Source organism: Bufo bufo, chromosome 4 (genome assembly GCF_905171765.1).
Source record: "Bufo bufo chromosome 4, aBufBuf1.1, whole genome shotgun sequence".
Classification (NCBI taxonomy): Eukaryota; Metazoa; Chordata; class Amphibia; order Anura; family Bufonidae; genus Bufo; species Bufo bufo.
Window position 1 is genome coordinate 111,296,566 of NC_053392.1, and position 72,089 is coordinate 111,368,654.

Sequence of the window (72,089 nt, forward strand, 5' to 3'; positions counted from 1 at the left end):
TAACTGGCACGTTAAATAGGTTCTGGGGATCTTGGGGGGCGCAGCAGAAGAGACAGTATCAGTGGAAAAGGTGGAGTCACTCGAGGAGGAGAGAGAGGATGAAGTAGGAGGAGAAGAAGAAAAGGCAGGCCTGCATGCAATCTGTGGCGGTAACACCAAATCTACACGGGTGCCACGGGTTGCATGCTTGACGGCCGTCAGAAGGTTCACCCAGTGGGCAGTAAAAATTATGTACCTTCCCTGCCTGTGTTTGCTAGACCACGTGTCTGTGGTCAGATGTATCTTGGCACTGAGACTGTGTGCTAGAGATACATTCACTTGCCGCTGAACGTGGCCATATAGCTCTGGGATGCCCTTCTGGGAGAAATATTTCCTTCCGGGGACCTTCCATTGCGGTGTTCCAATGGCCACTAATTTTCTAAAGTCCTCCGAGTCCACCAGTTTATATGGCAGTAGTTGGCGGGCTAACAGTTCTGACAAGAGGGTTATCCGGCGTCATCATCTTTTTTCGCTCGAACATTTGTGGCAAGGAAGCCTGCCTTTTGCCAGATGAACGCGATGACGGCACGGTGGAAGGTGGAGTGGAGGATAACTGGGAGGAGAGAGGAGAAGAGGCAAGACGGTGAGCGTCGGGAGTGTGGCTTTGTGAGTTCTGACGGTGTTCCTCCCACTGGGCTCGGTGATGGGAGGCCAGGTGCCTTCTTAAGGCAGTCATCCCTAGGTGAGTGTTCAGCTTACCGCGACTTATGTGTTGACAGCACAGGCTGCAGATGGCAACACTATTGTCAGCAGCAGACACATTAACAAAAGCCCACACTGCGGATCCATGTGCCGGCATCCTGGGAGCACGAGATGTGACCATGCATGGTGGATGTTTCGTTCCAGATACATTAACAGTCTGCTTTTTGCCTCCTGTGCACTGTAAGTTCTGCCTGCTTCTCCTCCCTATCTACTGCTCCGTCTCTCCCTCTGAACTCCCCTCCTCTTCCTCTCTTGTGGGCACCCACGTGACGTCCATCGACACGTCATCATCAGATTCGTCACCTTCACCACCACTGACATTAGAGATCTCGGAGTAGGCAGCAATAGCGGGGACCACCCTCCTTGGGCTGATCTGGGTACTGTCGTCAGACTACTGGGTGGCGACCGTTGATACCTCCTCTTCCTGATCTGATGCCAAGAATGGCTGTGCATTCGTAAGGTCTTGGAATGTATGGGAAAATAATTCCTCTGATTCGAGCGGAGGGGATATGGTGGTGGTGGTGTCTTTAGGGGTGGACACAACAGAGAGTGAAGAGGGTGCAGATAGAGAGGATGAGGAGGGTGCAGAAGCGGAAGGCTGAGTGAGCCACTCAACCAAGTCTGGTGCATCCTTTGACGTAATCGCACGCACATTCTCCAACTTCCCACTTAGGCTTCGGCCCGGTGCACCTACCCAACACCTACCACCCCTGCGGAATGGCCTGCCTCTTCCTCTGCCTGTCATTTTCAAAATGACCCTGTGACAAAAGTCCCTATAGAAGAGCAGTATTTATGGAACAAGGTATATCACACCCCTGCCTCAATCAGTTTTTTTTGGGGGGCAACTGGTAAATCACACCAGTAGAAATTTTTGGTTCCAATAGTGTTTTTCACTCTGTGTAGATGCGGTAATGCAGCAAAACCGCAGACAAATGCTGCACTACCTAAATGCACTATATAGAAAGTATATTATTGGTATATAAAATCCCTGCTTCAATCAGTTTTTTTGGGGGGCAACTGGTACATCACACCAGTAGAAATTATTTCTTCAAATAGTGTTTGTCACTCTGTGTAGATGCGGTGACGCAGCAAAACCGCAGACAAATGCTGTGCTACCTAAATGCACTGTATAGAATGTATATTATTGGTAAATAACACCCATGCTTCAATCAGTTTTTTTGGGGGCCAACTGGTATATCACACCAGTAGAAATGATATGTTCCAATAGCGTTTGGCACACTGTGTAGCTGCAGTATCACAGCAGAACCGCACACAAATGCTGCACAATACAATTGCACTATAATATATTTTCTATGTTAGAAAGTATATTATAAGTATATCACACCCCTCTGTGTATCACGCCTATCGATAGCACACCTATACCAGGCCTTAAAATTACTTTTGTGGCCCTATTAGCTAGCGATTTGTGTCCCTAACAGCCTGTCCCTTCTCCAGACAGCAACCTTTCCCTACACTGGCAAAAGACTAAATGTAAAATGGCGCCCCGATTAGGTTTATTTATAAGGTAGGGGGTATGTCCATGTGCTGAAATGTCTCAATTGGCTGTTCTGTACCACCTGATGGATGTGTCATGGGTCAAAGTTCTTTACAATGTAAAAGAATATGGCGGGCGCAAATATCGCCATATGTTCGCATGTTCGGCGAATTGCGAACGCGCAAAGTTCGCCGCGAACCGACCGCCGGGCGAACCGCAAGGCCATCTTTACTAGAAACATCCCTAGCAACCAATAGGAAATTTGCCTACCCCCCTATAAGAACCTCCCCAGCAGCCCTTGCATGCAGAATTTTGCAGATCTGAAAGAGACAGCAGTTATTGCTGTGCTCTCTGCTTTCCTGTGTCATTACATTAGATAGTTAGTTAGCTTATAAACTCACCTAAAGAATTATTAGGAACACAATACTAATACGGTGTTGGACCCCCTTTTGCCTTCAGAACTGCCTTAATTCTACGTGGCATTGATTCAACAAGGTGCTGATAGCATTCTTTAGAAATGTTGGCCCATATTGATAGGATAGCATCTTGCAGTTGATGGAGATTTGAGGGATGCACATCCAGGGCACGAAGCTCCCGTTCCACCACATCCCAAAGATGCTATATTGGGTTGAGATCTGGTGACTGTGGGGGCCATTTTAGTACAGTGAACTCATTGTCATGTTCAAGAAAACAATTTGAAATGATTTGAGCTTTGTGACATGGTGCATTATCCTGCTGGAAGTAGCCATCAAATGATGGATACATGTTCTCATTCTGTTTACGCCAAATTCAGACTCTACCATTTGAATGTCTCAACAGAAATCGAGACTCATCAGACCAGGCAACATTTTTCCAGTCTTCAACAGTCCAATTTTGGTGAGCTTGTGCAAATTGTAGCCTCTTTTTCCTATTTGTAGTGGAGATGAGTGGTACCCGGTGGGGTCTTCTGCTGTTGTAGCCCATCCGCCTCAAGGTTGTGCGTGTTGTGGCTTCACAAATGCTTTGCTGCATACCTCGGCTGTAATGAGTGGTTATTTCAGTCAACGTTGCTCTTCTATCAGCTTGAATCAGTCGGACCATTCTCCTCTGACCTCTAGCATCCACAAGGCATTTTTACCCACAGGACTGCTGCATACTGGATGTTTTTCCCTTTTCACACCATTCTTTGTAAACCCTAGAAATGGTTGTGCGTGAAAATCCCAGTAACTGAGCAGATTGTGAAATACTCAGACCGGCCCGTCTGGCACCAACAACCATGCCACGCTCAAAATTGCATAAATCATCTTTCTTTCCCATTCTGACATTCAGTTTGGAGTTCAGGAGATTGTCTTGACCAGGAGCACACCCCTAAATGCATTGAAGCAACTGCCATGTGATTGGTTGACTAGATAATTGCATTAATGAGAAATAGAACAGGTGTTCCTAATAATTCTTTAGGTGAGTGTATATATAATACAGATAGTGGGAGATAGTCAGTGTAGGTTATATCCTGAATAGTGTAGGTTCTTCTGTTCATACATACATGCTACATACATAGTGCTGTATGTATGTATGCTACATACATACATACATACCATACATACATAGTGCTGTGATGTTACAAGTTCACAACAATACTTAGTGCACCAATCACTAATAAGTAGTCAGACCTTCACCATGTAAAGTTACATGTATTGCGCCAAAATATTCGCATCATTGGTGCCGATTTCGCAATTGTGAATATATTGGAGCACTCTATCTGCATATAAAGCTATTGTAATGTTCTGCCGTGTCAACCATTTTCTCCAGTCTCAGGAAACTTCTAGCAGCTTCAAAAATGTAGCTATAGTGCCCCACGCCTGTATTTTGAGCGCATTACACGAATATTACATTGACGATTTTTCGCAATGAAGTAAATAATCTCGAATTTGTAATTTTTTTAATATATGATGAATATATATGATGAATATTCTACCGTATTTTCATGAAATAATGCAAATTCGAATATTGTCCCGGCCGCTCATCAATGATCCTTACAGAAAAAGCACAGAAAATGCATGCTTAACATGACAAACTGCGAGTAGTCCAGCTGGCATACTCACTTTCATCTGTCTTCTACTCTTGCCATCCAGCTGAATGTATGTAAGGGACAGTAAAGGAAAAGTAAATGAGTACGACTGTAGGATCAGATTAGACAGAGATTTTTGTGTTGTCTGTTACTATGGAGATACATAGATTTGCAAAAAAAGATGTAGCAACAAAAATATTGGAAATTTGTAATCAAGATCTCTGAGCAGAACATTTAGATGCATAGCAGCAATAGACAAAAATAATTGGAAAGGTGGATATAGCCTTTTGGACAACTCTCCATACATTTTTTTTTGTCACTTAAAGGGAGTCTGTCAGCACATTTTCCCCTTTTTAACAGTTCCCATAGCGCTGTAGCCGCAACACAGATGATTAAAACGGTACCTTTATATGCTTTTGTGGACTTGTAAAACTGCCAAAAACGAACTTTGATGCATATGTAAATGAGGGCTCGCAAGTGCCCAGGGGCGGCGTCCACCGCGTTGGTGCCCAGGCATCTCTGCCTCTTCGGCTCTTATCCCCGCCCAGCCTCTTCCTCTGCCCGCCCATCTGTTTTCTCTTCCCCTCAGCGAGATCCCGCGCCTGCGCGCTGACTTCCTTGGCCGGGGCATGCGCACTGCGATGCCCATTGCTGGCACAGCATCGCAGTAGCTTATGCGCATGCGCCGGCTAACAGCGCATGCGCCGGCTAACCACCTCCCGTCTGCCCGTTGATTATAAACATCCTGGAGGTGGTTCTCTATTTCTGAACGGACGTTCCAGAACGTCCGTTCAGAAAGTGCAGCTGCACGCTAATCGTGCAGCTGCTGATCGGGTTGCCCGCTGTCAGTGACAGCAGGGCAACCCAGAGAGAAGGCAGGGGCAGTGCCCAGGTGTCCCTGCCTTCTGGATCGCTGCATACACAGCGCTCACCGAGCGCTGTGTATGCAGAGCAGGAAGCGCTATGCGCTTCCTGTTCCGGCCCGGCGGTCATGTGACCGCCGGGACCGGAGAGTGCAGGAGCTGTGTGAGGTCTTTCACAGACCTCGATCAGCCCTGCTCTGAGGCTGTACAGCGCAGAATTATGCTGTACAGCCTCTCTGGGGGGGTTGTATTTCTCCTGTAACTGGGGCTACTATGTCAGCTCCAGTTACAAGAGAAATCAACAGTGAAAAAAAAATGAAAAAGTGAAGTAAATGTCCCCCAGAGGTCTTGTATGACCTTATGGGGGACGAAAAGTGTAAAATAAAAAAATAAAAATAAAGGGTTGAAAAAATAAAATAGAAAAAAAATCATATGTACCCAAAAATAGTAGCAATTAAACTGGCACCTTATCCCCTACTTTCCAAAATGGGATCACTTCTTGGGAGTTTCTACTGTAAGGGTGCATCAGGGGGCTTCAAATGGGACATGGCATCTAAAAACCATATGGCATTCCTTTCCTTCTGCGCCCTGCTGTGTGCCTGTACAGCAGTTTATGGCCACATGTGGGGTGTTTCTGTAAACTACAGAATCAGGGCCATAAATATTGAGTTTGGTTTGGCTGTTAACCCTTGATTTGTAACTGGAAAAAAATTATTAAAATGGAAAATCTGCCAAAAAAGTGAAATTTTGAAATTGTATCTCTATTTTCCTTTAATTCTTGTGGAACGCCTAAAGGGTTAACAAAGTTTGTAAAATCGGTTTTGAATACCTTGAGGGGTGTAGTTTCTACAATGGGGTCATTTATGGGGGTATCCACTATGTAGGCCCCACAAAGTGACTTCAGACCTGAACTGGTCCTTAAAAAGTGGGTTTTGGCTATTTTGTTAAAAATTTGAAGAATTGCTTCTAAACTTCTAAGCCTTCTAACGTCCTAAAAAAATAAAATGACATTTCCAAAATGATGCCAACATAAAGTAGACATATGGGGAATGTTAAGTAATAAATATTTTACGAGGTATCACTTTCTGTTTTAAAAGCAGAGAAATTGAAATTAAGAAAATTGCGAATTTTTCAAAATTTTTGGTAGGTGAAATATTTTTAGTCAAATTTATGACTGTCATGAAGTACAATGTGTCACAAGAAAACAATCTCTGAATGACTTGGATAAGTAAAGGCGTTCCGAAGTTATTACCACATAAAGTGAGATATGTCAGTTTTGCAAAATTAGGCCTGGTCAGGAAGGGGGCAAATGGCCCAGATGGGAAGTGGTTAACCACCCATAGCCCCAGTGCAAGGTTAGTTATGCTTCACATTTTCAGCTATTGATTCAATCTTCAGGAAAAACATAATCAACCATCAGTATCTATGGCATTGGCCTTCAATATGCAGTACAGTAAAACCAATTACTATATTTGTCCACTGTTAAATGGTACATTTTAACACTACTGTATAATCTAACTCCAAAAGAGGATGTCGGATCCTTGGTCAGGATGGCCAGAGAAGAAGATAAACCTAGGCAGGATCTAGCCAGGGAAACCTGCTCCAGTGTGTGCACCTGTGTGCAGAGATTACATGTGTAGTTCAGTCAGAGACAAAGCCTGTCCCCAGGTACTAGAGCAGTTAGAGTGGAGAAATGGAGTGACAAGAGGATAAGTTACAACCCCATGATCCTGGTGCAGCTTACAGACAGAGGAGGGCTCGAACTAGACAGATACCAGAGCATCTGGCAGCAAGTGGAGCTTAAAGTCGCCCAGGAGTATACGGCAAACAGTGCTGCTGGAGAACACAGGCCATTGATTTTTGCAAAGGGTAAGCAGAATATTGTTCTGAAGGTGTCTTCGACTCAATCAAGAGTGATTGCTAAGCTGCGGAGAATGTTCAAGCTATATAGTTATCTTGACTGCTGTTGTGAGCAATATAAAGACTACTATATACTTACAGATGTTTCCATCCTCACATTAGCTCAAATTTGGTTTGGACTCTAATTTTCCATTACACCAATTTAATACAATAGCATGATGTTGTAGCAAAACCCTTGACAAATTACATCCCCCAACACAAACCCTGGGTGAGCACACAGACTTATATGGGGTAGACTCATCAAGTTCAGTCAAGAGGAAAGGTAAGAAAAGACATACTGTATATCTACAAGTTACAGTTGTCACATTTAAGATATTTTACCCTTCTCACATTGGCCCACAAGCAAAAATCAGGCCGGTATTGGATCATTACTTGTGAGCCAATGTTAGAAGGCTAAAATATCTTAGTCAGTACTGAATTTGAATATTCTTCATTATTTAATATAGTTTATCTTATGCCAAAAATCGTTAATTAAATATGGGCATTAATCGCATAAGGGTGTTAAGCAACTTTCCTATTGGGTTGCTTGGTAGAATTGTGGAATATGTAGAATATAGCGCTATATTCGTAATACGAATATTAATTTATTTTTATTTTTTTCATCTGAACCCATTACATTTACTATTACTAATGGGTCCAGATGAAAAAAAACAGAATATTCATTTTAATGAATATATATCAATATATTCTAAATATTTGCAAATTTTCAAAGTGTCGATATTCGCGAGAAAAATTCGCTATTTGAATATTTGCACTCAACACTACCATAGATGGTCTAGGTCTGTCAATTCATAATAAAGCTTAAAGAGGATGTCCCAAAAAATACATCTGCTTGATGAATATATATTCACTTGAGCCCTAATACTGGAGTCCTTATTAGTTACTAGAATAGAGTTCCTGAGTTCCCATTCCGACCTGCTGCATGGCTGCAATGTGGTGAAGTTTAAATGTGGTGGCAGTCCAGCATTTGTGCTGATTAAAAATCTGTGTTTATTCCCCTTCCCTTTATATCTGCAATAAAAGCAATGCATCAGCATGCTTCAGATTCAGTTAGGGTCAACGATACCCTGTCTGATTCCTTTAAGATTCGTAATGGCACCCGTCAAGGCTGCCCTCTATCTCCCCTCCTGTTTGTCCTCGCCTTAGAACCCCTTCTACAGACTATTCGATTAGATGGTGACATACTTGGAATAAATCTAGGTGACCAACAACACAAAATAGCCGCCTTTGCGGACGATTTGCTTTTGATAATAAGCAATCCTGAAATAGCTCTCCCTAAGATTTACGGCCATCTAGAAACATATGGATCACTTTCTAATTTCAAGGTGAATCACAATAAATCACTAATAATTTCCACAGGACTTAAAAGGTCTTTGAAGAATCATCTAGAAGCGTGTTCGCCTTTTAATTGGTCTTCCCCTTTCCTAACTTATTTAGGTATCAAAATGAGTACAGATCCCAATCAACTCTTTAACTTGAACTATATCCCTCTCCAAAATAAACTGACAGAAGATTTAACTTCTCTTGATATCCCTACACTCTCGTGGTTTGGGAGGAAAAACATTTTAATGTCGCTTATCATTCCTAAACTTACTTACCTCCAACAGACCTTACCAATACCCGTCCCCTCCACGTACTACTCTAAACTTAAGTCCATGTTCCGTTCCTTTATATGGAATAAGAAAAAGGCCAGAATGTCCTATAAATCTTTGTCTTACCCGAGAGAGAGGGGAGGTATAGCTTTACCAGACCCTGAACTTTATGGCAGAGCTATCCTACTCACTAGAGTAGTAGACTGGTTGACGGCCCCCAAACAGAAATCCTGGGTCCCGATGGAGGAAATCTTGCTGGGGCTTCCGTTCAGAGCGGCTCTACTGGGACGCATGTCTCCATTGCCCCCTCATCCTAATATTACCCCGGTTATGAAAGCCACTCTAAATGCATGGAACTCCCTGCAGAAATCACCCTTAAGCTCCCCACTCCCATCTCCTATCCTTAAAATAGGTGATATATTTCATTTAGCCCCCCGGGCCTTACAGAGCAGCCTTCCCACTGAGATTGTTCAGTCTAATCTGAAAATGACAGATCTCTATAACAAGGATCAACTACTTTCCATAAATGAAATATGTGATCTCTTAAAAATTTCATGCTCTAGCTTTAACGGGCTTCGCTTCCTGCGAGCATACATGTCTCAAAACGTCCAATTACATACTTTGCTACGCCCTATTACTTGGTTTGAACATGTTATCTCTCGAGATTCTACCCCACATAAATTAATCTCACAATGGTACAATAGGTTGAGAACTCCTCCTGCTGCCCTAACGCCAGCTTTCATAAGGCTTTGGGAAAAAGACCTAAATAAAAGTCTCTCCTCAGAAGATACCTTCATCATTTATAACTCTTCACATAAAACCTCAAGATGTGTAAAGATTCAGGAGAATAACTATAAAATCATCACAAGATGGTATAAAACCCCCGACAAGACATGTTTATACTCAGCTTTAGCATCAGACACATGTTGGAGATGCTCAAAAGAAAGGGGCGCTTTTATCCACATATGGTGGACATGCCCAATTTTACTAAGTTGGTGGGAAAAGATTTTTCAAATCTGTAATGGAATTTGCAATTCCAATATTACTCCGTCTCCGGAAGTTGCCCTGCTGAATCTTTACCCTCGTGACCCCTCCCCCCCAATTTACTTATTTTCAAACATCTAGTAAACGCTGCAAAACTGCTGATCCCTATATTATGGTTATCCTCTGAGGTTCCCTCTTTGGATCAATGGTATCAGAAGATTAATCAAATCTACCGACTAGAGGAGCTATCCTCATGGGAACTGAGATCCCATCATAGGTTTCAAAAAATCTGGAATCAATGGATTTCCTTTAGAGGCTATTAGACTAGGGATAACGCAGTTAACAATCTCCCTGGAGGTACAGTCTCAAGGGTTCATCCCATCTATTTACCCCTCTACTTCCTTCCTACCCCTTCTTATACTAACTATTGGTGAGCTGTTCAGAAGGTACTATTGCTTCCGCTTTGACCCGTCTCGGATGAATCATAACACTAAGACTTAAGGCAATTCTTAGACATTCTGTGACAATAATTGACACCTTGATGTCAAATGTGCTTTCTCCAAAGTATATTTTCCATTGGATGTCTTTCTACTGATTAATCTTTTGGATTTCGCCACATCATAATTATTGTATATTTGATATTTGACAGACCTGTATTCTGTTTTCTCATATGTAAGAGTAGTGGAGTTTTGTTACTTCTCCTCTGCTCCATTTTTGTATTGTATTGATTTATTTAATAAAAATTTTAAAACTCAAAAAAAATAAAAATAAATCTGTGTTTAGTAGTCTAAAACACTAAGAGCTGTATTTTCTCCTTTTCTTTTTCTATGGAACTGATGGATAAAGCCAAGAGCTGTGCATTTTGTAATGCATTGTACTGTATAGTGTATTATTGAATACAAATAGTCAACTACGGTAGAGGAATAGTAAAAATATTGAAGTCTGCACTTTAAACATGGCGCATGCTCAGAAGCTAAACGGGCTCCGTAGTCACCTGGTGCCTGATATTTTTCACAGCAGACACACAGGGCATTATCCGTGATGGCGGATAATGCTGATAATAGGCTTTTAAACCCCCAGATGCCACTACGGCAAAAGCAATCAAAAAGTCATACACAATCCAAAATTGTATCAATAAATACTACAGTTCACCCTGCAAAACACGAGCCCTGATACAGCTTCATAGACATAAATGTAAAAAATATATATGTATGGGGGTTACAATATGGTGATGCAAAGAAAAAAAAAAGTATTTTATTTTTAATATTAAAAAAAGAAAAACTACATAAATGTGGTACCCCTGTAATCATACTGACACAGAGAATGAAGGTAATAGGTCATTGTTACCACATACAGTGAGGAACAGAAGTATTTGAACACCCTGCGATTTTGCAAGTTCTCCCACTTGGAAGGGTCTGAAATTAACATTTTAGGTGCATTCCCACTCTGAGGGATAGAATTTAAAAAAGAATCAGGAAATCACATTGCATGATTTTTTTAAGAATTTATTTGCACTGCTGAACATCAGTATTTGAACACCTGAGAAAATCTGTGTTAATATTTGGTACAGAAGCCTTTGTTTGAAGTCACAGAGGTCAAACGTTTCCTGTAGTTCTTGACCAGGTTTGCACACACTGCAACAGGGATTTTGGCCGACTCCTCCACACAGATCTCCTCTAGATCTGTCAGGATTCGGGGCTGTCGCTGAGCAACAAGGAGTTTCAGCTCCCTCCAAAGATGTTCTATTGGATTTAGGTCTGGAGACTGGCTAGGCCACTCCAGAACCTTGATATGCTTCTTACAGAGCAATTCCTTGGTTATCTTGGCTGTGTGCTTCGGGCTGTTGTCATGTTGGAAGACCCAGCCACGACCGATCTTCAATGCTCTGACTGAGGGAAGGAGGTTGTTGCTCAAAATCTCACAATAAATGGCCCCATTCATCCTCTCCTTAATACAGTGCAGTCATCCTGTCCCCTTTGCAGAAATGTACCCCCGAAGCATGATATTACCACCCCCATGCTTCACAGTAGGTATGGTGTTCTTGCGATGCAACTCATCCTTCTTTTTCCTCCAAACACGACGAGTGAAGTTTAGACCAAAAAGTTCTACTTTGGTCTCATCTGACCACATGACTTTCTCACATGGCTCCTCTAGATCATCCAGATGGTCATTGGCAAACTTCAGATGGGCCTGGACATGTGATGACTTGAGCAGGGGAACCTTCCGTGCAGTGCATGATTTGAAACCATGACGGTGTAGTGTTCTACCAACAGTGACCTGTAAAACTGTGGTCCTAGCTCTCTTCATGTCATTGACAAGCTCCTCCCTTGTAGTTCTGGGCTGATCCCTCACCTTTCTTATCATCAGTGATACCCCACGAGGTGAGATCTTGCATTGAGCCCCAGTCCGAGGGAGACTGACAGTCGTCTTTAGCCTCTTCCATTTTCTAGCAATTGCGCCAACAGTTGATCTATTTTCACCAAGCTGCTTGGCAATTGCCTCGCAGCCTTTTCCAGCCTTGTGGAGGTCCACAATTCTGTCTCTGGTGTCTTTTGACAGCTCTTTGGTCAATGGTAGTAGTTGGCGTCTGACTGACTGTGGGGTGGACAGGTGTCTTTAAAGAGCTCAGACAGGTGCTATTAAGTTAGATTAATGAGTGGAGTAGAGGTGGACTTTTTAAAGGCACAATAGCAGGTCTTTGAGAGACAGAATTTTTGTTGTTTCTCAGGTGTTCAAATACTTATGTTCAGGAGTGCAAGACAAATACATTCTTTAAAAATCATACAATGTGATTTCCAGAGTGGGAATGCACCTACAATGTGAATTTCAGACCCCTCCATGATTTGTAAGTGGGAGAACTTGCAAGATTGCAGGGTGTTCAAATACTTCTGTTCCTCACTGTAAGGAAAGCTGTAAAAACGAAACCCATAACTGTGACGGAATTGCATTTTTTTTGCCAATTTTACCCCATTTGGATTTTTTTTGTCCAGCTTCCCAGTACATCATATGCAATATAAAATGGTATCATTAGAAAGTACAACTTGTCCTGCAAAAAAGAAGCCCTGATATGGCTATGTGAATGAAAAAATTAAAAAAGTGTATGGCACGAAGTAAAAAGAAAAATATATATATATGAGAAATCGCTGGATCCTTAAGGGGTTAATAATGTAGTTATAAGAATGTTTTATACAATTGAAGATAAACATAAATGTGCGTTATCAGTTGGAAAGACAATCAAGAGTAAAATGATTGGTGTTCAGGGCATCTCTCTTTATAAAAATCTCCAAGTGCTTTCCAAAGTGGTATTAAAAAGCTGTCTCATTGCAGCTGATATTTAAGAGAATCCTAATTCCATTTTAATATGAGCCATTTATATGCTACAGTGCTCTGAATAAAATGAAACATTGTAATTAAAAGTATCGGCTTGTCCACACTTTGATTAGCATTATACATTGCAGAACATTTGTCTTCATCTACTAAACTAAGAACAACTAGATAGTGATTGAGGTAATTGTGTGTTTTTTTTCTCTTCAGTGTTTCGATGTTTCATTACCCATCCTTCCAGATAATGGGTACATGATGTTCGTTATGCAAGTGACATGGAATTACAGTCCTGTATTTTATATCCAACCACAAGTTTTAATAATACTTTAAAAACCTATATGCTATTCATAAAAGTATATGTGCCATTTGCAAACATTCATCTTAAAACAATACAATTATTTTTAACCTACATATTGTATGCTAATAAATCTAGGACAGATGGAAGAAAGACAAAATGAAAACATATGTCTCCTATGCCGACATACAGTCATGTGAAAAAATTAGGACACCCTTTGAAAGCATGTGGTTTTTTGTAACATTTTTAATAAATGGTTATTTCATCTCCGTTTCAACAATACAGAGAGATTAAAGTAATCCGACTAAACAAAGAAAACTGAAGAAAAGTCTTTTCAAGATCTTCTGTAAATGTCATTCTACAAAAATGCCTATTCTAACTGAGGAAAAAGATAGGACACCCTTGCCCCTAATAGCGAGTGTTACCTCCTTTGGCTGAAATAACTGCAGTGAGACGGTTCTTGTAGCCATCTACCAGTCTTCGACATCGGTCTGAGGAAATTTTACCCCACTCCTCAATGCAGAACTTTTTCAGCTGTGAGATGTTTGAGGGGTTTCTTGCACGTACAGCCCTTTTCAAGTCACCCCACAGCATCTCAATGGGATTCAAATCTGGACTTTGACTTGGCCATTCCAGGACTCTCCATTTCTTCTTTTTCAGCCAATCTTTGGTTGATTTACTAGTATGTTTTGGGTCATTGTCATGTTGCATGGTCCAGTTCCGCTTCAGCTTTAATTTTCTAACTGATGGTCTCACATGTTCTTCAAGCACCTTCTGATACACAGTAGAATTCATCGTGGATTCTATGATGGTGAGCTGACCAGGTCCTGCTGCAGCAAAGCAGCCCCAAACCATGACACTTCCACCTCCATGCTTCACAGTTGGTATGAGGTTCTTTTCTTGGAATGCTGTGTTTGGTTTACGCCAAACATGTCCTCTGCTGTTGTGTCCAAATAATTCAATTTTGGACTCATCTGTCCAAAGAACATTATTCCAGAAGTCCTGGTCTTTGTCAACTTTATCTCTGGCAAATGTCAGTCTGGCCTCGATGTTTCTCTTGGAAAGCAAAGGTTTCCTCCTTGCACACCTCCCATGCAAGTTAAACTTGTACAGTCTCTTTCTGATTGTAGAGGCATGTACTTCTACATCAACAGTAGCCAGAGCCTGCTGTAGTTCTCGAGATGACACTTTAGGGTTTTTGGAGACCACTTTTAGCATCTTGCGGTCTGCTCTTGGGGTGAACTTGCTGGGGCGACCAGTCCTGGGCATGTTGGCAGTTGTTTTGAAAGCCCTCCACTTGTAGACTATCTTCCGGACAGTGGAATGGCTGATTTCAAAATCTTTTGAGATCTTTTTAAATCCCTTCCCAGACTCATAGGCTGCTACAATCTTTTTTCTGAAGTCCTCTGACAGCTCTTTTGCTCTCACCATGATGCTCACTCTCACTTCAACAGTCAGGAGCACACCAAACTAAATGTCTGAGGTTTAAATAGGGCAAGCCTCATTCAACATGCAGAGTAACGATCTACTAATTATGTGCACCTGGTGTGATATACCTGTGTGAGATCTGAGCCAATTTAAGAGGGAATACATGTGAGGGTGTCCTATCTTTTTCCTCAGTTAGAATAGGCATTTTTGTAGAATGACATTTACAGAAGATCTTGAAAAGACTTTTCTTCAGTTTTCTTTGTTTAGTTGGATTACTTTAATCTCTCTGTATTGTTGAAACGGAGATGAAATAACCATTTATTAAAAATGTTACAAAAAACCACATGCTTTCAAAGGGTGTCCTAATTTTTTCACATGACTGTACGTCTGCATAGGAGCTGCATGTATAAAATAGTAGGATGAGCATTTTGATATTTTAATAATTTTTATTGGTAAAACAAAGCAGTGAAGAACAAAGTATTAAAAAAATACTATTATTCATTAACTTCCAGGTCGCTTGATAAATGTAATCCAGCTAGAAAGTCCAGTAAACATGGGCTATCTGAAAGAGCTACAATCTATTAAACATAAGGAAGTTGCATAATACTAAGGAACAAGCACCCCATGTGGTATGTAGTAAATGGTGAAGTATCAATGAGAACAATATTATTCAGCAGTGTTATCTCCAATAGCAAAAAAAGGAAGAACATTTAAATTATACATGGTAGGTATACTATAGGGTCCAAAAGTATTGGAACAAGTACACATTACTCCTACGGGAGCTTTAATGACATCTTATTCTTAATCCATAGGCATTAACATGGAGTTATCCCCATCCCTCACTTTCCAGCTAAAACAGACTCCACTCTTTTGGTGAGACTTTCTACAAGATATTCAAATGTGTCTGGATTTATCCAGAAGAGCATTTGTGAGATCAGACACTGACATTGGATGAGAGGGCCTCCCTCACAATTTCCAGTCTAGTTCATCGAAAAAGTGACCAATGGGGTTGAAGTCAGGGCTCTGTGTGGGCCAGTCAAATTCTTCCACACTGTAGTCACCCAACCATGCCTTTATAGACATTCCTTTATGCACTTGGACACTGCCATGCTTGAAGCATATAATTGTCCACAATGTGTTGGTATGCTGAAGCATTGAGATTTCCCATCAGTGGAAGTAAGAAAGAGTGAAGAAAGGACACCAGGATGGCAAGAAATAAAGAGGGAAAGAATTAAGGAAGGAAGGAAATATCAAAGTATAGAAGGAGAGAAATTAGGAAGCAAATGCACCAGGAATGGAGGAAGTAAAAAAGAAAGGAAGAAAATGAGCAAATAAGAAGGATGGAAATAAGGAAATGAAGTAAAGAAATGAAATAAAGAAATAGGGGTATGTGAAGAGAAGCTCTCCAGCAAGGCATTAGAAAGTAATCCCAGAGAACAATAAATGATGTAGCCTCCCAAACACAATCACAGACAAAAGACTAAGTGGAAATAAAGAATAGCAGGAAGGGAGGATAGGAAAAAGTTAGACAGGAACGGAGGATGGCATGCAAGAAGGAAAGGAGGGAGTAATAGAGGGAGGGATATAGGGAAGAAAGAAGAAAACCGGCAAGGGAGAAAGGAGGGAAGGAAGAACTAATGGATGTAGATAGGAAGCTAGGGAGGGAATTAGAAGGAAGGCATGGAGGCAGGAAGGAAGGACACAAAGAAGCAAAGGAGGAAGGAATAAAGGATGGGAAGAATAAAGGAAGACAGGGAGAGAGACTGGAAGAAATTCAGTGAGGGAGGGAAGAAGGGTGAAAGGGTGTGTTACAGCAAGGCACAAGAAAGAACCCTAGAGAATACTAAATGAGAAGAATAAGTGGCATAACACCCAAACACAGTGTAAGAAAGAAAGACTAAGCATGGGAGTCAAGGGAAAAATAAATGCATACCAGAAAATTTAACATGCGCTGCTTTTCCTAATAAGAGCAGCGCATACCCAGTCTGCCCCTGCCACTGGCTTATTAGGAAAAGCAGCGCATGTGCAGTTAGAATAAAGCCATGGAAGAGCTTTCTCTAAAGCTCCTCCATGTCTCGTGCAGCCATGGACGAACTGGCTGCACGCAGAGCGGGGCTGAGGCGGCGGGGCTCATTATAAAAACATTACCATTCAGATTTTTTTAATAAAGTATATTAGGAAACTCTTTTTTACCCTACCTCCCACTATATAGTGGAAAGGACTTATATAGTGGCTAACCCCTTTTAAACATAAATCAAGGCAGACATTTTTAAAGGAAAATTTGAAAAGCTGCTTCAGAATTCATTTTGATGCAGTGGCAAAATAAAAATAATGGTTACAAAGGTGTACATAAAATATAGAACATGTAAGAAGTAGCCCTGTTTCCTATTGAAAATACACTCATATCTCACTTAAATAAGGAAAATCTGTAATGCCATACTGTAGAGAAACACACTGACGGGATACTGCAGTGAAGCATGTCAGACTGAAGAGCACGAGACAAAACTAAATGTTCTGGATCCATGGTCTGACATAGACAGACTGCTGTTAGCACAATACAGGTGGGTCTCATTAGATAGCATCTAAGAACATTGAACAACTAGATATAAAAATATAACACAAAGATATTTCTCAACAACAGAGAGATAGCCTGTAGGAAAATGACCCAGTTACTGAGACAGCAAATCCATGGGTTTCAAACCTCAGAGAAATTGTGCAAAGCATAGCAATGTTCCACACTTGCAGTTGTATAGATAGCAACCTCTGCCGGTAAAATATCAGGCCTAAAAGGCATTTTGACACCCTCCAATATTTGGACCATAATGTTGGAGAAAGTTACTAAAATGGTTTAGGGATCCTCACTATCAAGGTGTTTCAGGTGCCTCCTAGTGATGAGCAGTGATGAGCGGCAGGAGCAATATTCAAATTTGCGATATTTTGCGAATATTTGGACGAATATTCGTCATATATTCGTGAATTAGTGATCTCCAGTCATTATTTTCTTGATTGCAAAAATCTGCAATCGCAAAATTTGCGATAAAAATTTGCAATATAAAAATTTGTGATCAAAGATATTACAGCCTTCTCATTGGCCTACAAGCAAGAAGCAGTGAGGGATCATGGGTACTGATGAAAAAAAATCTAGAATATTCACGATTACGAAGATATAGCAATATATTCTAGATATCCCAAATTCTCTAAGTGCCAATATTCGCAATAAAAATTTGCGATAAGAATATACAAGATCAACACTAGTGATGAGCGGTATAGGCAATATTAGTTTTTGCGATATTTTGTGAATTTTTGCACAATATATTCGCAATAAATTCTCTAATTCTCAAATTCTTGATCTCCAGTCATTATTTTCGTGATTGCGCAAATCGGCACTAATGATTCGCATATTTTTTGCGCAATACATGCGTAGATCTGAGTAGATATTACTGATTGGTGCACTAAGTATTGTTGTGACATCACAGCACTATGTCTATACCATGTATGTATGGACAGCAGAGAAACAGTAATTCCTATCACACTACCTAACACCCAGCTACACTATATCACTACCTAACCTACACTGACTATCTCCTACTATCTGTATAAGGCCTCTTTCACGCAACCGTTTTTTTTTTCCTTTTTGCGGTCTGTATACGGTCCGTATACGGAACCATTCATTTCAATGGTTCCGCAAAAAAAAACGGAATGTACTCCGTATGCATTCCGTTTCCGTATTTCCGTTCCGTTGAAAGATAGAACATGTCCTATATTTGGCTGCAAATCACGTTCCGTGGCTCCATTAAAGTCTATGGGTCTGCAAAAAAACATAATGCATACGGAAATGCATCCGTATGTCTTCCGTATCCGTTCCGTTTTTTGCGGAACCATCTATTGAAAATGTTATGCCCAGCCCAATTTTTTCTATGAAATTACTGTATACTGTATTTGCCATACGGAAAAACGGAATGGAAAAACGAAACAGAAACACAACGGAAACAAAAACGGAACAACGGATCCATTTAAAACGGACCGCAAAACACTGAAAAAGCCATACTGTCGTGTGAAAGAGGCCTTATACTGTATATATAAGCTAACTAACTATCTATCTAATGTAATTGGATAAGGAATAGGATCCAGATGAAAGCACAGAGCACAGCAATGTCACTGCTCTCTCTCAGAACTGCAAAAAAACTGCTGAAAATGGTTGCAGGGGAGGTTCTTATATATTCTACATCTCCGCAAATTTTTGAAGTCGCGATATTCACAAAATTTTTTCGCGATCAACACTAGTTGATCAGTATGGAGTAGGAGTCTACCTAGCTGAGTTTGTTGCTTTGGATGCAGCTTTGGCAGGGTGCTGGCTTTATTTTGAGACACTCAATGCTCTTGTTCTTTTGGAAGGAGAACTGGCTTGCATGTTTCCATGTTTCACTCAGAGAAGTATTACGTTTGCGCCTTTCTCATTCTTGAGAAAAAAAATATGGGTCCTAGAAGCTCTTAGAGTGCATTCACATCACCGTTTAGCTCTCCGTTCTTCTGATCCGTGAGAAGAAAAGAGAGAGAGAAAAAAAAAACATGATCCTGTAAGGCCTCTTGCACACAACCGTATGACTTTTTCAGTATTTTGCAAAAAAACTGATCCGCAAAAAATATGGCTGACGTCCATGTGCATTCAGTTTTTTGCAGAACGGAACAGCTGGCCCCTGATAGAACAGTACTATCCTTGTCCGCTATGCAGACAATAATAGGACATGTTCTATCTTTGAACGGAACGGAAATACGGAAACCGAAGGCATACGGAGTACCTTCCTTTTTTTTTTTTGCTGATTCATTGAAATGAATGGTTCCGTATACGGAATGCAAAATACAGAACGTAAATGAAAAAAAAACGTTTTTGTGCAAGAGGCCTAAAAAACCCGATCCTGTTGCATCAGTTATGCATAGGATTGCATAGTATCCGCTTTCTTACAGGATCCAGTAAATAAACGGATCCTGTTGCATCAGTTGTCATCTGTCTGAACCTTTTCTGTCTTAGGGTACTTTCACACTTGCGGCAGAGGATTCTGGAAGGCATTTTCATTGCCGGAACTGCCTGCTGGATCCGGCAATTCTGACGCCAACGGATGACATTCGGATCCGTCTGACAAATGCATTGAAATACCGGATCAATCTCTCCGGTGTCATCCAGAAAAACGGATCCGGTATTTATTTATGTTTTGCATTTTTAAAGGCCTGCGCATGCGCAGACTGGAAAGCCGGAACCGTTTTGATGGAACACTTAATTCCCGATTCGTCACTAATACATTTTAATGGAAATCAATGCCAGATCCGGCATTCCGGCAAGTGTTCAGGATATTTGGCTGGAGAGAAAACTGCAGAGGGACTGAACTGATGCATCCTGAACGGAATGCTTTCCATTCAGAATGCATTGGGATAAAACCGATTCGTTTTTTTCCAGTATTGAGCTCCTGTGACGGAACTCAACACCGGAAAAGAAAAACGCTAGTGTGAAAGTACCCTTAGATCGATTTTTTTAGACGGAAACAAAAGTACTGCATGCAGGACTTTTTTTCCCCATCTAAAAAATGGATTTCAGACAGAAATGGCTCAAACGGATGACAACTGATGCAACAGGATCCGTTTGTTTACTGGATCCTGTAAAAAAACTGATCCTATGCATAACTGATGCATAGGATCCTGTTTTTTTTCTCTCTCTCCCTCTCCTCTTCTAATGGAACAGAAGAACGGAAAGCTATGGGTGCATTGACATCACCATTTAGCTTTCCGTTCTTCTGATCCGTCAGAAGAAGAGAGAGAGAAAAAAAAACAGGATCCTGTAAAAAAACGGATCCTGTCATCCACTTGAGCCATTTCCGTCTGAGATCCGTTTTATAGATGGGGAAAAAAGTCCTGCATGCAGTACTTTTGTTTTCATCTAAAAAAATGGATCTCAGACAGAAATGTCTCAAACGGATGACAACTGATGCAACAGGATCAGTTTTTTTTTTTGCGGGATTCTGTAAAAAAACTGATCCTATGCCAATTCTATGCATAACAGTTTTTTTACAGGATCCTGTTTTTCTCTCTCTCCCCTCTTCTGATTGATCAGAAGAACGGAAAGCTAAACGGTGATGTGAATGCACCCTCAGAGTGTTAAATACCAATTTTGAGTGTAATTGGAGCATATTTGATTTGGTTTGAATTGGTTAGACGGTAAACTCAATCAAACTTTTGCTTTTTAATTTTGTAAATCCGAAATCAAACGGATTTCAAGACACTTACTCATCTCTGAAATGTTCCTTTTTAAATTATTAGACCAATGTCTTTCTCTGCACAAATGTTCTTGTAGCATATAGTTTGATAATTTTTAAAAACATTTTGGTCAAAGTGATTCCATGAAGAAGATAAACTTTTAGTAGAATCCTTGTGGTATTGAAGATTACAGAAATTACATTTTGTTAAACATATATTGTTGAATCTACCCGAACCTTCAGGAAATATTGAGTTGTATAAGATCCATCAGATAAGAAATCCAATAAGCTGTTTTGTTTTTGAACAACCACAAGTTATGTACAGTAAATTAAATACACAAGAGATTTCTATATCAAGATATTACATGGCAGCAAGATGTTGTTCTGTGCTGTTTTCATCATCGTCAGCAGTCAGGTTTCATACTCCAATGCATTCTACAAGACATGGAGAAGATTTAGCTTTTCTTTCATTCTTTGCCTTGGCTGTTACAACATGTAGATACAATTATTCTTATTACATTTCATTTCATGTGGTCAGTACCTTCATTGTTTGGACATACAGTATTATACAGTCCCTCTATATTTGCAATAAAATGAGTGTGAACCTAAACAGAATGATACAGGGTGGCCCATGAAAAAGTAGCCTGCCTCCATAGTATAACAAGATGAACAAGCAAGTGTTTTTTTTTTTTGTTGTTGTTGTTTTTTGTTTTTGTTTTTTTAATTATGCATAAGTCACAAAAGATGTTGACAGTGGTCCCGGTTCATGTCTATGCATATGGGCACGTCGAATTATGTTGACTGATACTGCTTGCAGCTCTTCAACAGTGATACTGCAGAAGAAAAAATGTCCTGTTTTTTCCAACAAGATGGGGAACAATGCCACCCCTCACGAGCTCACTGGCACCGGTTCATGGACTGTTTATGGAGGAGCAAATCGTGCACAAGGGGTTATGCCCACCACGTTCCTCAGACTTGTCCACGTGCGATCTGTGGGGAAACGTCAACTCAGGGGGAACCTCACAAACACTATCTGCAGCATCACATGCAATATTAGCCAACATAATCTGACGTGCCCAAAGATACATAGACATGAACGGGGAACATTTTTAGCATATTTTGTGGATTGTGGGTAATCAAAAAATAACAATCCACTTTCTCTTCATCTTGTCACACTATTGCTGGAGACGGGGTACTTTGTGCCTTTTTAGACTGGTTGCTGTTGTAAATAGGGCCTGTGGATTGTTTTCGCAGCTCTGGCCGCTTGATAGAACATTACTCAAAATGGCTCCATAGACTCCGCTGTCCTGTCTTCTACTGTGCAGACACCACAACAAGCTTTCAGTATCTGCGTAGTAGTGTCCCGGCTATGACGTCAAGACTGTGCTCCAGTTATGAAATACTCTCTTTACTTCATTATAATGGTGCCTCTTGTGTTTAATCTGTACAATGATTTTTACTTGTACATGCTTAGCTGCAACCAGCTAGAACTACTGTTAGAAGCTGTGCAAAAGAAAGAGCATGCCCCTGAAAAGGACATACCCCTGAGACCGCACAGCCTGAAGAGAATCTAGCAGACATTGGAACAATGAATGGAGGGATCTCTGGATCCATGTTAAGTACAAGGCTGATTCTAGCTTTGTTAGGGTGGTTTCACACTAGCGTTAGGGATTCCCTTATGGCTTTCCGTTATAACAGGGTTATAACGGAACACAACGGAATCCATAGGATGGAATGCAAAACGGAAGCCTTTAAGAGGCATTCCATTTTGCTCCGTCCTAATAGAAGTCTATGGGAAAACATAACGGATCCGTCTAGGTCCCGTTATGCAAGACGGAAAACAAAGTCCTATCAACAGGACTTTGTTTTCCGTCTTGCATAACGGGAACCAGACGGATCTGTTTTGATTCCCATAGACTTCTATTAGGACGTAAAGCAAACGGAATGCCTTTTAAAGGCGTCCATTTTGCTTTCCGTCATAATGCAAGTCTAACGGATCTGCCCTTCCGTCTTATGGATTCCGTTATGTTCCGTTATAACCCTGTTATAACGGAAAGCCATAACGGAATCCCTAACGCTAGTGTGAACCCACCATTAGAAAGAAGTTGTTGTGCAATATGTGATGTCTGAATTTAGTTTTTTACATCCACCATGGCATAACTTCTTTAATTCTTGGTTCTAATGCAACAAAAACAGGAAAAATGACTACTTTGCAAGACATGAAATCTGGGTCCACAAAAAACAAGCCCTCATACGAACTCATTATAGCAAAAATAAAAGTTAAAATGTTATTGGTGTCAAAATGTGGTGACACAAAGAAAAATTTTTTGTAAAAAAATAAATAAAATAATGAGCGAATCGATTCTACACTAATTGAACTTGTTATGAATGACCTAAAAATTTTTTATTTAATATTTCTGACTCTGCCTACATAAATTTAACAAAATAGTGGCCGCCATTTTTCAGATCAGAAGACAGAGAATACATCTGCCACCAAAAAAGGATCATTTTTGGATGATTTTTATTTTTTAATCTGGCAGTGCAGTGTTTTTTTAAAGAGACAGTTTGTTACCATTTATTACCACATACAGCCATATTGTATGTTATTGTACCTTTGACATTAATAATGTCGTCTTGGCATTTGCCAAGCATCTCTAATTTATTAACATAGCATTTGCAATGTAATAAGTCTTTGTACTTTATTTGGTTTGCAGAGTGCTGTTGCACTATGTGTTGTTCTATTTGTGTTTTCAGCCATAGCGACGTGCACCTGCGCATTGGGATGTGCTGACTAACCCCCTTTTCCATTATAGTCTATGCCATCTGTGTTGCATCCGTGTTTCACGGATCATTAAGAAGAGATTCTTTGAAAATTATTTTTCAGCTGTTGAGTGTCAGTGAAACACGGATGCAATACGGAGAGCAAAAAACAGACTCACGGATCCAACATGGATCCTTCACGGACAGATTTACGGATCCATCACTAACCACCTGCTCACGGATTTGAGCACGGACACGGGCGTGTGAATGAGGCTTTATACATGACTTTCACGGGGCAATTGGGGCACTTTTGATTTGGTTAAAGTTCATTTGACCAAACAGAGTTTGACAGCCTTTTTGACTATGTTGGACACCAAATTAAATTTGGGAAATTCTCTAATCTCTAAAAAAAATATACTTTTTAAAAGTAGTAAAACTAAATAAATTTGGTTGTAATTGAACTGACCTTCCGAATAAACATTTTGCACTGTAAAAATTAAACTGAAAAAGATATGTTTTTTTTTCATTTCTAATGATCCTCCAAATTATTTTCTTTTTTTCTTTTATAGGGTACATTGAATGATGCTATTAAAAATGACAACGTATCCTACAAAAAACAAGCACTTATATGGCTATGCTGATGGAGAAATAAAACAGTTATGGATCTTTGAAAGTGAGGATGAAAAAATGAAAATAAAAAGATGAAAAGGGCTGTGGCGGGAAGGGGGTGCTATTACCTTTTTTTGTGAAAGCCTTGCAAAATATGTAGAGAATAATGCAAACAGTTAGTATCATTAAATCATGCTAAGCCATAAGGCAAGCAATCAATTTAAATTTCATTTTGTTTGCATCAAATCTCAGCCCTTTTATTTCTTGGTGATCATAAATAATCTTAATAACAGTTAACTACATCGTTAAGCAAAAGCTTTTTTCCTGGGTTATAAATGTGTGTGGTACTTACTGCAATTTTTTACAAGATAATTTCTTCGTAATTGGCTGTTCTATATCATCCTTTGGCTGAAATTTGCTATCCAATCAAATTATCCATTTACTCATCTTATCGAGGCAACGAGATGAAATTTGAAATGATACACTTCATATAGTCTGAAGATGAGGTTGTCATAAATGTCAGTCTTATGCTAAAAAGACTTAAAAAAATCTCTGTGAGATAGTTCTTTTAATGGCAAAAATTGACTTTTCAATAAGTACCGATACTTGGGCTAATGCTACAGGGTGGGCCACAAAAAAACGGAACCCTGCTTTCCTGCACAAGATAATGGAAGAATGACATACTTTCCCATTACATGAGATGCTGGTAGTGCTTTCCACCAGTGGCTATGCAAAGTTGCGCTCACCTGTGTATTCCAATAGGAAGCACGGATAAGGTCCGGACTTGACCATGAAACTTACAATGAACAAAGAGAAGTTTGGTCCAGCTTCCTATAAAATCCTTTTCTTTATTTTGTTTAAACTCTAAACATATATTGAACACTAATGCAAGTCTACGCGTTTTGCACCCTTCTACTGTGGTCCTTATTCTTGACATACAAAAGTGCAATTATTCACCTTCCTTTTAACCATGTTTAGCACTAATCAGTAACAGCTCTCAATACCACATGACTCATGGGGAGGGGAATCACCAAAAAAACACACACCCAACATAAATGAAAACCTTTAAGAAATATCCTAACACCATACATTATCTCACCAATATTGTAAAAATAAGTCATGCTTTCTATTTAGACCATTAGGAGCACATGTTACCAATTCAAACATCCAGTAAGCCTCCCGGCTTAGAAGTTTTTGTTTATAGTCCTCCTCTCTCACAACATTTTTATGGCATGGTGGGAGAAACAGTTCCTCTTTACAGACACAAGTCCTTTTTTTCAACATATGAAATGGTATGGACGCTATATCGATGATATACTGATTATTTGGCATGGCAATATAGCAGACATACCTATTTTTGAGGAATTTTGGTTTGAGGAATTTTTGAGGAATTTTGGTTTGACACGCTGAATTTCAGTGTGCACTATGATGTGGAGTCAATCGTGTTTTTGGATTTGCGTCTGTATGGGGACAGTGTCAGCAATAAAATTGTATCATCTACGTTTAGAAAAGACACTGCAGGGAACACAACTCTGTTGGCAACATCGTGCCATCCCCCGCATGTAATCAATAACATTCCCAGGGGGAAAATGTTAAGAACTCGAAGAAACTGCTCTACTAAATTGATCGTCACTGAAGAGGCAGAGAGAATAGGCATTAGACTGGCAGCTAGACAATACACTACTGAATCTATACAAAAAGCTAAAAATTAAGCATTGCCCCTAGACAGAAACAAGTTAGTTTTTCCTGAAAAAAAGGTGGCAGGTGATGTTAATAAAAGAAAGATTAAAATTAACATGGAGAAAAAGAAACTGATCACCTTTGTAACTGGACTTAGCGAGGAGTACACAGAAATTTGCAAGATCATACAAAAACATCTACCAATCCTAAACTTTGATGAAGAATGGAGGGAGGTAGTCAGAACATAAGTTAAATGTGTATCTAGAACGGCGTCTACCTTGGGACAGAAGATCATCAGCCCCAGCTTTTTTTGTGATCGACCTGTCACTCAACCAGTATGGCCGTCCTGCAAGGGAAGCTACAAATGTGGGAGCAATGTATTTGCTGTAATCATATGTTGGTCTGCCAATATGTAGTCTTTACTGCTACTGGCAGAAGTCATGTGATTCGGCAATATTTAAACTGCAATACGGAGTTTGCAATATATGTTATCACTTGCAAGGAATCTCAAATGCAGTATGTTGGTTGCACCACAAAACAGATTAAAGTGAGGGGGTGCAAACACCTATCAGACATTCCCTACTTCAAAACCCGTAATGTTTCTGCAGCCAGCTTCCACTGTGCCACTGTTCATAAAGGAGATATCACAGCATTCGCAGTTCAGGGAGTAGAAAGGGTCACCTTCCCGGTGAGAGGGGGGGCCATAAATAAAAACTCCTGAGCCGGGAGGCTTACTGGATGTTTGAATTGGAAACATGTGCTCCTAATGGTCTAAATAGAAAGCATGACTTGATTTTACTATATCGGTGAGATAATTAATGGTTTTAAGATATTTCTTAAAGGTTTTAATTTATGTTGGGTGTGTGTTTTTTTGGTGATTCCCCTCCCCATGAGTCATGTGGTATTGACAGCTGTTACTGATTAGTGCTAAACATGGTTAAAAGGAAGCTGAATAATTTCACTTTTGTATGTCATGAATAAGGACCATAGTAGGACGGTCTGAAACGCGTAGACTTGGATTAGTGTTCAATATATGTTTGGATTTTACTGCAACAAAATAAAGAAATGGATTTTATTGGAAGCTGGACCAAACTTCTCTTTGTTCAGGAACACCTTCTGTAGTGCCAGACGTTTGATATTCCGAGCATAAGTTTCAATTTGCTGTTTTAGTTCGAGCCCTGCATGGGGATTAGTTTCATAAACCCTTAAGGTAACCCCATTAGGTCTGGTGACCTTGTAAGCCACAACCCTTTGCTTACCATACATTATACTGTGAGTACCATATAAACTTGGTGCAAGGCATTGCAAGTTGCCCCATCTTGCTAAAGAAAACAATGTTCACACATGATCAGTTAGGCTAATTTCAAACTAGCTTTCAAAGTCCTGGCATTGCTGGACAGTGCCTGAATGCACGCCATCCACATTAACTATAATGGGGTTCTGTGGAGCTCCAGCAGCAACTCGGCGCATTTTCTGCGAATCGGCTGGACAAATACCACTTTGCACTGACTTTCTATGCCTGAAAAGCTGGCCTGAAAAAGGTACATGATGTACCTTGATGTTTTATCAGCTAACTATGCCCATTTTCCCACCAACTTTTCGATAGTGATGGTTTGTAATAATGCAAAAAGTCACAAAATTGTTGCACAAATAAGCCCAAAAAGTTGCAAATTCCTATTTTTGTGACTTTGTGAAGTCAGAATTCTGGTGTGTGGGGCTAAATTGTGCTAAATTCCCCAATGTACTGTAGCTCCCCTGATTAACCCTTTCCTAACCTCCACCATAATAATATGGCAGAAGTCGGGTCTTTAAAGATTGCATGGGCATAAAAGCCACTGGGTTTCTGCTGTTTCATACAGCAGACACAAAGGGCTAATGTTAGCGAACAGCAATAATGACATTTGCAGCATCCCACTAGTGTATGTGGGCACTGCAAAAGCATGTTATGTCATATGTTGTATCATGCTGTATTTCATTCTTAGGTAGAATCCGTGTTACCAGGCTGTTAGGTGCACTACACACATTCCACCACTAGATGAGGTAGCACCACAGTATATACACTGCGTGCAGAATTATTAGGCAAATGAGTATTTTGACCACATCATCCTCTTTATGCATGTTGTCTTACTCCAAGCTGTATAGGCTCGAAAGCCTACTACCAATTAAGCATATTAGGTGATGTGCATCTCTGTAATGAGAAGGGGTGTGGTCTAATGACATCAACACCCTATATTAGGTGTGCATAATTATTAGGCAACTTCCTTTCCTTTGGCAAAATGGGTCAAAAGAAGGACTTGATAGGCTCAGAAAAGTCAAAAATAGTGAGATATCTTGCAGAGGGATGCAGCACTCTTAAAATTGCAAAGCTTCTGAAGCGTGATCATCGAACAATCAAGCGTTTCATTCAAAATAGTCAACAGGGTCACAAGAAGCGTGTGGAAAAACCAAGGCGCAAAATAACTGCCCATGAACTGAGAAAAGTCAAGCGTGCAGCTGCCAAGATGCCACTTGCCACCAGTTTGGCCATATTTCAGAGCTGCAACATCACTGGAGTGCCCAAAAGCACAAGGTGTGCAATACTCAGAGACATGGCCAAGGTAAGAAAGGCTGAAAGACGACCACCACTGAACAAGACACACAAGCTGAAACGTCAAGACTGGGCCAAGAAATATCTCAAGACTGATTTTTCTAAGGTTTTATGGACTGATGAAATGAGAGTGAGTCTTGATGGGCCAGATGGATGGGCCCGTGGCTGGATTGGTAAAGGGCAGAGAGCTCCAGTCCGACTCAGATGCCAGCAAGGTGGAGGTGGAGTACTGGTTTGGGCTGGTATCATCAAAGATGAGCTTGTGGGGCCTTTTCGGGTTGAGGATTGAGTCAAGCTCAACTCCCAGTCCTACTGCCAGTTTCTGGAAGACACCTTCTTCAAGCAGTGGTACAGGAAGAAGTCTGCATCCTTCAAGAAAAACATGATTTTCATGCAGGACAATGCTCCATCACACGCATCCAAGTACTCCACAGCGTGGCTGGCAAGAAAGGGTATAAAAGAAGAAAATCTAATGACATGGCCTCCTTGTTCACCTGATCTGAACCCCTTGGAGAACCTATGGTCCATCATCAAATGTGAGATTTACAAGGAGGGAAAACAGTACACCTCTCTGAACAGTGTCTGGGAGGCTGTGGTTGCTGCTGCACGCAATGTTGATGGTGAACAGATCAAAACACTGACAGAATCCATGGATGGCAGGCTTTTGAGTGTCCTTGCAAAGAAAGGTGGCTATATTGGTCACTGATTTGTTTTTGTTTTGTTTTTGAATGTCAGAAATGTATATTTGTGAATGTTGAGATGTTATATTGGTTTCACTGGTAAAAATAAATAATTGAAATGGGTATATATTTGTTTTTTGTTAAGTTGCCTAATAATTATGCACAGTAATAGTCACCTGCACACACAGATATCCCCCTAAAATAGCTAAAACTAAAAACAAACTAAAAACTACTTCCAAAAATATTCAGCTTTGATATTAATGAGTTTTTTGGGTTCATTGAGAACATGGTTGTTGTTCAATAATAAAATTAATCCTCAAAAATACAACTTGCCTAATAATTCTGCACTCCCTGTATACTACAGTTCAGGCCTAGTTATAGGTGGTTAGAGCTAGAGTGTGGAAGCAGGAGGAGATTAAGTGAGGGGCAAGGGGGAAGGAGAGGGCCCCCTCCTCTCAGCTCTCTTCGGCTCCACGGCCCAGAGGAGCCAATTCATTGTCTCAGTGTCAAGCAAGAAAAACAGACAGAGGTGAAACCTTTATTCTACCGTCTACTCTTCCGGAGTGCCAAGTGGATTTGACAAATGTTTATGTGGAAAGACAAAGGAAGGACAATAGCCATTATTCTAGGCTCTAGGTGCCTTTGTATACAGGTGAAGGATTTATTAGCTTCCGGCAGCCTCACCGTTATTTCAAGGACAGACAGGCCATCTGTTGCATCACTTGTGTGTAGAAGATAAGGATTTGAATCACCCTTACTGAAATTAGAACAAGGCAAAGAGCTAATTACCTGTAAATAGAGATGTTGTGAACATAAAATTTTCCATTCGCGAACGACGAACGCGAGTTTACGCAAATGTTCGCGAACGGGGACCATTTTTAGCCCAAGGCATCTCATCAGGCCTTTTTTTAGTCAAATGCAACCCCCACTGTCAGTCCCTTCGGGATCCATGCCTCATTCATCTTGATAAAGGTGAGGTAATCTAGACTTTTTTGACCTAGGCGACTTCTCTTCTCAGTGACAATACCTCCTGCTGCGCTGAAGGTCCTTTCTGACAGCACACTTGAAGCGGGGTGGGCCAGAAGTTCTATCGCAAATTAGGATAGCTCAGGCTACAGGTCATGCCTGTTCACCCAGAAGTCAAGGGGTTCATCGCTCCTCAGAGTGTCGATATCTGCAGTTAAGGCGAGGTAGTCTGCTACTTGTCGGTCGAGTCGTTCTCTGAGGGTGGACCCCGAAGGGCTATGGTGATGCGTAGGACTTAAAAAGCTACTTATGTCCTCCATCAACAATACGTCTGTAAAGCGTCCTGCCCTTGCCGGCGTGGTCGTGGTAGGAGGAGGATTACTTTCACCTCTTCCCCTGTTAGATTACCGTTGTGCTGTGACATCACCCTTATACGCTGTGTAAAGCATATTTTTTAACTTGTTTTCGAAGTGCTGCATCCTTTCCGACTTCCGGTAATTCGGTAACATTTCAGGCACTTTCTGCTTATACCGGGGATCTAGTAGAGTGGCCACCCAGTACAGGTCATTCTCCTTCAGCCTTTTTATACGAGGGTCCCTCAACAGGGATGACAGCATGAAAGACCCTATTTGCACAAGGTTGGATGCCGAGCTACTCATGCCCGTTCCTCGTCCTCACTGATCTTATTGAAGGTCTGTTCTTCCCCCCAGCCACGTACAACACCACGGATCCCAGATAGGTGACAACGAGCACCCTGGGATGCCTGCTGTGGTTGGTCTTCCTCCTCCTCAAAGCCACATTCCTCCTCTGACTCCTCTTCCTCAGACTCCTCTTTCAGCGTTGTCGCAGGTCTAGCAAGCAATGATGATAAGGCTGTTTCTGATAAGTCTGATTCTGGTGGTGATGGTGACCACAACTCGTCCTCTTCCTCTTCATGCTCAACTACGGCCTGATCCAGCACTCTTCGCAGGGCACGCTCCAGGAAGAAAACAAATGGGATGAGGAAGCTGATGGTGCCTTCGGTGCGACTGACTAGGTTTGTCACCTCCTCAAAAGGACGCATGACCCTACAGGCATTGCGCATGAGCGTCCAGTAACGTGGCAAATAAATACCCAGCTCCGCAGACGCTGTCCTAGCACCCCGATCATACAAATACTCGTTGACGCATTTTTCTTGTTGGAGCAGGCGGTGGAACATTAGGAGTGTTGAATTCCAACGCGTCGGGCTGTCGCAAATCAAGCGCCTCACTGGCATGTTGTTTATCGGAAAAGTGCACCATGGCTGTGTAGGAACGCCTGAAATGGCCACACACCTTCCTGGCCTGCTTGAGGACGTCCTGTAAGCCTGGGTACTTATACACAAAGCGTTGTACAATCAGATTCAACACATGTGCCATGCACGGCACATGTGTCAACTTGCCCAAATTCAATGCCGCCAACACATTTCTTCCGTTGTCACACACCACTTTGCCGATCTCCAGTTGGTGCGTTCCGGGGGGACAGGAGTGCTGGTCCGGTGTGACTCTCTGCTTTCAGGCAAGTCAACCCCAAGACGGCGTGACACTGTCGTATCCGGGATGTGGAATAGTCCCTGGGGAGCTGGGGGGGTGCAGTTGATGTGGAGCAAGACGCAGCAGCAGAAGAGGACTCAGCCGAGGAGGTTAGCGAAGAGGATGAAGTAGGAGGAGTAGAGGAGGTGGCAGCAGGCCTGCCTGCAAGTCGTGGTGGTGTCACCAACTCCGCTGCAGAGCCAAGCATTCCATGCTTGGCAGCTGTCAGCAGGTTTACCCAATGCGCAGTGTACGTGATATACCTGCCCTGACCGTGCTTTGCAGACCAGGTATCAGTGGTCAGATGGACCCTTGCCCCAACACTGTGTGCCAGACATGCCATGACTTCCTTTTCCACAATAGAGTACAGGTTGGGGATTGCCTTTTGTGAAATAAAAATTCGGCCGGGTACCTTCCACTGCGGTGTCCCAATAGGTACAATTTTTTTGAAGGCCTCAGACTCCACCAGATTGTATGGTAAAAGCTGGCGGGCTAAGAATTCCAACAAGCCAGCTGTCAGACGCCAGGCAAGGGGGTGACTCTGTGACATTGGCTTCTTACGCTCAAACATTTCCTTGACAGACACTTGACTGTGGGCAGATGAGCAGGAACTGCTGAAGGTTAGAGGCGGAGTGGCGGGTGGTTGAGAGGGGGCAAGGAGGACAGCAGTGGTTGACGTGGCTGAAGATGCTGGACCAGGAGGAGGATGGTGGCTTTCAGTTTGTGTGCTGCTTGTACTCATATGTTGATCTCATAGGCGTTTGTGATGTGAGATCATGTGCCTTTGCAAAGCAGTTGTACCTAGGTGGGTGTTGGACTTCTTTTGGCACAGGTTGCAAATGGCATCGCTGTTATCAGAGGCAGACACACACAAAAAATGCCACACTGCTGTGCTTTGCAATGACGGCATTCTGGTGGTGGCAACAGCATGCATTGATTGGCGTGCTGTCTGGCTGACCCCGGGTGCCGATACATGCTGTCTGACTGTGCCACTATATCCTTGCGACGACCTCCCCCTGCTTCCAACTCGTCTCCTCCTCCTCTCTGTCTCCCCATCTGAACTTTCCCCCTGTTCTTCTTCTTTTCGAGTGGGCACCCACGTGACATCCACGGACACATCGTCATCATCAACCGCTTCACTTGTATCTGACAGCTCAGCAAAGGAAGCAGCAGCGGGTACAACATTATTATCATCATCACACCGTACGTCCATGTGTGTAATGCTGCCTGACTGAGACATATCCCTGTTATCTACATCCTCTGGCAATAATAGTTGCGCATCGCTCATTTCTTCCAACTGATGTGTAAATAACTCCTCTGACAGATCAAGTGAAGCGGCTGTGGTGCTAGTGTTGGTGGTGGCGGCGGACGGGCGAGTGGTAACTTGAGAGGTGCCCGAAGCTGAGCTGGAGGAGGATGGTGCGTCAAGGTTCCGAGCGGAAGCTGTAGAAGATTGGGTGTCCTGTGTAAGTCAGTCAACTATGTCCTCAGAATTTTTCGAGTTCAGGGTATGTGGCCTCTGAACACTGGGCATTATTCTAGGGCCAAAGAAAATCACAGCACCACGACCACGACGGCCCCTGCGGGTTGGCCTGCCTCTGCCTGTCATTTTTTTTTAGATTAGTGGTACTATGCGTGCAAGGTACTTTGCCACCCTATATGAGTGGTGGGCAGTGGGCACAGTACAGTCAGTGGGCCTGACGCTCACTGGCAGGCAACTGCAATTATATTACAGAGGAAAAATTAAATGACTTTTTTATCTGCAAGGTACTGTGCCACCCTATATGAGTGGTGGACAGTGGGCACAGTACAGTCTGTGGGCCTGACACTCACTGGCAGGCAACTGCAATTATATTACAGAGGAAAAATTTAATGACTTTTTTATCTGCAAGGTACTGTGCCACCCGATATGAGTGGTGTGCACACAGTACAATCTGTGGGCCTGTGGCCTCTCACACACGGGCAGGCAACTGCAATATATATATAGAAAAAAATAAATAAAAGCAGATTGATGTACAAGCCCTAAAAAGGGCTTTTTGGGGTGCTGTCAGGATGCTGTCCTTACAGCAGATGAGTCTTTGAGGACTGGAGTGGACACAGAACACTGGCCTAGCTAATGCTTTCCCTATTAATTCAGCAGCAGCAGCAGCACTCTCCCTGCTCTAACTAACACTGTAGCTTCAGAATGAATCTAAGAGGGCTGCCACCCTTGCTTTTTTTTTAGGAGGTGGGAGGGTCTGGGAGGGAGGGAGGGTATGCTGATTGGCTGGAATGTGTCTTCTGACTGTGAGGTACAGGTTCAAAGTTTGCTCAATGATGACGTATAGGGGGCGGACCGAACATCGCATATGTTCGCCCGCCGCGGCGAACGCGAACAAGCGATGTTCGCCGGCGAATAGTTCGGGACATTTTACCTGTGAGTACACAACCTCCTACTATAGCCTGAGATATAGCCACATATACAGCCTGTTACTTGGATGTGCCACATCCAACCTACATGTTCATAAGAGACTGTTTATAACTGGATGTAAATTGCTGTCAAGACCCTGGTTACAGTAAAGTTCTTAGTTGGATTCAAACCCTGCCTTATTTTTCTATCTCCATACTACAATCACTCTAATCATTTTGCACCACCAAGGTGCTGGCGTCACAACATTACCTTAATTCAGGGGCCCAGCCGCACAAGCACCCAGAAAAGCCAATCAACATCAAGGGCACCTCGAGCACCACCTGGCCAGTGTCCCCTGTAATAGAGTGTGCCTCGGAGAGTCTGGTGCTGTTCTCCCCTTCACTGCACTGCTAGCCCAGGGAGGCATCTGCTAACCGTGAGTACCCGATGAACTGTTGCACCCGTCGGCCCACTGAGAACCTCACGTGTTCTCCCCGGGGACCGGTCCGTTGCACATTAACAGCCATTTAACTCCACAGATGCCAGGTTCAAATGTGACCGTGGCATCTAAGAATTCAAAACCTGGAAGCACTGTGCTTCTGAGCCTAGAATGGCTTCCTCATGCAGCATGGGGGAGTTGCTCGTTGGTTTTGAAAGACTGAATCCTGCTGGAGGTTTAAATGCCTTTCACAGTCATATCCCAAAGTAGGTATTGTAATTGTTGTGACCCAGAGAATATAGGGCATGGGTCAGCTTTACTGCATAGGGAACAGGGTAACAACAAAACCCTTAAAGAGAACCTGTCATAAAAAAATGCAATGCAATCTGCATGCAGCATATTATTGAGCAGGAGCTGAGCAGATTGATATACAGTATATTTTTGTAGGAAAATATTCAGTAAAATTTGTAATTTTTACATTGATATCTGCAGCCCTGTGAACAGGTATTAGTACATGAGGAGTTGTTATCAGTGACTGACAGATATCTCTGTATTTACACTTATACACACAGAGGTTACTTCGGCCTCTCTATAACTTTGGCGCATCCAGCGCCAGTTCTAAATGTAAGTCAGCTTCCAAGCTGTGTTACATTTAGACAATTTTCTATGCCTAAAACAGGAGTAGAAAATGATGAATGAGACCGCCTGCTTTCCCACCCACGCCACGGCCACACAATTTTAGACTTGGCGGGAGCAGTGAAAAGGCACAGATAGCCATCTGCACCTGAAATACGCCTAATTTAGGAGTATTTCAGATTAGTAAATTAACCCCACAATGCTGTCAATCACTGGTAACACCTCCCAGAAAGTGGAAAAAGCAAAGATTTAAATGTATAAATTACAGGCTTTACAGAATCTTTTCCCACAAACCTATATATCAATCCACTTTTCCTGCTCTATAACATGGGGTTGTCAGATTGCATTGAATTTTTTGGTGGCAAGTCCTCTTCATAACTGTAACAGAATTGCTTATTTTACAAATTCTACCCCATTTGGAATTACAGCTTCCCCCTACATTGTATGCAACAGTAAATGTTACTATTAGAAAGTTCAACTTGCCCCCAAAAAACAAGACCTCATATGGCTTTGTGAATGGAAAAACAAAAAAGTTATGGCTCTGTTACGGCAGAGGGTAAAAAACGAAAAAGGCAAAAATGGAAAATTGCAGTGGTTAAAGAGATTTTTCAGACTCATTTTTTTACATCTGAAAAAACTTGATTCCTCCCTGCTTCTTTCTTGTGGGTCAATGAGTCATTGGCCCACAAGCAAGTTTTCACTGAGATTGTGAAAACTCTGATCCGATGGTATATTCTAACCCACAGGCGTTCCCATGGTCACGGGGACGCTTGTCGGGGAGCAGTATGCCAAAGTGGAATAACAGTACACATTGAAAAAAAAACTAATATTCTAAATAACGAATATATTCGTTTTTTAGAATATTCGTCATATTCTAAAAAACTAAGCTATAGCAATATAGAGAATATTAGTAAAATACACATATAGACTGCAATTTAGCTAATATAGTGCCATAATCTTTTTTTTATAGTCAATTTTTTTTTGTCTCTTCTGAACTTCAGATTTGGAAAAAATTTACACCATTTAAAAAAAATACTATAGCACTATATTAGCTAAATTGCAATCTATCTGTGTATTTTACGAATATTCGCTACTGTATATTGCTATATATTCTTGTTTTAGAATATTCCGAATATTCTAAAAAATTTAGTTATAGCAATATAGCGAATATTCGTAAAATACACATATAGACTGCAATTTAGCTAATATAGTGCCATAATCTTTTTTTTTATAGTCTATTTTTTTTGTCTCTTCAGAAGTACAGATTTGGAAAAAATTTACACTATAAAAAAAAATACTATAGCACTATATTAGCTAAATTGCAGTCTATATGTGTATTTCACGAATATTCGCAATATTAATATAACTTCGTGTTTTAGAATATGACGAATATGACGAATATTCAAAAAAATAAAGTTATAGCAATATAGCGAATATTCGTTATTTAGAATATTCTTTTTTTTTTTTTTTATCTGTACAGTCGTTCGCATACTCCTCCCGACAAGCGTCCCCGTCACCATGGTGACGGGGACGCTTGTCGGGGAGAAGTATGCGAACAACCATACAGATTGGGGAAAATAAAGGCGAATATTCTAAATAGCCAACCAATAGGAAAGTTGCCTTATACAGTTAAAAGAAAATCGCCATACGTGAATAATTAAATCGCATATTATTTGCGGTAAATAGAATAGTGACGAATATTCGATTTCAACAAATATAAGATTAATATTCAATTGAATATTCGCGAAATATCGCAAAATCTAATATGGCACCTCCCGCTCATCCCTAGTGATGACGTGATATGTTGGCACATGATTGCTGGAACTGATCTATGGTTGTAGTGGTGATTTGGCCATAGGGTAGATGGAAAACCATTAATGCCGTTTCAGTAAATACTTGTATTTCCAATGAAATGACAATTTTGGAGCATCTTTTTTAACCCTTTAACTACCAGCACCGTACATGTACGGCGCTGGAGCGATGTGTAAACATGGCGCCCACTTGCACATTCAGCGGGCGCCATGGACAGCAGATTTCTGCTGTTTCAAACAACAGAGACCTGCTGCTAATTACTGTGACCGGCAATAATGTCGATCACAGCAATTAAATGCTTTAGATGCCGTGATTAAGTGAGATCATGGCATCTAAATGTGCAAAAACCCGGAAGCTCATGCTTCCAGGATTCCTACCGATGCCCCAATTGGCCGCATGGGGCTGATGCTGACGAGGTTGAAAGTGTTCACGATGCAATTCTTATTTTGGCCACAAGATGGCAGCCAGCCAAGAAATGAGCAATATTCAATTTAAATTGCATTTTAAAAATCCCTGACAGAACAAAATTAAAAAAATAAAAATAAATTATTTATAGGCTCATTTAAAAAGTTTAAAAAATCTATATAAAATAAAAAAACATATATTAAAGTTTAACCTGTTGGGGACACATGACGTACGTCATGATGCCCTGGTACTTAAGGACACACAACGTACCGTTAAGTCATGTGTATTTACGATCACCGCCACATGGCGCGCAGTGATCGAAACAGAGTGCTTGCTGAAATCATTCAGCAGGCACTCTGTCACAATGCCGAGGGGGGTCCTGTGACCCCCCCCCCCCCCCCCCGTATCGGCGATCGCAGCAAACCGCAAGTCAATTCAGACCTGTGGTTTGCTGCGTTTCCGGGTTATTCGGGTCTCTAGTGACCCAATACCCCGGAATAGGATGGTGATCGGTGGTGTGATAATACACCACCAATCACCATCCTGCGATCCTGAGAGGTGATGGTGACATCACTTCTCAGGATCACTTCTGATTGGCTGCAGGGCGGGCCGGAGGTTTAACTTACTGCAGCTCTGCTCTCCTCCTCTATTCTGTGTCTGGGAGTGAGGAGAGAGGAGCCTGCGTCGTATCTGTGCCCAGCAATCCCCATCTTTGCCCAGCAACCCCCTTCTGACTGTTCACAGTGCCATCTGGCACTAAAAGGTACTTTAGGGACAGGTTAGGGAAAGGATAGGTTAGGCAGGAATATTCAGGGAAAGTTTAGGGGAAAAAAAAAAATAGTTTCACTGTTGCATCACCCTGATCGGGTGTCTAGGGTTCACAGCACAGCTGTGTGACACTAGAACCCCCCGGGGTGCTGCAGCTTGCCCCCCCCCCCCCACACAATTTTTTTTTTGCGGCACTCTTAGCATTCGGCCACTGTAAGCGCATTGCCCACCCCACCACTGATCAGATTCGGACAGCTGATCAGCGAGTTTGAATCTTTTTTTTTTTGCCTTTTTTGGGGTTTTTTATTTCGTTGTTTTTTTTTCTGTTAGGTTTAGGGCAAAGTCCGCGAACACTTGTGCCCCCACACACACGCACACTAAATAAAGTTTTCCACACACACACTCCCCTATGGCCCGCCGGATGTTCTCGGCCGAGGAGGCATACGCCCAGCTGGACTCCGACTACGATAGCCCCAGTGAGGATGAGGATGACCCCACTTTCCTCTTGTCATCTGCGTCCTCCTCATCATCTAGCGATGATGATGAGCCCCCAAGGGGACCGCCATGCCAGGAACCCTGTGGCCCACACTAGTACGAGAAGCTCTGGGGCTGGTACTAGTTTTCCAGCCCACCAGATAAGTCCACCTGAGCCCACTACCGGTGAACTTGCATGGTGTACCCCAGAGGATTTTGACCCTGTGATTCCTGATTTTGTTGGCCAACCAGGATTCCAAATTCCCACAGTGGGCTTCACTGAATATGACTATTTTAGTCTTTTTTTGAGTGACCAATTTGTGAATCTGATGGTGGAGCAAACAAACTTGCACTCCCAACAGTTCATTACTCAACACCCGGGCTCCATTTTGGCTTGGGCCGGTGGCTGGACTCCGGTCAGTGCAGCCGAGATGAGGACGTTTTGAGGCCTCGTGTTGCATGTGGGCCTAGTCAAAAAACCCAGTGTCAGGCTGTACTGGAGTGGGGACGTCCTCTACCAGACCCCACTACAGTACGGCCATAACACGCTCCCATTTTGAGGCCATTCGGAAATGCAGATAATGCAGCATGTCCTCCCCAAGGTAATCCTGCCTATGACTGCCTGTACAAAATCAGGCTGGTCATCAATCACTTTGGGGCCAAATTTTTGGAGGCCTATGTACCTGGAAGGGAGGTCGCGGTTGATAAGTCTCTCATTGCTTTCAAGGGGAGACTCATTTTCCACCAGTATGTTCCCTGTAAGCGGGCGAGGTATGGCGTGAAGCTGTACAAACTTTGTGAGAGTACCTCAGAGTACACTTACAAGTTTTGTGTGTACGAGGGGCAAAATTCCCATATTGAACCCCCAGAATGTCCCCTTACTCTGGGTGTTAGCGGGAAACTTGTGTGGGACCTTATGCACCCACGGCTAGATAAGGGATACCACCTGTACGTGGATAACTTTTATACTAGTATCCCCTTGTTCCAGTCCCTCGCCATCAGATCCACGTCTGCTTGTGGGACCGTGCGGAAAAATCAACGCAGCCTCCCTACCCACCCCCTCCAGGTACCTATCCCCAGGGGTGAGACCCGTGCCCTTACCAGTGGAAACCTGTTGCTGGTCAGATATAAGGACAAGAGGGATGTCCTTGTACTGTCCACAATTCACGGTAACGGCATCACCCCTGTCCCTGTGCGAGGTAGCGCGGCAATGGTCCTCAAGCCCGAATGTATCGTCGACTACAATCGTTATATGGGAGGAGTTGATCTCTCTGATCAAGTCCTCAAGCCATATAATGCCATGCACAAAACCTGGGCATGGTACAAAAAAGTTGCAGTCTACTTGGTACAGGTTGCCTTGTATAACTCTGTCTCGGAGCGCTGGAAACATAGCAAAATTCCTCCATTTCTATGAGGCAGTCCTCAAGGGCCTGATATTTTCTGACCGGGAAAGAGCAGGCCGGAGTACCTCAGGAACTGGAGGCGCCCGGATCGTCCCTGGCCAACACTTTCCAGGTGTGGTCCCCCATACTGGAAAGAAGGGACGGACCCAAAAAAGTTGCAGAGTGTGTCACAGGAGGGGGATACGGAAGAACACCACCAATCAGTGTGACACGTGCCCCGATCATCCGGGCCTCTGCATTATTGGTTGGTTCAGGGAGTACCACACTTCCATAGAGTACTAAATTTATAATCCCCTTCCCCAATTTTAATTCCTTTTAGCCACTGACAATTGAAAAAAAAAATATGGTTCTCAGACTTAAGACACCCCAGAATATATTTTTTTCAGAAATTATATTTTGTAGAACTAAAATAAATAAAAAAGTTGACATATTAGGTATTGCCACATTCTTAAGAATCTGCTCTATTAAAATACCCCATGATCTAACCCCTCAGATAAACACGGTCCAAAAAATTAAATAAAAACCTTACATCACAAAAAGTGTGATATAGTGCCAATAAAACCGTCCTCTCATCCCGCAAAAAATGAGCCCCTACCTAAGACAATTTGCCAATAACTCTTGTGGAACACCTAAAGGGTTAACAAAGTTTGTAAAATCAGTTTTAAATACCTTGAGGGGTATAGTTTCTTATATGTGGTCACTTTTATGGAGTTTCTACTCAAGGGGTGCATCAGGGGTTCTTCAAATGGGACATGGTGCAAAAAAAAAGAATATCAAAATCTGCCTTACAGAAACCATATGGCGTTCCTTTCCTTCTGCGCCCTGCCGTTTGGTCATACAGCAGTTTACGACCACATATGGGGTGTTTCTGTAAACTGCAGAATCAGGGAAATAAATATTATGTTTTGTTTTGCTGTTAACCCTTGCTTTGTTACTGGAAAAAATTGATTAAAATGGAAAATTAGCCAGAAAATTGAAATTCGTAAATTTCATCTCCATTTGCCAATAACTCTTGTGGAACACCTAAAGGGTTAACAAAGTTTGTAAAATCAGTTTTGAATAGCTTGAGGGGTATAGTTTCTTAGATGGAGTCACTTTTATGGAATTTCTACTCTAGGGGTGCATCAGGGGGGCTTCAAATGGGACATGGTGTAAATAAACCAGTCCAGCAAAATCCAAAAACCACACGCCACTCCTTTCCCTCTACGCCTTACCGTGTGCCCGTACAGTAGTTTGCGACCACATATGGGGTGTTTCTATAAACTGCAGAGTCAGGGCAATAAATATTGAGTTTTGTTTGGCTGTTAACCCTTTCTTTGTTACTGGAAAAAATGGATTAAAATGGAAAATTTGCCAAAAAATGTAAATTCTGAAATTTCATCTCCATTTGCCAATAACTCTTGTGGAACACCTAAAGGGTTAAAAAAGTATTGTAAAATCAGTTTTGAATACCTTGAGGGGTGTCGTTTCCAAAATGGGGTCATTTTTGGGTGGTTTCTATTATGTAAGGCTCACAAAGTGACTTCAGACCTGAACTGGTCCATAAAAAGTGGGTATTGGAAAATTTTTGAAAAATTTCAAGATTTGCTACTAAACTTCTAAGCTTTGTAACGTCCCCCAAAAAATAAAATGGCATTCCCAAAATGATCCAAACATCAGGTAGACATATGGGAAATGTAAAGTAATAACTATTTTTGAAGGTATTACTATGTACAGTAGGTGTTTCTGACATTGTGTTTTTAGCACGACAGCGTCGCGCTGATACTCGGCGACATGGTGCCGAGATCTCGCACTCACTGGGATAGTGACAGCACATCCCAGCAAGCGCGTCATAGAAGCGACGGGAGATCCGACTTGGATTCCCGCCAATTCTACACGTGTGCGGCGTTTGTTATGAATCCTGAGGGGGAAGTCCCCGCCGGATTTTAAATAAAAATCCGGCCTGGGTCCCGCCCTCAGGAGCATACCGGGCCCTTAGGTCTGTTATGGGTTGTAAGGAGAGCCCCCCCTACGCCGAAAAAAACGGCGTAGGGGGTCCCCCTACAATCCATACCAGACCCGTATCCAAAGCACGCTACCCGGCCAGCCAGGAAGGGAGTGGGGACGAGCGAGCGCCCCCCCCCTCCTGAGCCGTACCAGGCTGCATGCCCTCAACATGGGGGGTTGGGTGCTCTGGGGCAGGGGGCGCACTGCGGCCCCCCCCACCTCAGAGCACCCTGTCCCCATGTTGATGAGGACAGGGCCCCTTCCCGACAACCCTGGCCATTGGTTGTCGGGGTATGCGGGCGGGAGGCTTATCGGAATCTGGGAGCCCCCTTTAATAAGGGGGCCCCCAGATACCGGCCCCCCACCCTAAGTGAATGAGTATGGGGTACATCGTACCCCTACCCATTCACCTGCAAGAAAAGTGGTAAAAACACAAATAAACCACACAGTGTATTAAAATATTTTATTTTTCTGCTCCGGAGGCCGCCCCCTGTCTTCTTTATTAGCTCTTTTACCAGGGGGGGGCTCTTCTTCTTCCGATATCCCGACGGGTCTTCTCCGCTTTCCGGGGGGTCTTCTCAACTCTCCGGGGTTCTCCTTCTGTCTTCTCCTTCTGTCTTGTTGTCTCCTTCTGTCTTCTCCTTCTGTCTTGTTGTCTCCTTCTGTCTTCTGTCTCCGGGGTTCTCCTTCTGTTTTCGCCTCTCTCTGTTGTTGACTCGGCGCACCCCGGTTCTTCGTCTCGCGAGACGAAGAATCGGGGTGCGCCGAGTCTCGCGAGACGAAGAACCGGGGTGCGCCGAGTCAACAACAGAGAGAGGCGAAAACAGAAGGAGAACCCCGGAGACAGAAGACAGAAGGAGACAACAAGACAGAAGGAGAAGACAGAAGGAGACAACAAGACAGAAGGAGAAGACAGAAGGAGAACCCCGGAGAGTTGAGAAGACCCCCCCGGATAGCGGAGAAGACAGAAGGAGAACCCCGGAGACAGAAGACAGAAGGAGACAACAAGACAGAAGGAGAAGACAGAAGGAGAACCCCGGAGAGTTGAGAAGACCCCCCCGGATAGCGGAGAAGACAGAAGGAGAACCCCGGAGACAGAAGACAGAAGGAGACAACAAGACAGAAGGAGAAGACAGAAGGAGAACCCCGGAGAGTTGAGAAGACCCCCCGGATAGCGGAGAAGACCCGTCGGGATATCGGAAGAAGAAGAGCCCCCCCCTGGTAAAAGAGCTAATAAAGAAGACAGGGGGCGGCCTCCGGAGCAGAAAAATAAAATATTTTAATACACTGTGTGGTTTATTTGTGTTTTTACCACTTTTCTTGCAGGTGAATGGGTAGGGGTACGATGTACCCCATACTCATTCACTTAGGGTGGGGGGCCGGTATCTGGGGGCCCCCTTATTAAAGGGGGCTCCCAGATTCCGATAAGCCTCCCGCCCGCATACCCCGACAACCAACGGCCAGGGTTGTCGGGAAGGGGCCCTGTCCTCATCAACATGGGGACAGGGTGCTCTGAGGTGGGGGGGCCGCAGTGCGCCCCCTGCCCCAGAGCACCCAACCCCCCATGTTGAGGGCATGCAGCCTGGTACGGCTCAGGAGGGGGGGGGGGGGGGGGGCGCTCGCTCGTCCCCACTCCCTTCCTGGCTGGCCGGGTAGCGTGCTTTGGATACGGGTCTGGTATGGATTGTAGGGGGACCCCCTACGCCGTTTTTTTCGGCGTAGGGGGGGCTCTCCTTACAACCCATAACAGACCTAAGGGCCCGGTATGCTCCTGAGGGCGGGACCCAGGCCGGATTTTTATTTAAAATCCGGCGGGGACTTCCCCCTCAGGATTCATAACAAACGCCGCACACGTGTAGAATTGGCGGGAATCCAAGTCGGATCTCCCGTCGCTTCTATGACGGCTCTGTCTCCATCGCGGCAAGCCAGCTCGGCGCTGGCTCCCGCGATGGGGCTCGTATGTGCTCAATCTCGCCGAGAAATACAGCGAGATTGACACAAAATCGGGTTCACCTACTGTATTATAGAAGTAGAGAAATTGAAACTTTGAAATTTGCAAATTTTTCAAAATTTTTGTTAAATTTGTTTTTTTTTTATAAATAAAAATGAATTTTTTTGACTCCATTTTACCAGTGTCATGAAGTAAAATATGTGACGAAAAAACTGTCTCTGAATGGCCTGGATAAGTAAAAGTGTTTTAGGGTTATTCACACATAAAGTGACACTGGTCAGATTTGCAAAAAATTGCCTGGTCCTTTAGGTGAAATGAGCCTTGTCCATAAGGAATTAAATCACCCCCTTTCCGTATAATTAAAAAAATAAATACCTAAATAACAATAAATATAAACATTGTGGGTATAACCACAACTGAAAACCCCCATACTATTAAAATAGAAAAAAAAACTTCAAATACGGTGAATGGCGGAAAAAACGGAATGGAAAAAAGGGTCACAATGGACGATTTACCATTTTTTCATTGCTTCTCTTACTCAAAAAAATGAAATAAAATGTGATCAAAAAGTTTTAAACACTCCAAAATGGCATCAATAAAAACTACAGATTGACCCACAAAAAAATAGCCCCTAAACAGCTCAGTAGACATAAGTATTAAAAAATTTTGGGGGTAAGAATATGGTGAAAAAAAAAAAAGGTAACAAAGTTTACATTTGTTTTTACACTATTTAGACATAAATAACCTATACATATGGGTTATTGTTGTAATCGGATTAAAGGGCATGGGTCAGTTCTGCAAGAGATGAAATGCCGTGAAAAAAACCAACCGTAAAACGGTGGAGGAATTGCGTTTTTTTCTTGCTTCCCACTACATTTTATGACATAATTAATGGTGGCATTAGAAAGTACAACTTGTCCCTCAAAAAATAACCCTCATAAAGCTATGTGAACGGAAATATTAAAATGTTATGGCTCAAGGAATATAGGGAAGAAAAATGAAAACGCAAAAATGAAAAAACCTCCTGTAGTGAAAAGGTTAAAACTCTATGTTGTGCCGTTCCCCTTTTACTCCTTCTCAAATATATGAATAAAATGTGTATTATCACTGCCCAAAGCAGTCTGAAGCTGTCAACACAGATTGAATAGTATAGAATAATCTGGTATATTGGGTTAACTCACTAATCTTATAAAGGGTGGTCGACAACCCAAATACTACGTTTCACTATCCAAATGTTGCCGCTAAAATAGAACTTTTATTAATACATCATATAAAAATGTACTGCACGCTTCCATACACTGCGTGCAGCAGGCTACGTGCAGTACACTGTTTGTGTGTCCTAAAAACCTCCTGATGAAGTGGTTGCACGGTAAAGAGGCAGCCAGAGAAACGCGTCGAGCTGGGCTAGTCACCCTGAAAGAGAGGGGGCAGCTCTTATCAGAAGGGACACTCTTATTTTTAACATAGGGCAGCAGTGCTAATGACTCTGTGTCACTGGAGTTAAGTTGTGCGAGTGTAGGTGGAGAAGCTTAGTGTGCAATCAATCCACCTCCCCCTAATATCCAGTTAGTCCGCTGCTCCCTTCACTGCACACAGACTTAGGTGCAGGGGTGAGTGTCATACAACATACTCATACCCGGCAATCACGCCACCTAGGACGTCCTGTGCATATTTTGTGTTTGCATGTTTAGTGGAGAAATCCTTTTCATATGATGTATTAATAAAAGTTATATTTTAGCGGCAACATTTGGATAGTGAAACATAATCTGGTATATTGTCACAATGCATAGACACTTCATGCATTTCCAGTAGTAACCAGAAAGGAATGATACAATGCAGGGTTCTAAGTAAAGATTCTGCAGAAGTGTTATTTCATGAGGAATACACGTATTTACTGAAATAGACAAGTCAGGAGTGGTAACAGTTCCTCATTAAAGGGGTTATACAGCCCTAAGAAGATAAATGGGACCTCGATCTAACCTGTGGAGAAGAATGGGAGAGCTAGAGGCGTATCCAGAATCTTCTTCACCGTCACGAGACCGCTGCTCCATTTTCAGGGCTTCCAGTCCAAGCCCGTCTTCTGTCTTCCTTCTGAAGCAGGAGACAGTATGTCATCACTGACATCACTGCCTTCTGTTGGCCTTACTGGTTCCCGGACCGCTGTTACACATTCGCTGAGACCGCCGGCTGTCTGGTGATGTCAGTGTAAAGGCTTCTATGTGAAGCCTACACTTTATTGACTGAAAAACAGAATGATATAAGTACTGTGCGTGAGTCAGAATGTAGGGATCAGCCTCTGTGCTATCGCTATGCTGTGGATTTCACTGTGGAGCCATATGAATGTCACTGGGGCACTGTGGATGTCACTGTGGGGCATGGTAAATGTCACTTTGGGGAACTGAGGATATCACTGTGGATGTAACTTTGGGGGGAAACTCCAGACTGAACACAGGAGGGAAGGGGAACAGTAACTGGGCCTGGAAACTAGGGAAGAAACAGGTCACCTCCAAGACAACCCTAATCCAGGCCCTGACTACCTATCAATATGAATAGACCTTAAAGGTAGGAATATTCATAATCAGGATACCTAGTCCCTGATTTCCCTATAACTTGAAAATAAATGGAGGATCTTGCTTCCAAAAAGTGACGTTCTTTATTCCAAAAAGCAAATGTATATTAAAAATCCGACATAGCAACCAGGTCTACGCATTTTGGATCTCCTAATACTGATCCTTACTCATGACAGGTTTCATACTGACTAGCTGGGATTTAAATAGCTGGAGCCTTGCAGATCACAGGTGATTGCGATAGGCAAAAGCACGAGCAACGTCCCCTACTCACATAGTAATAAAAAGTTGGATATACCATAAGAATACAAATAATTCTAAACTCTTTAATAGACAGAAATGTATAGAAAAGGATCAATAATGCAGGATCAAATCATGCTTGCGATTTAATCCCTTTGGGACACAGGAGCCCATAGGGAAAATCCAGTAGGATTCCCTATTCAAAAATTTGCGCTTGTAGTCTCCACCTCTGATGGGAGTATTAACCCTCTCCAGAGCTTGGACTTGAAACCCTGCGGTATTGCCCTGATGAGCAACTGCAAAATGAAGACTGACGGCTGAGACATTTCTGGTTTTAGTGTGTGGAATATCTGACAAGTCTCTGCAGCTTCTAACTTTCAGACTATTGGTGGTACAGCCAACATATTGAAGACGGCAGCTTGAGCAGGTGATACAATAAACCACATGGCTAGTATTACAATTGACATATTGTTTTAAATCAAAAGTATTTTGTGTGGCCGTGGAAGAACCCATTTGCATGTTACAGCAGGTGCAAATGTGATGACTGCATTTAAAGGTACCCTTATGTCTTAACCAAGTAGATTTTTTATTTGTAATTTTGTTGCTGTAATAAAACAGACTGGGACTAATCTTTTGCGCTATCACGGGTGCGTGGTGATCAATCCATCTGACACCACCATCAATAATATCAGACCATTGCTTATCATAATTGAGAACAGATAAATGTCTTCTGACAATGCAACAAATTTGCGAAAATTCTGTACTGTAATTGGTTACAAATGAGGGAGTACATTGTGTAGTCTTTTCATGACATTTTTTCGAATGATTTTTACTGTCGGATTGTGTGACCTCGGGAAAAACTTAATTTTCTCTAGGCCAGGCAGATGCACATATCTTGGCACGATTAAGGGTCTAGGGGGGATATTTACGCTCAACTAATCTATTGGCCACAACCTTCATCTCCTTTTCAAATGCAATTTTGCTGGAGCAATTTCATTTTGCCTGGATGTATTCTCCCTTGGGGACATTATACACCACATATGGGGGATGACAGGATGTGGCCATAAGAGTAGTGTTACCAGCTGTGTCCTTGCGGAACATGCTGGTAAAAACCTGTTGCGTGACATGGTCACCATAAAGAGACAGATCAAGAAAGGGAATGGTGGAAGCATCATGAGAAATAGAAAATTTCAAATGACAATCGTTATTATTTAGGAAGCTCCCGAAAGAGGGCACGGCCACACAATCGCCCGACCACACAAAAGGTAGGTCGTCGATGTAACGGCCGTACCATCTCAGGGAGCACCCCCAAGGATTATTTCACCCCCGTGGAAAATCCTGTGAGTTGCAGAAAAAAACGCTGGTCAAACAAAAAGGTATTGTGTTTCAACCGAAACCACACAATTCGACAAATATAATCTTGAACGACAAAAGAAAAATCCCTATAAGGCCCTGGAATAAGTATAGGACCAGAGACAACCCATTCCTCCCCAGGTGGACGATTGGAAGTCTCTGTCTCAGGCCCAGATCCAACAACAGGGAATATAACAAATACAAACAAATGCGGCACTTAACTTCTGTAGAGATGGAAGAACAGGAACACCAGAGAGGATCTCACACCAGCTCTGCCAAACCCAAATGAAGCTCTCAACCGTCAGAAGGGTGGGGTGAGACTATAAAGGTTAGAAGTGATGACCACTGAGCAACAGCTGAGAAAAGGGAAGTGGTCATTAACCCTATCAACACTGAATCAAGAGAAATCAAGGAGGCTGTTAGATTCCTCCACACTCAGTCAACTGAGGGACCATGACAGGCAGTATTAATGTCACTGTGGGGCATTGTAGATGTCACTTTGGGGCGCTGAGGATATCATTGTGGATGTCACTGTGGAGCACTATGGATGTCACTGGGGCACTGTGGATGTCACTATGTGGCAGTAGGCAGGGCCGTCTTTAACGCGGGGCAAAAGGGCCAGCTGCCCCGGGCCTAGTTGCTCCTGGGGGGCCCAAGGCAGCTGCCTCTTTTGCACCGCGTTAATGACGGCCCTGCCTGTGCTCCTTGTGTACTGTCCACACACAGAGGATTCTCCTCCATTGACATCGCTAGTCCTGCAGTACCACCTAGAGGGCGACATAGAGTGCATTCTGTGCACTTGCGCGTCGCCAACGTTCCCTAGCAACCGTACACACACCGGAAAGCGGCACCGGAACAGCGCACACAGGCAGGTAAGTACCGGGAATACAGGATACACGGCGAAAGGAAATTGCTTAGCAGAGTGTGAAGCCCTATGTGTGCTGTAGTAGGTGTACATCTCCCTATACATTTAGTGCTGTATGTAAATGTACTGTGTGCTCTGTCCAATCGCAGCGCAGAACGTCACAGCCAGGGAGAAAAAAAAAACTCACCTTTGATTGGTCAGCTCACAGCCAGGTAGAAGTAACGCCCACAGAGAAAACCTGATGTCTCCTCCCTGGTGTTCCGATTCTGTTACTTAGCATACAGTGCGGGAGAATGTAACGGGGGCAACATCGGGTGAACAGAGCGCCGGACAGAAATAATAGTAAGTGTAGGGACATTTCCCATGTATGCCCTACATGTCCTAATACTTAGTTAATAAAGTATAGACCCACGAATGCGGCAGCGGCACTTGTGTTCTACCTCTTGCCCAGGGTCCAATGAATATTAAAGACGGCCCTAAGTATGGATGTTACTGTGGATCACTGTGAATGTCACTTTAGGGCACTGGAGATGTCACACTCACTTTGGGGCACTGTGGCTGTCATTGTTATGACCGCACTGCGTCTGTCACTGTAATAGGAGCACAGTATGACAGTTATAGGGCTCATGCCCTATAACGGCCCGTGTGTCGACTGCCCCTCCCAGGCCGACTGTAGCTCCCCTGACCCATATTATTATTATTATTATTATTATTATTTATTATTGTTAAAGCACCATTCATTCCATAGCGCTGTACATATGATAAGCGGTGCACATACATAATACAGACAATTGCACTAATCATAAACAAGACGAGTTACAAACTGGTACAGAAGGAGAGAGGGCCCTGCCCGTGAGGGCTTACAATCTACATGGTATGGGAGAAGGACACAGTAGGTGCGGGTGAAGTTGGTCATGGCGGTATAGAAGCAGCAGGGTCACTGGTTGTAGGCTTGTCTGAAGAGGTGGGTTTTCAGGTTTCTTTTGAAGGATTCCACTGTAGGTGAGAGTCTGATATGTTGGGGTAGCAAGTTCCAGAGTATGGGGGATGCATGGGAGAAATCTTGGAGTCGATTGTGGGAAGAAGCGATAAGAGGAGAGGAGAGAAGGAGGTCTTGTGAGGATCGGAGAGTGCGTGTGGGGATGTATCGGGAAAGTAGCTCAGAGATGTAGGGAGGGGACAGGTTATGGATGGCCTTGTATGTTTTTGTTTTTACTTCTTTGAAGTGAATTCGCTGGGCAATGGGGAGCCAGTGAAGGGATTGGCAGAGGGGACAGACTGTATCATAGTAAGCTATGATACCGCCATTCTCTATCTGATCGTGGGGCTATTGCAATGTACTCACTTCAGCATGTGCCCCATGTTCAGATACAAACTGACTGTAGCATAAATTGCAGCCAACACATTTTTCCTGGTCATGTGCATAAGTCCTTAGATACAGTATCACTCATGACTAGTGATGAGCGTCAGGGACAATATTCGAATATTCGTGATCAACACTACAGGCCTAGATAAACACTTCACCGAGCAGTAGCAAACAAGATAGGATTAGGTTTCATGCACAAGACAGTAGAAGTCAATGACTGTAGCCTTCTTTTGCTTAAACGTGATTTGAATATACAGTCAAGTACATGAGGCCTTAGATACACAGCTCAGCAGGCAGTATCACACATTGGAATCTGTGATACAGGAACAGAAAACGGTATCACAGATTATAGGCTTAGATACAGAGGCACAGTGAACAATATTGGACATGATAGGCTTAGATACACACCATGCCAGACAGTATTGTACAAGATAGGATTAGATACACTGCTCAGCAGACTGTATCACACAATACAAGCTATGCTTCAGGCTCAGCAGACTGTATTGTACATACATGATAAAATAAGATACAGATGTGCTTTGCCATGCTTGCTTATTCAAGCTGTTTATTGCACTCTGGAGATGGTGAGGGAAGAGATTGTTTGTGGACTATTAGTGATGTGATGCAGCAAGATACAAGACACTAGCAGAATTGATGTATGAGTGTAGTAACATGGCCACTAGAGGTGTAGTAGGCGTGCTTACTGAGCAGTCTGGGAGGCAGGGTCAGCCTGTGACTCGTCACTCTGTAGAGCGGCCAGGCTGGTTTATACATAGAGAAGAGTATAGAGTACAGTGGCTGCAACCTCCTGTATCACCTGAATGCGGTGCACAACCCTTGCGGCCTACCCTTGGTCGCAGTGGGAAAAATTAATAAAGTAAATAGTCAGGGGGCACTCAACTATCTGGAACCAATGGATATTATTATATATATTTAGAAAATTTATTTAGTTACATCCAGATTAAAACACAAATTACTATCACAATTAATAAAGCACAAGTTGCTATCACAATTGATAAAAGGTGCCAATACATTAAATTACACAATCTAATCACCGTGAATAAAGATCTAGATCGATCACTAGATGTAACTCTGTTAAAATAAAACACTAATGAATAAAAAATGTAAATATATATGGAAATATATAAACATATATATGCACAGTCATATGTTCAGAGAATTCTTAGAAAGGCAGTGGTTTGCAAATTGAGGATTGCTGTGGCTGTCCTCACATTTTAGTCATGACAGACCAGTATGTTCCAGTCCTCAATGTTACAAAATGAATGCTAATCCACAAGGGGTTAAAGGAGTAGTCTGTGCAACGAAGGTTAGCAGTACTATGTAGTTGTAGAATGTCAATGAATGACCCTTAAGTCTATCGATAAGCACCCGGATTTCGGTATGGTTTTTGGTCACTTATAATTCGGACTAACGTGTCTGATCAAGGCATCAAACAGGTAAATGTATAAATGAATTCAATATGTATATTCGATACGTTATAAAAATATTCGGTACGTATATTCACTGCGTTACCCTTCCACACGTCACTTGCGATAGTTTGATCCTCCTAGACCGGATTCTATCTTCATGCGGTCAGGACGCCAACTTGGCATGTAGGACCTTCCTGTTGAGTCACGTGTTGTCTGATCAGATGATCTACTTTGTCCACGTGATCCAGTATGGGGCGGAGTTAAAGATGGCATCGAAGGCTATGGCAGCTGGTGGCCGCTTGCAGCAACTTACATTTCTTATAGTAGTGAGGCGTGCGCCTGTCTGTTGATCACTCCACTCGAATAGGTCAATCCTTAGAAGTAATTTTGAAGTCTTTTTTTCAATAGGGCCATATAATATGACGACCTCTCTGGGTCCTGTAGCTGCTTATCACCAAACGCGTTTCGGGGTCTGAACTTGCCCCTTCCTCAGTGGTTGAGCAGCATACTGAAAAAGTCCTCCTTATATAGGGGGATCTTGTTTTAATAGGGCGGTGACTCAATTGTTTAGGAGTAGAGTTGAGCGAACACCTGGATGTTCGGGTTCGACGAGTTCGGCCAAACTTTCGAAAAATGTTCGGGTTCGGGATCCGAACTCGACCCGAACTTCATCCCGAACCCGAACCCCATAGAAGTCAATGGGGACCCGAACTTTTGGGCACTAAAAAGGCTGTAAAACACACCCGGAAAGGGCTAGAGGGCTGCAAAAGGCAGCAAAATGTAGTTAAATCCCCTGCAAACAAATGTAGATAGGGAAATGATGAGTTAACATAAAATAAATAAAAATTAAACAATATTAATTGGAGTGAGGTCCCATAGCACAGAATCAGGCTTCAAGTCACCCACCAATGGAGAAGGTCACTTACTATTATTTTGACCACAGCACCCAGACAAAGAAGAGAGGTCCCACAGCAGAGAACCAGGCATCATATCACCCACCACAGGAGTAGGCCACCATTTAGTTACTTTGACCCCTACACCCAGACGGAGGAGAGAGGTTACACAGCAGAGAATCAGGCATTTAGATCACCCACCACAGGAGTAGGCCACCATTGAATCAGACCCCGGCAACCATGTCAGATGGCACAAGCATAAGCTTTATATCAATCAGCACAGGAGAAGGCGACTTTGACAGACTTTGACCCCTACACCCGGACGGAGGAGAGAGGTTTCAAAGCAGAGAATCAGGCATTTAGATCACCCACCACAGGAGTAGGCCCCAATTTAATGGGACCCCGGCAACCATGTCAGATGGCACAACCATCAGCTTCATATCAATCAGCACAGGAGAAGGCGAATTTGAAAGACTTTGACCCCTACACCCAGACGGAGGAGAGAGGTTTCACAGCAGAGAATCAGGCATTTAGATCACCCACCACAGGAGTAGGCCCCCATTGAATCAGACCCTGGCAACCATGTCAGATGGCACAACCATCAGCTTTATATCAATCAGCACAGGAGAAGGCGACTTTGAAAGACTTTGACCCCTACACCCAGATGGAGGAGAGAGGTTTCACAGCAGAGAATCAGGCATCATATCAACCACCACAGGAGAAGCCACCATTTAGTTACTTTGACCCCTGCACCCAGGAAGAGGAGAGAGGCACCACAGCACATATTCTGGCATCATATCAGCCACCACAGGAGAAGCCACCATTGAGTTACTTTGACCCCCGCACCCAGGAAAAGGAGAGAGGCACCACAGCACATATTCTGGCATCATATCAGCCACCACAGGAGAAGCCACCATTGAGTTACTTTGACCCCCGCACCCAGGAAGAGGAGAGAGGCACCACAGCACATATTCTGGCATCATATCAGCCACCACAGGAGAAGCCACCATTGAGTTACTTTGACCCCTGCACCCAGGAAGAGGAGAGAGGCCCCACAGCACATATTCTGGCATCATATCAGCCACCACAGGAGAAGCCACCATTTAGTTACTTTGACCCCTTCACCCAAACAGAGGAGAGAGGTTCCACATCAGAGAATCAGGCATCATATCAACCACCACAGGAGTAGGCCACAATTTAATGGGACCCCGGCAACCATGTCAGATGGCACAACCATCAGCTTCATATCAATCAGCACAGGAGAAGGCGACTTTGAAAGATTTTGACCCCTACACCCAGACGGAGGAGAGAGGTTTCACAGCAGAGAATCAGGCATTTAGATCACCCACCACAGGAGTAGGCCCCCATTGAATCAGACCCTGGCAACCATGTCAGATGGCACAACCATCAGCTTTATATCAATCAGCACAGGAGAAGCCAACATTGAGTTACTTTGACCCCTGCACCCAGGAAGAGGAGAGAGGCCCCACAGCACATATTCTGGCATCATATCAGCCACCACAGGAGAAGCCACCATTGAGTTACTTTGACCCCCGCACCCAGGAAGAGGAGAGAGGCACCACAGCACATATTCTGGCATCATATCAGCCACCACAGGAGAAGCCACCATTTAGTTACTTTGACCCCTGCACCCAGGAAGAGGAGAGAGGCACCACAGCACATATTCTGGCATCATATCAGCCACCACAGGAGAAGCCACCATTTAGTTACTTTGACCCCTGCACCCAGGAAGAGGAGAGAGGCACCACAGCACATATTCTGGCATCATATCAGCCACCACAGGAGAAGCCACGATTGAGTTACTTTGACCCCTGCACCCAGGAAGAGGAGAGAGGCCCCACAGCACATATTCTGGCATCATACTAACCACCACAGGAGAAGCCACCATTGAGTTACTTTGACCCCTGCACCCAGGAAGAGGAGAGAGGCCCCACAGCACATATTCTGGCATCATATCAGCCACCACAGGAGAAGCCACCATTTAGTTACTTTGACCCCTGCACCCAGGAAGAGGAGAGAGGCCCCACAGCACATATTCTGGCATCATATCAGCCACCACAGGAGAAGCCACCATTTAGTTACTTTGACCCCTGCACCCAGGAAGAGGAGAGAGGCACCACAGCACATATTCTGGCATCATATCAGCCACCACAGGAGAAGCCACCATTGAGTTACTTTGACCCCCGCACCCAGGAAGAGGAGAGAGGCCCCACAGCACATATTCTGGCATCATATCAGCCACCACAGGAGAAGCCACCATTGAGTTAGTTTGACCCCTGCACCCAGGAAGAGGAGAGAGGCCCCACAGCACATATTCTGGCATCATATCAGCCACCACAGGAGAAGCCACCATTGAGTTACTTTGACCCCCGCACCCAGGAAGAGGAGAGAGGCACCACAGCACATATTCTGGCATCATATCAGCCACCACAGGAGAAGCCACCATTGAGTTACTTTGACCCCTGCACCCAGGAAGAGGAGAGAGGCCCCACAGCACATATTCTGGCATCATATCAGCCACCACAGGAGAAGCCACCATTTAGTTACTTTGACCCCTGCACCCAGGAAGAGGAGAGAGGCACCACAGCACATATTCTGGCATCATATCAGCCACCACAGGAGTAGGCCACAATTTAGTTTATTTGACCCCTGCACCCAGGAAGAGGAGAGAGGCCCCACAGCACATATTCTGGCATCATATCACACACCACAGGAGAAGGCCTCTTTCAGTGATTTAGGCCTTTGGACCCAGACAGAGGAGAGAGGTCAGAGATTAGCTTCATATCCCCCAGCACAGCAGAAGACCGCTTTATTTGACTTAGGCCTCAGCACCCAGACAGAAGACAGAGGTAGCATGGCAGAGGTTATGGCTTCATGTCACCCGTTAGTTTAACCGGCCACTTTCATCTGGTTAGGCCCCGGCGCCCAGACAGAGAAGAGTTTCATTCAACTGTGGGTTTCATAAAATTTGTATCAAATAAAGAAGTGGCCCGTAGCACAACAAGACATGTTTTAGGCAGTTAATAAGGACTACTCTGCACAAGGGAGGGACAGGTCCTGTGGGATCCATGCCTGGTTCATCTTTATGAAGGTCAGCTTGTCCACGTTGGCTGTGGACAGGCGGCTGCGCTTGTCAGTAATGACGCCCCCTGCCGTGCTGAATACGCGTTCAGATAAAACGCTGGCCGCCGGGCAGGAAAGCACCTCCAAGGCATAACATGCTAACTCTGGCCACGTGGACAATTTCGAAACCCAGTAGTTGAATGGGGCCGAACCATCCGTCAGGATGTGGAGGGGTGTGCAGACATACTGTTCAACCATGTTAGTGAAATGCTGCCTCCTGCTAACACGTTCCGTATCAGGTGTCGGTGCAGATAGCTGTGGCGTGGAGACAAAACTTTTCCACATTTCTGCCATGCTAACCCTGCCCTCAGATGAGCTGGCCGTGACACAGCTGCGTTGGCGACCTCTTGCCACTCCTCTGCCTTCACCTTCCACCTGTTCCCCTGTGACATGTGGGAATGCTCTCAAGAGCGCCTCTATCAGCGTGCGCTTGTACTCGCGCATCTTACGGTCGCGCTCCAGTTCAGGAATTAAAGTGGGCACATTGTCTTTATACCGGGGATCCAGCAGGGTGGCCACCCAGTAGTCTGCACACGTTAAAACGTGGGCAACTCTGCTGTCGTTGCGCAGGCATTGGAGCATATATTCGCTCATGTGGGCCAGGCTACCCATGGGTAAGGACAAGCTGTCCTCTGTGGGAGGCGTATCGTCATCGTCCACCGTATCCCCCCAGCCACGCACCAGTGATGGGCCTGGGCTGCCACCCCGCTGTGAACTTGCGTCATCCTCGTCCCCCTCCACCTCCTCCTCCTCATCCTCCTCGTCCTCCAGTACAGTGCCTTGGCTGGCGACTTGTGAAACTGTCCTCTGCTGCTTAAACAAACCTCCCTCTGAGCCACTTCGAACAGACTGGCCCGAAAGTGTTAGAAACGAGCCCTCATCCTCCTCCACCTGGGCCACCTCCTCTAACATCATTGCCCTAAGTGTTTTCTCAAGGAGACATAGAAGTGGTATTGTAACGCTGATAACAGTGTCATCGCCACTGGCCATGTTGGTGGAGTACTCGAAACAGCGCAGCAGGGCACACAGGTCTCGCATGGAGGCCCAATCATTGGTGGTGAAGTGGTGCTGTTCGGCAGTACGACTGACGCGAGCGTGCTGCAGCTGAAACTCCACTATGGCCTGCTGCTGCTCGCACAGTCTCTCCAGCATGTGCAAGGTGGAGTTCCACCGGGTGGGCACGTCGCATATGAGGCGGTGAGCGGGAAGGCCGAAGTTCCGCTGTAGCGCAGACAGGCGAGCAGCGGCAGGATGTGAACGGCGGAAGCGCGCACAGACGGCCCGCACTTTATGCAGCAGCTCTGACATGTTGGGGTAGTGGTGAATGAACCTCTGCACCACCAAGTTCAGCACATGCGCCAGGCAAGGGATGTGCGTCAAACCGGCTAGTCCCAGAGCTGCCACGAGATTTCGCCCATTATCGCATACCACCAGGCCTGGCTTGAGGCCCACCGGCAGAAACCACTCGTCGGTCTGTTGTTCAATACCCCGCCACAACTCCTGTGCGGTGTGGGGCCTGTCCCCCAAACATATGAGTTTCAGAATGGCCTGCTGACGTTTACCCCGGGCTGTGCTGAAGTTGGTGGTGAAGGTGTGTGGCTGACCGGATGAGCTGGTGGAAGCAGTGGAGGAGGAAGCCGAGTAGGAGGAGGAGGCTACAGGAGGCAGAGAATGATGCCCTGCGATCCTAGGGGGCGGAAGGACGTGCGCCAAGGAACTGTCCGCCGGGGGCCCAGCCGCCACTACATTCATCCAGTGTGCAGTTAGTGAGATATAGCGTCCCTGGCCGTGCTTACTGGTCCACGTATCTGTGGTTAGGTGGACCTTGCCACAAATGGCGTTGCGCAGTGCACACTTGATTTTATCGGACACTTGCATGTGCAGGGAAGGCACGGCTGTCTTGGAGAAGTAGTGGCGGCTGGGAACCACATACTGCGGGACAGCCATGGCCATCAGCTTTTTGAAGCTGTCTGTGTCCACCAGCCGGAATGACAGCATTTCAAAGGCCAGCAGTTTAGAAATGCTGGCGTTCAGGCCAAGGGCTCGAGGGTGACTCGGGGGGAATTTGCGCTTCCTCTCTAAGGTTTGAGATATTGAGAGCTGAACGCTGCTGTGTGATATAGTGGAGACGCTAGTTGACGGTGGCGGTGGTGGTGGTGTCGGTGGCACATCCTCTGTTTGCTGCTCGGCAGGTGGCAACATTCCTCTCGAGGCGGAAGCCGAGGCAGCAGCGGTAGAGGGAGCAGGGGGAGCCTCAGCGAGTGCCTGGTTTTTAAGGTGTGTACCCCACTGCAGTTCATGCTTTGCATGTAGATGCCTGGTCATGCAGGTTGTGCTGAGGTTCAGAACGTTAATGCCTCGCCTCAGGCTCTGATGGCAGAGCGTGCAAGTCACTCGGGTCTTGTCGGTAGGACATTGTTTAAAGAAGTGCCATGCCAGAGAACTCTTTGAAGCTGCCTTTGTGGGGCTGGGTCCCTGTTGGCGATGTCCAGTAGCAGGCGAACTCTGGGGGCGGCGGCTCGTCTGCTTTGGCCCCCTGCTCCCTCTTTGGCTTCGCTGTTGTCTCGGTCTCACCACTACCTCTTCCTCTGAACTGTGAAAGTCATCGCCACGACCTTCAGTCCATGTGGGGTCTAAGACCTCATCGTCCTCTGCATCGTCTTCCACCCAGTCTCCCTCCCTGACCTCCTCCTGTTCAGTCTGCACACTGCAAAAAGACGCGGCAGTGGGCACCTGTGTTTCGTCATCATCAGAGAGTCGGTGACTCTGCTGTGGTGGTATTCCCATGTCCTCTTCATCTGGAGACATAAGTGGTTGTGCGTCAGTGCATGGTATGTCTTCCTCCACTGGGGAAGGGCTAGGTGGACGCCCCTGGGAAACCCTGGAAGCAGAGTCTTCAAACAGAAGAAGAGACTGCTGCATAACTTGTGGCTCAGACCGTTTCCCTGATATGCTTGGGGGTGATGTGACAGACTGATGGGCTTGGTTTTCAGGTGCCACCTGTGCGCTTTCCGCAGAAGACTGGGTGGAAGACCATGTGGTGAACGTGCTGGAAGCACTGTCGGCCACCCAATCGATTAATGCCTGTACCTGCTCAGGCCTTACCATCCTAAGAGCGGCATTGTGCCCCACGAGATATTGCGGTACATTCTGCCGGCTAGTTGAGGGAGTTCGTTCCCTACTGTGTGCGCCTGGGGCCGAACGGCCACGTCCTCTACCAGCAACAGAGGCTCCACGGACACCACCACGACCGCGTCCTCGTCCCTTAATAGTATTTTTCTTCATTGTTGCGATTCAACTCGCACCACAATGAAATATATTATTTTTTATAAGCAAAATCCCCTCACTGGAATACTTTCAGTCTTTTGACTGTATGGATTACAGATGGAATGACTGTTATATGTGAGTACCGCTTTCTTTGACAGATTATAGTATGGGAACATATATGTTTTCCCAACCCCAGCACATTAGTTTGCTAATTCCAGATGTATGAAACGCAGGCCTAACTGTATCTAGTATATTGAACGCCAGATAAACTAACTTGGCCTTTTTTAAATAAAAAAAATTCCCTCACTGGAATACTTTCAGTCTTTTGACTGTATGGATTACAGATGGAATGACTGTTATATGTGAGTACCGCTTTCTTTGACAGATTCTAGTATGGGTACATATATGTTTTCCCAACCCCAGCAAATTAGTTTGCTAATTCCAGATGTATGAAACGCAGGCCTAACTGTATCTAGTATATTGAACGCCAGATAAACTAACTTGGCCTTTTTTAAATAAAAAAAATTCCCTCACTGGAATACTTTCAGTCTTTTGACTGTATGGATTACAGATGGAATGACTGTTATATGTGAGTACCGCTTTCTTTGACAGATTCTAGTATGGGTACATATATGTTTTCCCAACCCCAGCACATTAGTTTGCTAATTCCAGATGTATGAAACGCAGGCCTAACTGTATCTAGTATATTGAACGCCAGATAAACTAACTTGGCCTTTTTTAAATAAAAAAAATTCCCTCACTGGAATACTTTCAGTCTTTTGACTGTATGGATTACAGATGGAATGACTGTTATATGTGAGTACCGCTTTCTTTGACAGATTCTAGTATGGGTACATATATGTTTTCCCAACCCCTGCAAATTAGTTTGCTAATTCCAGATGTATGAAACGCAGGCCTAACTGTATCTAGTATATTGAACGCCAGATAAACTAACTTGGCCTTTTTTAAATAAAAAAAATTCCCTCACTGGAATACTTTCAGTCTTTTGACTGTATGGATTACAGATGGAATGACTGTTATATGTGAGTACCGCTTTCTTTGACAGATTCTAGTATGGGTACATATATGTTTTCCCAACCCCAGCACATTAGTTTGCTAATTCCAGATGTATGAAACGCAGGCCTAACTGTATCTAGTATATTGAACGCCAGATAAACTAACTTGGCCTTTTTTAAATAAAAAAAATTCCCTCACTGGAATACTTTCAGTCTTTTGACTGTATGGATTACAGATGGAATGACTGTTATATGTGAGTACCGCTTTCTTTGACAGATTCTAGTATGGGTACATATATGTTTTCCCAACCCCAGCAAATTAGTTTGCTAATTCCAGATGTATGAAACGCAGGCCTAACTGTATCTAGTATATTGAACGCCAGATAAATTAACTTGGCCTTTTTTAAATAAAAAAAATTCCCTCACTGGAATACTTTCAGTCTTTTGACTGTATGGATTACAGATGGAATGACTGTTATATGTGAGTACCGCTTTCTTTGACAGATTCTAGTATGGGTACATATATGTTTTCCCAACCCCAGCACATTAGTTTGCTAATTCCAGATGTATGAAACGCAGGCCTAACTGTATCTAGTATATTGAACGCCAGATAAACTAACTTGGCCTTTTTTAAAAAAAAAAAAAATTCCCTCACTGGAATACTTTCAGTCTTTTGACTGTATGGATTACAGATGGAATGACTGTTATATGTGAGTACCGCTTTCTTTGACAGATTCTAGTATGGGTACATATATGTTTTCCCAACCCCAGCACATTAGTTTGCTAATTCCAGATGTATGAAACGCAGGCCTAACTGTATCTAGTATATTGAACGCCAGATAAACTAACTTGGCCTTTTTTAAATAAAAAAAATTCCCTCACTGGAATACTTTCAGTCTTTTGACTGTATGGATTACAGATGGAATGACTGTTATATGTGAGTACCGCTTTCTTTGACAGATTCTAGTATGGGTACATATATGTTTTCCCAACCCCAGCACATTAGTTTGCTAATTCCAGATGTATGAAACGCAGGCCTAACTGTATCTAGTATATTGAACGCCAGATATACTAACTTGGCCTTTTTTAAATAAAAAAAATTCCCTCACTGGAATACTTTCAGTCTTTTGACTGTATGGATTACAGATGGAATGACTGTTATATGTGAGTACCCGCTTTCTTTGACAGATTCTTGTATGGGTACATATATGTTTTCCCAACCCCAGCACATTAGTTTGCTAATTCCAGATGTATGAAACGCAGGCCTAACTGTATCTAGTATATTGAACGCCAGATAAACTAACTTGGCCTTTTTTAAATAAAAAAAATTCCCTCACTGGAATACTTTCAGTCTTTTGACTGTATGGATTACAGATGGAATGACTGTTATATGTGAGTACCGCTTTCTTTGACAGATTCTAGTATGGGTACATATATGTTTTCCCAACCCCTGCAAATTAGTTTGCTAATTCCAGATGTATGAAACGCAGGCCTAACTGTATCTAGTATATTGAACGCCAGATAAACTAACTTGGCCTTTTTTAAATAAAAAAAATTCCCTCACTGGAATACTTTCAGTCTTTTGACTGTATGGATTACAGATGGAATGACTGTTATATGTGAGTACCGCTTTCTTTGACAGATTCTAGTATGGGTACATATATGTTTTCCCAACCCCAGCACATTAGTTTGCTAATTCCAGATGTATGAAACGCAGGCCTAACTGTATCTAGTATATTGAACGCCAGATAAACTAACTTGGCCTTTTTTAAATAAAAAAAATTCCCTCACTGGAATACTTTCAGTCTTTTGACTGTATGGATTACAGATGGAATGACTGTTATATGTGAGTACCGCTTTCTTTGACAGATTCTAGTATGGGTACATATATGTTTTCCCAACCCCAGCAAATTAGTTTGCTAATTCCAGATGTATGAAACGCAGGCCTAACTGTATCTAGTATATTGAACGCCAGATAAACTAACTTGGCCTTTTTTAAATAAAAAAAATTCCCTCACTGGAATACTTTCAGTCTTTTGACTGTATGGATTACAGATGGAATGACTGTTATATGTGAGTACCGCTTTCTTTGACAGATTCTAGTATGGGTACATATATGTTTTCCCAACCCCAGCACATTAGTTTGCTAATTCCAGATGTATGAAACGCAGGCCTAACTGTATCTAGTATATTGAACGCCAGATAAACTAACTTGGCCTTTTTTAAATAAAAAAAATTCCCTCACTGGAATACTTTCAGTCTTTTGACTGTATGGATTACAGGTGGACTGGTATTAGTAGGGGTGACACAAGCACACCCAAGTCCCTGATGTAGGATTTCTATGGCACAGACCACTATTACAAGTGATTAATGGACGTTGGGAGAGATTGTGCTGCAGCACTAGTCCCAAGATGGCCGCCGCCTATCAGCCCAGTAACATGTGCCACAAAATGGTCTGCACAACCTTTAAAAAAAATAGCCTTGGACTGTGCTGCTAAATCGCTATTGGTCTGAATCCCAGGTGTAGATGTCTGACTTGTTTGGAGCTTTGGAATGCACACTGTGGCAGCTTCTGCTGCAGCACTACAAGTCGCAAAATGGCGGCCGGCGGTCAGCCCGGGTACATGTGGATGGAAAAATCACTCTGGCCACTCTAAAAATAGCCAATCCCTATCAAAAAAGCAGCTCAGCTGCAGTTGTTCAGATGAATCACAGGTGGAGGAGAGAAATTTGCTTCCAGTTATTCAATTATCCCTGCCTATTCTCGCCCTAGCATCAGCTGCGTCTAACCCTGTTCTATTCACATTGGGAGTGAGCACGTCCCGACGTGCGCACAAGCTTATAAGAGGCTGAGTCACATGCTGCACTTGGCCAATCACAGCCTTGCCAATAGTAGGCATGGCTGCGATGGCATCTTAGGGCAAGTAGTATGATGCATGTTGATTGGCTGCTTTGCAGCCTTTCAAAATGCGCCAAAATACATGCCGAATGACGAACCCGAACCCAAACTTTTACGAAAAAGTTCGGGTTCGGGTCCGTGTCACGAACACCCCAAAATTCGGTACGGACCCGAACTATGCTCGAACTGTTCGCTCAACACTAGTTCCAAACAATTGTTTTGGCCATGCCTAATGTTTTTGCTATCTCTCTGATGGGTTTATTGTGTTTTTTCAGCCTAATGATGGCTTGCTTCACTGACAGCGACAGCTTTTTGGATCTCATCTTGAGAGTTGACAGCAACAGATTCCAAATGCAAATAGCACAGTTGAAATGAACTCTGGACCTTTTTTCTGCTCATTGTAATTGGGATAATGAGGGAATAACACACACCTTTTAGATGGTCAGATCAGCAGCAGGCCCTTACCCCTAATGTTTTAGATGGTCATCTGAGCAGCAGGCCCTCGCCCCTAATGTTTTAGAAGGTCAGATCAGCCGTAGACCCTTACCCATAATTTTTTAGATGGTCAGATCATCAGTAGGCCCTCGCCCATAATGTTTTTGATTGTCAGCTGAGCAGCAGACCCTCACCCCTAATGTTTTAGAAGGTCAGATCAGCAGCAGACCCTCACCCCTAATGTTTTAGAGGGTCAGATCAGTAGCAGACCCTCCCCCCGACAATTTTTTAGATGGTCAGCTCAGCAGCAGATCTTTACCTTTGATTTTATAGATTGTCAGATCAGCAGCAGGCCCTCGCCCCTAATGTTTTAGAAGGTCAGATCAGCAGCAGACCCTCACCCCTAATTTTTTAGATGGTCAGCTCAGCAGCAGACCCTCACCCCTAATTTTTTAGATGGTCAGATCAGCAGCAAGCCCTCGCCACTAATGTTTTAGATGGTCAGATCAGCAGCAGACCCTCACTCCTAATGTTTTAGAAGATCAGATCAGCATCAGACCCTCACCCCTAATGTTTTTGAATGTCAGATCAGCAACAGACCCTCACCCCTAATTTTTTAGATGGTCAGCTCAGCAGCAGACCCTCACCTGTAATTTTTTAGATGGTCAGATCAGCGGCAGGCCCTCACCCCTAATGTTTTAGATGGTCATCTGAGCAGCAGACCCTCACCTCTAATGTTTTAGAAGGTCAGATCAGCAGCAGACCCTCACTCCTCATGTTTTAGATGGTCAGATCAGCAGCAGACCCTCACTCCTCATGTTTTAGATGGTCAGATCAGCAGCAGGCCCTCGCTCCTAATGTTTTAGATGGTCAGCTCAGCAGCAGACCCTCACCCCTAATTTTTTAGATGGTCAGATCAGCAGCAGGCCCTCTCCACTAATGATTTAGATGGTCAGATCAGCAGCAGACCCTCATTCCTAATGTTTTAGAAGATCAGATCAGCATCAGACCATAACCCCTAATGTTTTAGAAGGTTAGATCAGCAGCAGACCCTCACCCCTAATGTTTTAGATGGTCAGACCAGCAGCAGACCCTTACCCCTAATGTTTTAAATGGTCAGATCAACAGCAGGCCCTCGCCCCTAATGTTTTAGAGGGTCAGCTCAGCAGCAGACCCTCACCCCTAATGTTTTAGACGGTCACCAGCAAGCCCTTGCTCCTAATGTTTTTGAGGTTAAACAGCAGGCCATCAATTATAATTTTTCAAGGCTGTGTATGATGCCCTCCTTTATGTGTAATAAAGCATGTATTGGGGTGCCGTTTCCTTGAATTTTTGGCAGCCCTTTTACTTAGTGCATAGGATTTATGAGTGCAGGAGTCCCACTACCTGAACAATTGTACCCCAATGTGAATGAGGCCCTCCTTTATGTGATATACAGGTTGTATTGGATGGCCTCTTCCTTGTATTTTTTGGCAGAACTTGCACTTTACATACAAGTAAATATACAGGAAAGAATGTTTCCTAACAATTTTTCCTCTAAAATCGATTTTTTCTTCGGTTTGGTGCATATTATTGTCAGTCTGCAAAAGTGGCGTACTACTCGGACAACATCTTTCCCAACAGCGACCTGGGAGTCCAAGATGCATCCAGACATCCTCCCCATGCTGTTCCAGAACAATTTTAGTGGTGTTTCCATCAATTTATGACCTTTCCTAATTCCTATGACCTTTCCTCTTCAGAGCAGGGGTTCCTGGTTTAATGCTCAGGTTATCCCATTGACTTCCATTGTGCTCTATCAAGCACCCGAGCATCCCAAGGTGTTCTAATTGTGCACCCGAGCACTTTGGTGCTCGATCAACACTACCGGGGACACTTCCAGACCTGGGCCGAGGCCAGCTGGCTCCTCACCGGTTTCTGTGCTCAGACGGGCAGAGGATGGCTAGGTGCTGCCAATGGCCGGATCCCAGCGTGTGTGCGGCGCTAATCATGTATGGGTGGGGCGAGCGGTGGTACCCATGCCTCCTCACAGACAAAAGGAGGATGAGAGAGCCGCTGCTAAACCCCACCAGTCCTGCTGCCCTCTGGCTTGGAGAAATCAGCACACAGAGTGGCAGGCTGCGTTAATGCAGTGTTCTTCTCCAGACTCGATGTGCCCGATATAGAAACTGAGAGCAGACCGCTGTGGGCGGCGTGTGGAGCGCTGTGTGCCAATTGGTATCTGAGAGGTCTATTTTCCAGTATGGTTTATATATGGAGGGCAGTGTCCATAGATCACACAGAGGACTATAGGGTACACTATAAAAGGGCTGAAACGATTATTCCATTTAATTGAGTAATTCGACAGAAAAAGTCAATGTGGTCAAGTTCCCTTGTCATTTAATATAGACTGTTCCTACTAATGTTTATGCACTACTGTTCTGGCACCTGTTATTGTAACGGGCTTCATGTGTAGTGTATATATATACAGTACAGACCAAAAGTTTGGACACACCTTCTCATTCAAAGAGTTTTCTTTATTTTCATGACTATGAAGGCATCAAAACTATGAATTAACACATGTGGAATTATATACATAACAAACAAGTGTGAAACAACTGAAAATATGTAATATTCTAGGTTCTTCAAAGTAGCCACCTTTTGCTTTGATTACTGCTTTGCACACTCTTGGCATTCTCTTGATGAGTTTCAAGAGGTAGTCCCCTGAAATGGTTTTTACTTCACAGGTGTGCCCTGTCAGGTTTAATAAGTGGGATTTCTTGCCTTATAAATGGGGTTGGGACCATCAGTTACATTGAGGAGAAGTCAGGTGGATACACAGCTGATAGTCCTACTGAATAGACTGTTAGAATTTGTATTATGGCAAGAAAAAAGCAGCTAAGTAAAGAAAAACGAGTGGTCATCATTACTTTAAGAAATGAAGGTCAGTCAGTCAGCCTAAAAATTTAGAAAACTTTGAAAGTAAGGGCTATTTGACCATGAAGGAGAGTGATGGGGTGCTGCGCCAGATGACCTGGCCTCCACAGTCACCGGACCTGAACCCAATCGAGATGGTTTGGGGTGAGTTGGACAGCAGAGTGAAGGCAAAAGGGCCAACAAGTGCTAGGCATCTCTGGGAACTCCTTCAAGACTGTTGGAAGACCATTTCAGGGGACTACCTCTTGAAGCTGCTATCTGCCTGATGCCACACATCTGATGCCAAGTGCTCCTTCTTACACCCACCATCGTCAGCGAGTACTGTTATTGCCACCCACCTCCCTACTTTGTCACTGGGTCACTGTGTGGTCTCCTCATGCTGCTGTCACTTCCACACTATGTCACCTTGCCACGCTTTGGTCTCCTCATGCTGCTGCCACCTCCACACTATGTAACCTTTCCACTCTGTGGCCTCCTGATGCTGATGTCACCTCCACACTATGTCACCTTGCCACTCTTTGGTCTCCTCATGCTGCTGCCACCTCCACACTATGTCACCTTGCCACTCTGTGGCCTCCTGAAGCTGCTGCTACCTCCACACTATGTCACATTGCCACTCTGTGGTCTCCAAATGCTGCTGCCACCTCCATACTATGTCACCTTGCCATTCTGTGGTCTCCTCATGCTGCTGCTACCTCCACACTATGTCACCTTGCCACTCTGTGGCCTCCTGAAGCTGCTGCCACCTCCACACTCTGTCATTGTGACACTCTGTGGCCTCCTGATGCTGTTCCCACCCTCCCCACTTCATGACTGGGTCACTATTTTGCCTTTTGGCCTGGCTGACATCATCATTTATTTGACCCTTCTTCTGATCTGTCAGAAGGAAGATACAATTAGATGCACAACGGATCCTGTCTGTGTAGCAGCTGTAAGGACTGTATGGTCCCATCAGAATTGGCTTCTGATTTGGTAGCCAAAAGCAGGAATGGGTATTAAACACAGAAGACATGCAAATATTCCATTCATGTGTCATCTCTGTTTTGTATCCACTCCTGTTTTTTTTGGGCATTAGCAATACTGATGGATTATTGAGCAAGTGCTGACCGAGTGAAGGCGTATGCTCCACAGACAGGATCCGTTCTTTGTGGGTTATTGTTCTGACGGATCAAAGGAAGGGCAAAATAATCAGTGACGTCAACTCAAACTTACTGCTGACACCCTCTCCAGAGCAGGTTCTGTTCATTTCTATGTGGAATCAGCTGACGATGGTGTAAAAGGAGTGTGCTTCTTCTTGACTCTAACATCGACCTGTAAGGCTGAGTTCATACTTGAATTATTTGGTCAGTTTTGGCCCTGTGACTTCCCAAATAAGTGAAGTGTACAGTGATTCTAAGAGCGATGCCTGTCATCTGCATGTCATACGGACTCACAGTATTATTTCACTACCACAGCAGACTCCCTATGCGTGTAACTGCATGGCACAGTGTTCTACACCACCATAAAGGATCTCTGCAGCCAGGAAATGCAGCCATTTTTTTATACGATTTGCCGCAAATAAATTTGTATCGAACCAAATTTTTTTAGAAAATTTGGCGAACCAGCCAAATCGAATAAATGAAAAATTTCCTCATCTCTAATAACAGATTCCAGAAAAAAACTGTAGATTAAAAAAAAAAAAGTTTCTTTCTACACTTTCATACAAATTACATTTTCACAAGCACCAGTTTCTAGCCATGTTACTGAATGTGTTGTACATCGCCCCAAGATGCGGGAGGTATACAGTAGCAAATGCATTTCATATCCGTAACGCAAATTATAACCTTGTTAGTGAAGGCATACTGCATAACATCATCTAGTTGAAAAGACGTGTATCATTACTGCAAAAATATTGCATTGACACTCCTGAGTTTTAGTAAACAAATATTGTTCTCTGAAGAAAAGTGTTCAATAATTTTAACACAAATATAATACAGCAGGAATACTAAAACTCCATTTCCATAGCTAATGTTAATGTTAAAGTGGTACATTGCCGCAAACTAGCAAATGGGGTGGATACATGAGAAAAGTCACATTTGATATCATTAATGGATGGAATTCTGGCCATGCAAGCAAAAGTATAAATTGTCTCAGTGTTCTGCAAATGTGGCACATTTCCGCACCTTCACCTAAATTTAATTTTGCTGTGTGATAATGTTACTTCTGGCCAGCTGTCCATTTTTTAATTGTTTAAAATTTTCTCATTGTCTAAATGACTATGGCCCCTGAGGATATCATGCTCCCTGACCCCATGGGCTTCCGGGCAGGAAGACTGGAACATTGGCTTGAACTGGTTCAGTATGCTTTCTCTCTGTTATCTCTTGCCCAGCCTCCAGTGTAATCTCGGAGCGGATTTTCAGTGTGCTCTGCTAGTGTCCAAAACATCACTTTTTTCAAAATGATTGAGGCATGGATCGGTGAAAATATTTACACTCCTCTGGCTGAAACCAAATAAAAGATCTTCCCTCGCAGAATGTGCCCCATCTTGCCCCTGCAGCTGTCCGCCTGCCTACCACCATGTTCTGTACTGTATGGCTACTGTTGCCGCCAGCATGCCACTGTGCTGTCTGCCTGTGTTCCATCATGTTTTGTACAACATGGCTGCTGCTGCCACAATCATGCCACTCTGCTGTCTGCCTGCATACCACCATGTTTTGTACTTTGCGGCTGCTGCTGCTACTGACACAGCTGCTATTCTCTCCTGCTAATCCTCTACTGCCACTTTTATAACCCCTTCTGCCACTACCATTACTGAAACACTGTTGTCACTACTGCTACTATTACAAGCATCTACTAATTCACACATCTACTGCCTTTTCTCCTGTGCTACTACTGCTGCCACATCCACACTGCACTGCTGCTACTCCCAATTACACTGGACATTTTTTTAGGCTAGTTCAGAACAAGACACTCTTTTTTCTGACTAATAACACTAGTATGTTTTTACATACATCATTGTCATGTTAGCATTATTTGCTATTGCTGTCATTGCATTCAAGAGCTTATAGAGGGAAGAGGGGGAGAGAAAGGGCAAAAAAAAACGAAAAAAAACCAACAAAAAAACAAACGAGAGAGATAACATATTTGCCTAGGAGACTAGAGGGTGTTATATAACACAAATCAAATAAAAAAACTTGATGAATTGGACTCAAAATTTATTTCAAGATCTTTGCTCATCCTTACCCTGAATATATACATAATTTTTTTTTTAAATAAATATCTATGTCTGATTGAATACAGTGGCGTGCCTAGGGTCCTTTCTCTGGCACCCCCCCTATACTTGACCACATACCTCTTACATCCAGTGACATCTCCTGTCATGTATACCTTCTCTTTCCTCTTCTCATCCGTTAGACTGTCATGACAAATTCTTTCAGCCGCATCTTGTCTCTACAAAGTTTGTAACACAGACATGTTAGATTTCTCAGTTTTTCCATCAACTTCCCCATCCTGGTGTCCCCACAGTGTAAGGCCTCATGCACACGACCGTTGTGTGTTTTGCGGTCCACAAAAAACACGGGTGGCGTCCATGTGCGTTCTGCAATTTGCGGAATGGCGCGGACAGCCATTAATATAACTGCCTATTCTTGTCCGCAAAAAGGAAAAAATTAGAACAGGTTATTTTTTTTTGCGGACCACGGAACAGAGCAACGTATGTGGAAAGCACACGGAGTGCTGTCCGCATCTTTTGCGGCTCCATTGAAGTGAATGGGTCCGCATCCAAGCCGCAAATACTGCGGCTCGGATGCGGACCAAAACAACGGTCGTGTGCATGAGGCCTTATCCTGCTGCCACCCCCAATACTGTGCCCGTTGTGCCCCCCAATGCCCCAGGTACTATACTGCTGAAATAATAATGACCCCAGTAGACATAATTGGGGTCATTTATTGAACTGGTGTAAAGTAGAACTGGATTTTCAAAAGAGCTGTCAAATATAAAAGGTGGAATCTGATTGGCTGCTATGGGCAACTAAACCAGTTCTACTTTATACCAGTTTGATAAATTACCCAAAATGTCCCTATAGTGTCTACAGCAGTTATAATGTCCCCTAGAGTGCCTCCAGTAACAATATATTGTTACTGCAGGTACCCTATATTGTGTGTTCAGGTAAAAATCCCTGTATAGTGTCCCCAGAAATAATAGAATTGCCCCTACAGTGCCTTTCCAATAGCAACGCCCCCCACGCTGCCCCGATATAGTAATTTCCCCCACACTGCCCCCATAGTAATGCCCCATAGAAATTTGCCCCCACACAGTAATTTCCCCCACACTGACCCCATATAGTAATTTCCCCCGCACAGTAATTTCCCCCACACTGCCACCACACAGTAATTTCCCCCACACTGTCCCATACAGTAGTTTCCACCACACTGCCCCCAACAGTAATTTCCCCCACACTGCCCCATATAGTAATTTCCCCCACATAGTAGTTTCCCCCACACTGCCCCATACAGTAATTTTACCCACACTGCCCCCACACAGTAATTTCCCTCACACTGCCACCACACAGTAATTTCCCCCACACTGCCACCACTCAGTAATTTTCCTCACACTGCCCCCACACAGTAGTTTTCCCCACAATGCCCCCACACAGTAGTTTCCCCCACAATGCCCCCACACAGTAGTTTACCCCACACTGCCCCCACACAGTAATTTCCCCCAAACTGCCCCCATACAGTAGTGTCCCCCACACTGCCCATATACATTAGTTTCCCCCACACTGCCCCGCAATGTAATTTCCCCCACACTTCTCCCACACGGTAGTTTCCCCCACACTGCCCCCACATAGTAGTTACCCCCACAATGTCCCCACACAGTAATTTACCACACAGTGCTCCAACGCATTAGTTTCCTCCACACTGCCCCCACAGTAATTTCCCACACACAGTAGTTTCCCTCACACTTCCCCACACACAGTAATTTCCCCCACACTGCCCCCACACAGTGGTTTCCCCCATACTGCCCCCACACAGTAGTTTCCCCCACACTGCCCCCCACACAGTAGTTTCCCCCACACTGCCCCCCACACAGTAGTTTCCCCCACACTGCCCCCCACACAGTAGTTTCCCCCACACGGCCCCCCCACAGTAATTTCCCCCACACTGCCCCATATAGTAATTTCCCCCACACTGCGCCCATATAGTAATTTTCCCCACACTGCCTCCATATAGTAATTTCCCCCACATAGTAGTTTCCCCCACATTGCCCCATATAGTAATTTCCCCCCCACTTAGTAATCCCTCCCATATAGTAATTTGCACCCACATAGTAATCCCTCCCATAATAATTTGCCTCTACACAGTATCCCACCATATTATTTTTCCCCCACATGTCCTCCTGTGTCCCCCCCCTCCATGTCCCCCAAAGTTGGCACATAAAAAAAATAAAAAATAAAATAAAAGTTAAATACTCACCTGACCTTGCTCGCAGAGGAAGGCGCGCACACTTCACTGTGCTGCTGCGTCTCAGCACAGGCGCGCAATGACATCATCAGGCACACCTGCGCCGGGATTTCACTACCGCATAGGCCTCAGGCCTACTAGGCCTGAAGCCTATGGCGGTGATTGGCGGCGTGGCAGGGAACTATACGCTCCCGTGCCCCGCCGCAATATGTGGTTGTCAGCACTCCAGCA